This window comes from Cryptomeria japonica, chromosome 9 (genome assembly GCF_030272615.1).
Source record: "Cryptomeria japonica chromosome 9, Sugi_1.0, whole genome shotgun sequence".
NCBI lineage: Eukaryota > Viridiplantae > Streptophyta > Pinopsida > Cupressales > Cupressaceae > Cryptomeria > Cryptomeria japonica.
Genome location: NC_081413.1, coordinates 247,909,510 through 247,981,598, shown reverse-complemented (window position 1 = coordinate 247,981,598; position 72,089 = coordinate 247,909,510). Strand labels below are relative to the sequence as shown.

Here is a 72,089-nt window from a genome sequence, read left to right as displayed (position 1 = left end):
TCCCACTCTGACAACAATGACAAAGGGCAACTCCTTAAGCCAAAAACATATTGAACAAAACTACAAATCCCCCTACAAAAATCTCTTGAATGCAAAAGAAAACGTAAATACTTGTCAAACATTTCCAGGCCAAATATCTTTGAATTATTTCCTCAAACCCATAAGAAGAATTCCATGAACGAATAGTAGCAATCAAAGTTATTCTCTAACACTCATAATCAATGCACAAGTTCACTGCAACATCAAAGATATCAGCATTAACCACACTCTATTCAACTTTTTCAACTTCAACCAATAATTTGAGAAAAGTAGACAATTATTATTCCATAGCATCCTTGAGTCCACAAAACAACTTCACATAATCCTCTCTTTGCTTCTATTGCAATGACAACTAAGAATGGATATCTCAGACCTTAGATCTTGTTGCACTCTTAGCATCCTTGTAGACATTAAAAGATCGGGCTAACTTAGTAATATGAGACTCGATAGAGTCTACCTTGTCTTTAAATTTCTTTGTAGTTACAAACCACTTGAAGCAATGCTTGTACAATCCAGCAGCATTATCCAACATCTTTCTTAAACCAATCAAATCAAGCTTTAGATCCTAATGTGCCCTCAGGCACTTCTCTATCAGGTTTCCTTCTGTACACAGTTCACTAGAATCACTATCATCATTACCAACTGTAGCCATATTCTTAATAGTTCTACTATCACTTTCAAAATAACATCAACAACATCAATAGGAACAAGATTATTTTGAAGCAAATATGTTACACATGCCTATTCAATGGTATCTTGATCATAAGATGGGATAGTAAGGTACAACTCACCAACACTTTTTAGGCCATCTGGTCTCCTAGTCAACTCAAGCACTTTGTCTTCGTCAAAAGAACTTTCCTTTGAAGAAATAGGGGAAGCAATCACCTTCTTTCATGTGAAAACATTTCAAACTTTGTGTAGTGACTTTGCTCATGACCAAAGATTATTGGTTAAATTGTTTACTAGAACATTAAGGGATAAATCTTTGCAATGGCGTTGTTATTTATCTCCTTACTCGGTTACTTTGTTTCAACAATTGGCTAATTCTTTTATTCAACAATTTTACAATAATATTGGTCCTAATATTACTTTAACTGATTTGATGCATTGTAAGCAAGGTGTTAAAGAAAAAGTGACTGATTTTATTGGTAGATATTAGCATTTGTATTCTCAAATTTCTTTTCATGTGCCTAATCAAGATATTCAAAGAATTTTAATTTCTAATTTGCAAAAAGATATTAGGGATAAACTTCTCTTTTCTTAGTCTCCTTCCTTTATGCAGTTGTGCACAGTACTTCACAATTATTAGCTTACCATGAGTCAATTGGAACAATCATCTTCAATGGCTTCACGTGATAAAAGTGAAAGTGCTCAAAAAACTTTTGTGAAAGTTCAAACTGAATAAGGGATTCATCAAATTCAATGACAACAACAATAATCACGTAGTAGCCGCAACAACAGGTGTGCCTCCTTTCTCCAAATACTTTAGAAAATAATTCACTCCTCTTAATGAATCTTTGCATAGTATTATGTCGCAATTGTTATAAAGGAATGTGTTGAAACTTCCCCCTATTAAACCAATTGACACAACTAAGCCTTTTTCAGCTTCCTATGATGCCAAAGCCTTTTGCCAATACCATCGTCAACCCGGACATGACACTGAAAAGTGTTATTCCTTAAGGAGTAAAATTCAAGACTTGATTGATAACAATACCATATCTATGGCCGGTGTGAATGATAAAGGAAAGAAATCAATAGCTCCTCCTAATCAAAACCTTCAAATTTTCACTAATCCTTTACCTTCCCATTCCACTAATGTGATTGAGACTAATCGTCTTGCCTTCTCTCCCAATGATGTTGGCCTTAAGTCTAATAATATGGTGAACCTTGTTGATAAAACTGAAACTCCTAAGGACTTATGCATTACATTTGATCCTAGTGAGACTATTAAAGCACTCGATGGCCCACTTTACATAACTACAAAAATTAAAGGCATACCTTCTCGAGGAGTGCTTATTGATCCAACTTCCATGGTTAATGTGATAGCTAAAGAATTTATTTATACTTTGCAATTACATCGAGTGACATAAGATAAAACTGATGTGATAGTTAGAGTTTTTTATGGCTTCTCTTGTCTTGCTATTGGTTCTATCACACTTCCTATTGATGTTGGCACTAAATGCTTAGATGTTGTCTTTGCTATCATTCCTACATTCAATCAATTTCGTGTGAAGTTGGGACATCCTTAGCTCTCTTCCATGAAAGAAATCGCTTCTATTGTTCATAAGTGTTTTAAATTTCCTCATAATGATAAAATCATAACTATTAATCATAACATATATCAACCTATAATGAGGCATGGAAATGTTTGTCTTGATTATTTTTTGTTCGAACAATTCCAACCTCTACAACCTATAAGTGATGCTCTCTTTAAATTATATCAAAAATTGAAAAATGAGATGATTTTATCCTTGATTAAACGTAGAAAATCCAACACTTTGCCTTCCTCTTGATGATCATATACCTCTTCTTGAGGACAAGATTATTCTTCCTCCTAAGGAAAGAAATAATCTTCTTCCCAAAGAGGAATCTATTTCTTCTCCTAAGAATGAGTCCCTTCTTCCTCCCAAGGACAAAAATTCTCTTCCTCCTAAGTGTCAATTTATTCCTCCTAAGGGTAGACCTATTCCTCCTCCTCATGATGGACCTAGTCTCCTTCCCACACCTCCCACTCCTCCTTTATATGGTGTGGTACCACCTCCTACATCTTACAATGGGAAGCGATCGACCTCTCCTATTGCTTAACCTAAAAGACCTTCTCCTATGCATCCCTACTTCAAAGAAGAAAAGAAGATTATACTTTATGAAACTAAACCTTCATAACCTTAAGCTAAAACCAAAAGAAACCGTTGTGCGATATAACTCCAACGGAGACGTCATGCCAGAGCTTGTGAACTTGCTTCTCAAACCATTTCTTCTCCCAAGACACCCACTCTTGATACGATTCCATTTTCTCAACCTTATCCTAACCAATATGTTCAATCTAATTCTCTAAGACACAAAGTTCTTAAGACAAATGATGCTTCAAGTTCTATTCCTATTAGAGTTCCTATTTTTGTTAATCTTGATGAAGAAATAGGTGAGAATGTTGTTAATGATGAAAATGTTGATCCTAATATTTTTTATGATGAATATGAATATGTTGATGTTGATAATGATTTATCTGAGAAATTTTCAAAAGCGTTAATCCTAGCTCCTACTAAAAAATAAAGTGACCCATCATTAGAGAGCATGGTCCTTGTTTGAACTTGTGATATCTCCATCTACCTTGCTCGATGTCTATCCTCTTGTGTGTTGTCCACCTTCCTGAAATAGTAATGAGAAAGGTCAGGGGGTGGATGACATACTTGATTAGCTTCATTAGCACCATAGATTCTCTCTCTCTCTCTCCTCTCTTGCTTGTTTGTGATATTCTTCTATCTCTCTCTCAATTCTTCTATTTGTTGTCCCTGGTGTTGTCTACTTGAGGACGATGCAAAGTGTAGAGATCTCTTTTGGGTCTCTCCTATGTTGACTCAAAATACACGTGCCCTTCTTCCATGGTGGTTTCCTTCCTTTGGGGGATGAGGATAATTCCATGCATATATACACATGATATACATTGGTTATCATAAAAATCATATTGACTCCAAAGTTAAGTGAAACCACCCCATGCTTTGTGTTTTGTGATCATTATCATTTGATTTGTCTTCTCTTGGGGGATAGATTATTGTGATAAAGTGCTTGTCTTTTTTGAGTGTATCCTACCTTAAAGTAATTTCTCCCGATAAGGCATACACAATCGCTTTAATGTGGGGGCATACGCTTCGCTCAATGATTCTCTCTCTTGCATAACTTGATACTGAAATTTACTTAGCAAATTTTGTCTTTTGCTTTGTAATTTTTTGTATTTTTTCTTTTCATGACTCATAATAAGAGAACCTTACTAGTTTGTAATCACGGTTCTCTCTTTCTCTCTCTCGTGATCTTCCCTTTGACCTTATCATTGAAGTTGTAAGATCCTAGAGTCCACTGGGGGCTTGTTGTATCTCGCCTCCTTGATGACTTGGTGAAAGTTTTTCAATATGAACCCTTTGTACTTTATCAAGAGTATGATTGACTTCATACTCCTGCTAAAGTGGGGGCTAAATGTAGCATCCTAAAATTGCACAACTTTGTAATTTTGACCGCATTTGGGTCTTCGCCTTAGTGTTTGTGCCTCTTGGCCTGGTTGAAGATCTAATTATGCTCATACATATCACAAATGCCATAAAATTCAAAATGCACCACCTATAGCACCTTAAGGCCTACCCAAAATAGGGCCTAATTTGGGGCCCCTCAAAACCCAATGCAGCATTTCAAATTTGAGCTGGATTACCCTCTGCATGTTAGCTCATGTCAAAAAATTAATCAATTTTCCCTATGGGCAAGTATATAAAGAGGATTTCCCCTCTCATTTGAACATCGTAAAGAATCAATAAGTATTGAACACACACATGAGAGCAAGCATTCGATCATTCAAGAGTAATTGAGAATTTTCAATCCTCCTTCAAGCCTCGAAGCAACAATAAAGTCAAGATTCAAGCATTGAAGTGGAGATCTACATCATATTTCATGAAACCCTAATTGCATGTGGAGGCAAGCAAGACTTCACAAGGAGGTATCATCATTCAATTTTTAGTCATGATTCAGATTCTCCCTCGAAAGGAGAACCTTTCATTATAGTCATTTCAATTACATCTATTTCAATTTCGTGGTTAATTTCAAAACCGGGATTTGACTTAAGGCAAGCCCCTATTCCCAACATATTTTCCTTTCTTTCTGTGTGTATGAAACAGGTACAAAGTTGTACTCTTCGGAATAAACTTCATTCACAGAGATGAATCGACCCTTTTTGGCACGTGGAAAGTTTGGAGGACTATTTTTCAGCGTCGTGGTCCTGACTTTTTAGGAGCTTTTTTTAGGGTCATATCCAAGTCAGCTTATACTACTCAGATATAGGTGCATGCGAAAATCTTGAATCTGTAGCTCACTGTTTTCTCACTTTTATCTTCAGTTTTCGGCATTTTACCTTAAATCAACATTTCAACTTAGAAAAAGGGGAAAAACATTCACTAATCAATCCAATCCATTCAGTATTTAGTCCTTATCTAATTTGTGACTGAATCTAGTGGATTCCCTTCTCTCTTTTGCATGTAATGGGTTTTTATACAAAATTGATTTGGTGATTTCTCCTTTCTATGTTGCAAATTGCCAAATCCAATTTTCACCATTACAGGGACCCAGTCCATTATTTCCAAGACCCAATTTTTGCCTAACCTCATCCTCTCTAGGTTCTAGAGGGAAAACAACCTCATGTTTTATATTTATTGTCTCCTGAATCATGACAATTATCTTTTGTTGTGATTTTTTTATCACCATATGTTTTCCTCGAAAGATCCCATGGTTTTGTTCCAAACAAATTCACCAAAGGATACAAGAGGGTCCAACTACTTGAAGAAAGAAGGCCTTAGTAGGAGGTCACCCTGAACTCCTCCAAAAATCAATTAGAGAGATAACATAAAAACATGTACACATCCAAACACCCCACAAAAGGTGCCAAATGTCTTTGAAAAAGGAAAATTGGAAAAATAAGGCGAGGAGAGTATTCATCGCTTGTACCACACAAGACACACTAAGATGGACCCTGAAATCCATGCTTCCTCAAGTTGTCCCAAGTGAGACATCTATTATAGACCGATAACCAAAGGAAAAAGTTTCATTTAGGCCATGCAAATTTATTCCAAACATGCTTCCACCAAGGGAGTTTATCCTCGTCTCCCCCCCCCCCCCCCCACCAAGTTTTTCCAAGACAAAGTTTGGTACCCAAAAGAAACTAAATAAACCCCTCTCAAATCAGGTGTTGAAGCTAGACAGTCATTCCCATCCAATGAGTTGTAAGCCCAATTTAACATGATCCTCCACCAAGAAAGCATGAGGCTATTATGAGGAGCCTCTGTGAGTAGATATCTCCCCCTGCCCCACATGCTAAACAATCTTAAAGTCCACAACATGAGACCACCCAAGAACAAGAAAGCGATGATAGAGAGACTGAAGATGCACATATGAAGACATGATTGGGGGATATCCATTAGAATAATTAAACCAAAAGAGAACCATAGAACCTCCATTACAAATCCAAAATAGGTATTGCTTAATTGAATTAGATCCCTTTTGAAGGCATCCCAGATAATTGATCCCTTACTTGATAAAGTAAATCTTGAAACTTCATCACAATCCACACCACATAAATATTTAGAGGAAATGATTCTAGCCCATGTTTAATCTTGATTTTCGCACTATCTCTAGTAAATTTTACAAGCCAAGGCTTGATTTGTAAGGCTAGCTTTCCTTACCCCAAGACCTCCCCCCCATTTTGGTCTATAAATAGTTTCCAACTTAACTAGGGTCCAATTGGATGAATTTAGATTCCCATCCCAAAGGAATCACCTAGAGAGTGCATCCAATTCCTTGATGAAGCATGAAGGAGCAACTTGCATGAGGCATCTATAAAGAGGAAGGGATTGAATAATTACCTTCAATAAAAAATTTTGACTAGTAAATGAGAGCCATCTTAAAGTCCAATAGTTTACCCTCTACTAGAACTTATCTAACACACTTTTCAAAGTCCCCCTATGTAAGCCTCCTCAAGAAAGAGGAATTCCTAGATATACAATGGGAAGAGTACCAATTTGGAATTTGAGAATTTGCGCAATTATAGACTAAATAAGAGGACGAGTGTTAAAGAAAAAGATGGACGAATTTCCTTCATCCTTTGGCCTAAAGTTGTGAGATAAATATCCAATGTTTGCCTGATATTAGTCACTTCTTTTATTCTTATAGCTCCCATTAGAGTTGTGTCATCCACAAACTACAAATGAGATGAGGGAGGCAATCTATCGTCCTAGCTCCACCCTTTAATATTACTTTATCTTACCTAAGATTTCAAGAATCTTCCTAGATCCTTCGACATAATAATGAATAATTAAGGAGATAAAGGGTCTCCTTTCTAGAGGCCCTATGAAGCACCAAAAAGAGAAGACAATTCACTATTAATTAATAGAGAGAAGGTGATATAAGTGATACAACTCATCACCCATTTAACCCAATCTTCTCCAGATCCAAAAGTAAGAAGCACTTTTTTGAAGAAAGGACCATTTGACCTTATCATAAGATTTGGCCATATCAATTTTAATGAATATATCCTTCTCTTTTGAGCTCTCCATGGAATGGATGGCTTTAGTGGCAACGACCACCCCATCTAGAATTTTCCTACCAATCACAAAATTGCACTATTCCTTTGAAATGACCAAGTTAAGCCATGGTTTAAGTCTGTCTGAAATCACCTTAGATATGATCTTATACACCACATTATAAAGAGCGATGAACCCAAACAAATCCAAAGAGTTAACTCCTTCTCATTTGGGAATAACTACTAAAAAAGTAGTGTAACTTTTAAAATTTGTTTACTTATCTAAGATTCCTACACTACTTTCAATAAGTCCATCTTGAGAATCTCTCAAAAAAATTGGAAGAATTATATAGGAAAACTATTTGGACCAATAGCTTTCCCTTTTCTCATTTAAAAGACAATCTCCTCAACCTCATCAAGAGTAATGGGCCTTATCAACTTCTCATTCATTTCATTAATCCACATACCATGAATGCAGTCTAAGATAGTGTTCTCTTTCTCCAATGCAGGCATAGAGTCCTCTAAGAATTGAATAAAAAAAATATTGAAAAACCTCCCTTGAAATGTCTTTAGAAGAGGTAAGTTGTTCCCCTCAAGAAGACACAGTAGAAAAAATTATATTTTCATGTCTCCTAGCCTTGACAACATTATAAAAGAAAGTTGTGTTTCTATTACCTTCCTGCAACCACATAATTCTAGACTTTTATTTTTAGAAGACATCTTCATGCAATTCAAATTCCATTAGATTTTTCCAAGCTTCTTACTCATCTTTCAAATATTCCTCAAAAATACAAAAATCTTTATTCCTCCATGAGATAGCATCAAACTGATACTAAGCTTTTGACTTAGTAGCAAAAATGTTTCCATAACATTGTCTATTCCATTTCTTGAACAAGAACTTCACAAATTGAAGGCCCTTAACATAACAACACAATCTTACCATATAGGGGTCTATCTTGATTCCATCATTCAACCATAAGATCATGCAATGAAGGTTCACACAACCACATAAGTTGAAACTTAAAGGGAGGGGTCTTGTGCACCCCAATCTCAATAGATGAAATTTTGATAGACAAATGTTTAGAGCCTTTCTACTTGAAAATATTTGAATCTATTGACCATTTATTACCCATCCTGTGGCAAGACACTCAAAATTTGTCCAACGTTTCCAAAATAGACTCTTGCCACATCTTTGGTTGCTCCAAGTAAATAAGACATTGCAAGGCTTTATGTCCACCAAGTTATGAGAATAAATGTTGTCTTGGAATAATGAAGATGAAGGATCCGGTCTATTCACTCTCCCTTCATTTCCTCTAAGCTAATTATGTCATTAAAGTCCCCAACCAAAATCCATGGCAACATAGGCACCACAGGCCTAATTGACCAAATATGAGTCCAAAGCAAAGATTTACTAGGATATTCACTTGAAGCATATGAATTGGTGAACATGATACTTTCTCCCAAACCAAAATTAGAAGCAACCATAAACAAAGAGTGTCTACTAGTTCAACCTACTGAATTGGAGTGATCTTATGTGGGTCCCATAATAAGATACCATACCCAACTCTGGCTTGAGCTCCTATACACTGAAGTTGGTCTCTCCACCATATTTTTGTAGAAATTCTATTCATACCTTCTACACATAATTTTGACTCTTGAATAAACAAAACATTAGGAGAGAGATTTATTGGAATTCCTAACAACCTTTTATCTAGGGGTGTTGTTTAAACCCCTGGCATCCCATGAGAGAATAATGATTTATGAGGGTTGGAGAAATGGGAGACGACGGTCTTGGCAATCCCTAATTCTACTAGAGATTCCCCCATGCTCTTAATTTTGTCTTGCTTTTTTATTTATACCTAGCTTTGTAGGCTTCTCAAAAGGAGCCTTATTGAAGATCTTTTGTTGTGGTCTTAAACGATAAGAAGCTTTTCTCCCCGTGCCTAAAACCAAATTCTCCCTCTCCTACATGAGAGTAAGGGCTTACCTAACTAAAATAGTTATAGTCTCATAAGCCACAATGGGAGGCAATGTATCAAAGTCCATTGGATTAAAATTTATATCAATATGAGCATCAATGGTTGTGCAATGGTCTTATCTTTCCTAGTAGGAAGATTGCAATCCTTCCCAACAAACATTTCTTTCATCCTCAAAGGTTCCTGACTATTAGGCATCTCTACATGGATCTCTTCAAACTGAGCTAAATCTTCTAACACATCAAATCTATTAAATACCTTATTTGTTTGCCTATCCTTTAGAGTTCTCTTTTGTTCTCTTGCCTTATTTAGGGCCTTGACAAGATAAATCCATCCTTGTCTTCCACCATAGGTTCTTTCCCTTTTTCCTATTTAGGTGATGGATGAGGTCACCCATTTATTGAGGTCCCTATAAGATTATATTTAGGACACTTTTGTTATAAATGGTTGTATTTACAACAAATTTGAAAATGAAATAGAATATTTTGATGATCAAATTGTTGGATCCCCCCAAAAAAATTCCATATAATCTAGTAAAGGCTTACTTAAATTAGTTTTAATACAAACATGTGTATAATTGTGACGGGCCTACTAGCTTGCCAAGTAGCAACACAATAATGTGAAAAATATTATCTCCAAAATTCCAACAGGAACCACAAAAGACACACCCAAAATAGAACCCTTGATGGAAGTTCCTCCATAGAGTTAAGCTCAACATGCCACAACTTAATGAAAAGCCCAACTTGATTATAAAAATAAGGCCCCCCTTCAAAATCCTTGTTTCTATCCTATACGCACAAAAAAAACACCAAATTTTTTTGGGGGTAGCTAACATCACCTCCATTTCACCTTCCATATTCCATGTGTGACAAGCCCCATAATTCTAAGAAGGGTAGTGAAACTCAAATCCCCATGAGCTTTAAAATCGAGGCATGATTAGTCAATTATTGACATCCTCCTCCATAAAATCAAGTTGAATCATAAGCACAAGCCTATGTTCACTCTTTGCAAGACATCATTCACCTTCAAAGACCAAAAACCTCCATTTTGTGAAGAACTTATTCTGATTGCAGTATTATTCAATCCAATGGAAGAATTTTCATGCATGATTGGAGAATATATTCCCCATATCACAACATCTTTGAAGGGAGAATTTACTTCAAAGAAGAACCTCTAGGCAACGTCATGCAAAACATTTTGGAGGAAAAAGTAAAACTCAAAAAGCTCCACACACAAACTCTGATCAGAATTCCACCTGCAAAAGTGAGCACATAATTTAATAGGAACCCCCAAACAACAAATAACCCCACAAAATTCCCCCCATAATATTACCAAACCGCCCACCGAGCTCTCCCAAAATGTAGCAAAACTCATAGAAATGTAAACCCTTTAACATTAAAATCATCTTTCATGTAGCTAGAATAGACAAAGGTGCCTCCAAAGAACCCATCCATAGGCAAAAAAACAAGAAGGCAATGATTCTAGGAATATAGAACCCTATATTGCATCCAATCACCTCTTGCATGCAACTGCATCAATTTCATTTCCCTCTAATCCTAGCTTTGAGTAATGTGATAATCTTAGCTTGAAATTTTTTTCGCAAGGCACTTTCAAATAATTCTACAGGTGGAGTGAGTTTTCTTCTTGGAGTCTTGTTTTTCTTAAAGGTGTTGTTTTGTTTGGAAATGGTGATACCTTGTTCATTTACTAATATGTTGGACAAGGTTTGAATAGCTTTAGAGTCCACTCTACAATCATTGACAATATTCTTATTCTTAGCCCAAAGGCTAGGCTTATTATTAGATGTAGAAGGGTTGTCCTTGTTATCTTTGTTAATCTTCACAAGATCTTTAACAATGAGGGCCTCTTTAATGGTAATATCTTTTTATGTGATTACATCAAATACTTCAGCATATTGGATCTTCAAGTGAAAGGACATTTTTAAATTTAAGTTTTAAACAAATATGTTGACAGGTTGTTTCTTAGGAAGTTGATAAGAAAGAAGCAAATGTCTCTCCATTTCTCTATTTTGTATTATATGGATCATTCATGGAAAATCCATATCCAATGTTGTAAGTTGTAGCGTCGTAAATTGTCACTAGTCAAATTTACACCTCATGTTTGTGCTCCCATTTTAGCATGTCCTATCCTCATCCCCTCTCTAGGTCTGGTTTGACCCTATTCTCTAGCTTTGAAGGCCATGAACACCCATTGGTAGGTCCCATGGTGAGGTACCCTTACTCCTTGTGCCTTATCATGGTCCTTTTTGTAAAGCGACTGAGGCATGGAACACCCTGGTCTAGACCATAGCGCCCTAAAATGCCATGGTCCCTCTCAATGAGGCCCTAATTTGAATTGGGGCAGGTGCTATATATTTGTGCCAAAAATTGATCCTTGTGGCTACACATGACCGTTGGAGGTTGGCCTAATCGATAAATTACCTAGGGAACACTATATAAAGACATTTTATCAACCTATTTTCATATAAGGAATCTAAGTCTCCATCCCCATTATTGGTGCATCTGTGAAGCATTCATAATCAAGCATTTTCAGAGATCTTCAAGGTTGCATATTCATCATTCGACCATTGTGGAGAAAAGTTACGTGAATATTGAGCAAGCATGTGTGTGTGATTAGGGTTTTTCACGTTCATGTGTTTGTCATGCCATTACATACAACATTTGTCATTGCATTCAAAGAGCATTGCATCATCATCAACAATTGCAGGTATGAGGTATATCTATTCAACATTTATTTCAATATTTGTATTATTTCATTCAAGGAACTAATTCCTAAATCAGGGTTTGACTTAGGCAAATCCCTATCCCCAACATCTTTCCCTTTCTTTTAGTGTACAAGAAATATGTGTAGAGCTATACTTGGGAGGATCGACAAAGTTCACAAAGACGAACATGTTTTACTTTTGATGATAGAAATTTCAGAGGACCATGGCGAATAGATGCTACTTGATCTCGAAAAATCAGACCAAACTTCTAAGAATAGATTCCAGACATCTTATTCTACCCAGATCTAGGTCGATGGCTCTGTGGGAAATTGTTAGCTTACTTTTTCCATAAGATTGCTTCAATTATCACCTATTTTTCCCTAATTTCAATCAATCCAATTCAATCCTTGGAAAGAGGAGGTCAAACCCTAATCTGGGTGAATCTAATTAGAATTCTCAACCCTTCCTTAGTGAGATTGAGGCTAGATCTATTAGGTTCACCCCTACTTCCCACTATTTTGGTCAATTTGGGATTGTCGGTGGTTTTATCATTGAAACCCTAATTTCCAAATTTGAACCATTACATAAGCAAAGTATGAAATGATTTTTTTTACCAACTCATGAAAGGACTTGACCCCACGAGGTAATTGGTGAAAACCACTCAATAGCTTGTCCACCCAAGGTTTGTAGAAAAATGTTCATTAGATAAGCATCATTATAAGCAACCTCCGTGCAAGCTAGATACAACTCTCTTACATGTTCACAAGGATCACCTTTCCCCTTAATCTACCAAACTTAGGAATGCCAAAATTTTGGGGAATGGGTATCATATGCATAGATCTATCAAAAGGATAAGGACATATGTATAGAAGCGTATAGCTCTTCTTAAAGACCTCCCATTTGCATATTTCTCATGTGTTGCTTCAAGCTCTAAATTTTGAATGCCAACTCACTTAAGGGTATTAATGAAAATGAATCGAGGTTATAAGCGGAAATAGGTAGCTTACTTTGTGGCATGGAAAAGAAAGGTCAACTTTGCAGAATGTAAGTTGAGCCAAGGGGTTGACTAGGCAAGGTGTAGTTTGAATTAGGTTTGTATGCATGAGACTACATTGGCAAGGTTTGTTGATAGGTAGAGGCATGAGAGGTTATTGGTTAAGTTTTTGGGTGGGTGGAAATAACATGGGATGTTGTTGCGGAGTGGATAAGAATTGGAGTAAGGATGCCACATAGCTTACATGAGGACTTGATGGAAGGGACATATTTGGAATACTAGTCCTGGGGATGGAAGGTGCAAAATGAGGAGATGATTTTGGTGTAAATTGGTCATTACATTAAAATTTGGAGGTGCTAAATAGTGGTGTCAACATGTCTACTAGTGGTATGTTTGAAATGGACATACTAACTAAATTTTCTTGGCTAGAGGTAGTAAAATCTATGAGATCTTGTTCCTTATGACTAGGGATAGTAACACGCCGAGGTAACTTGGCACTCTTAGAAAGTAGCAATTGAAGATAGAAATTAAGATTCAAATCAAGGACTATTTCTATGACATGCATCCCTTTAGGAACTTGCTCAAATTCCCTTATGTATTCCAATGTGGGAACTCTATGAAGATATTATATCAACATGTCTGAAGATGATGATTGAGTGTTTTGAGTTTCTTCTTGAGAGGGAACTTGTTGAGGCATTCCATGTTTACATTCACTTCAAATTGTTTCAAAGTTTTTCTTATTTTTTGTTCTTGTGGTTATTATGTACAAATTTAAATTTTGTGTTTTAAAGTTGTTTTTGATTAAGGCAAAAACAGGTTTTGAGGGGACCCAAAACCCTTTACAAAAGAAGATTTTTTTGACTTAACAAGACATTAAGCCCAAACCGATTACAACAATAAAACAACCCCAATGAAGACAAATACAATGTAACATCGATGGGACGGAGACAAAGAGAGCCAGGGAAAGAGATCTAAAAAATAAAACCCCCCTAACTTAGGAGTTCCCTTTAGAACCCATCTTGTGGGATCGAAGGATCATGTCAAAAGAAGGCAAAGACCACTTAGAATGTTTGCCTTTAACCTTAATCCAACCTTCTTCAACTCTAGCAACCTCATCTTGCCACTCCAACAAATATAACGTTGGAAACCTTGAAACCATGGAGTGACCCACATGCAGCACAACTTTAGTAGGACTAGGGGAACAAATAGCAACAGTGCTAGAGGTGTTCCCTAGTGCCATTGAAGGAACAACATGAAGTGCAAAAGGAGGCAAACCAACCTCAATAGCCACACCAACAGGAGACAAATCTTCCTGAGAGGGGGCCACACTCTGAGGCACGATAGTTATAGAAACCCCACCATCAGAAATCAGAGTCGATTGAGAAGAAGTCACAAAGCAAAGAGGGTCTTGCGCAACCACCTAGGAGAAACTCTGAGGGGGGCCAAATTTCTTAGCAACCATGTAGTGATGGGAAGTAGCATCTTTGCACCATGAAGCCGAAGATTTCTTTTTCTGGATTCCACATTGAGCAGCCACATGTCCTATTTTAAAACATCGTCTACATCTGAAGGGAATACCTTCATAATCCAAGCATTGAATCTAAGAGCCTTTGGAGGATTTGATTGAAATCTCTGTAGGAAACCCCTTAGACACCTCCATGTCAACCAAAATGTGGGCATAAGTGGAGTGAAGAATATACGATGATTCATTATCCACCATCAGAAAACCCCCAAGAGCATTACCAACTTCAACAAGAAGAGAGTCAACCCAAAGGTGAAGAGGGAGATAGGGTAACCGAACCCAAATCATAATAGTCTTGAAAGAATCAAAATAAGGGTTGAAATCAGATTGCCATGGCCTAACCATAAGCATAAATCTGTCCTTCCAACTAAAGAAGTGATCACACAAAATTTTGTTTATATCCTCAACATCTTCAAATTTAGCAATGAAAAAACCTTTTGCCATAGGATAAATGTGCACAGTACCTGCCAAAACAGGTTCCCAATGTTGCAGTGATCCAGTTGTGTAGCTCCGGGAGACTGGGCCAGACGCCTTTGAATCGACAAATCAGAGCATGCTTTGAGAAAATAGAGGAGCTATGATCTATCTCCATCTCAATCTCTTCATCCATCGTTATGGAGATGGGATTTAAAACTGGAACAAGACTAAGCTCAGAAGAAGGCATCTTCTTTGCAGCATTAGCGTCCCCTGAAGCATTTGCCAAGATCATATTGGGACGCTTTCCCCCAACCGTCGCACCTGAGGAAGCCCTAACATCCTTATCCCCCTTAGCAGCAGGAGAGGTCCTGGTGCAGGGGCACTTAGCATTTTTTGTTGAGTTTGTTTCCAGGATGATGGAATCATGTTTTTAGTTTTGTAATAAGGCCAAGAGGCCATTGAGTGTGTGCTCAAATGATTGTAAGGGCCCTAAGAGTCTTTGTTTGGCCAATGTTGGCTTGTGAGCTCTTAAGGGTGCCAAGTTGTTTTGGGGTTAATATAGGTTGGTTGATGTTGTTTTGAGTTTTTTAAGGTCATACGAGTCATTTGAAAGTGACCAAGTTTGGGTTTGAGCAAAGTCGCTCACCTGTGCAATAAATTGCAAAAGTTGCTCACAACAACTTTGCAACATTTTCAAACACCAATGGTTAGTTGGTTGACACAATCAGTTATAAGTGTGTGTAACTACTCCAAGGCCAATATAAGGCTTGGAAAGACCAATGATAAATAGTTGTTGAAGGTGGTTGAATATTTGAAGCAGATAAACAATTTTGGTTTCCCATTTGTGTGTGTTCTTCCGAGTTTTTGTTGTTCTTTGCAAGTTGCACAACTTGTATGGATTGAGAATCCCAAAATAGGATCATGGATTATTAGACTAGAGTCTTATCTTCATTTTGTTTGTGATTTTGAGTCTTTAAGTGTTGTAGTTTGTGAATAATCTTCATTTTGTTGCAGGTGGGTTCAAGAGCTTTAAAAACCAGGGTTTTGAGAGCAAAATGGCTCCAACCTAACGTTCCATGGTGGATACCCACTCTGAAACCTTGTGGAATGTTAGGTTTCAATGTATTTTATGTTTTCTTTTGGGTTTTGAGACAAGGGAAGCCAAATCAGAGATTTGCCACCATACCCTAAGCTTGGCACATTAAGTTGGCAAGCATTAGGAATCATGGATAACATGCCCTAATTGGGTGAATCCGGTGGGTGAAGGTGAATTTTGATTGGTTTGGAATTCCATATGAAATTACAGACATCAAACTATCATCAAATTCATGCAAGCAATCAGACCGGTGAAGAAGTTTTGTTCAATCCCTGTTTTTAAGGCCTAGGAAGGGGCAATTAGGCCTAGTTAACTGGTAAGGATTAGATATGTTTTTGAAAAAACCCACCTCTGGTTTTGAGATATTATATGTAAACCCCAAAAGGGTGTCTAGAATGTAAAAGAGTTCATAGGGTTGTTCAGGAAGTTCAACCGATGAATGCAGAATACCTCGTTGACATGGCTACTGGAATTAGGTCTCCTGTTAAGTCTAAAAGTGTATTTTGTTTATTAAATACCAAACCGGTAAATGTCAAAAACTCCTGAGCAAGGAGTAGGGTTGGGAATCCATCCAAAATCATTGATCCTAATGTGTGTAGTGTGGGGAATGAAGATCCTGTAGTAGAGGGGTTGAACTCTCAGGTTGAGTGTGAAAGGGAGTGGAAAAACAAGGTCTCCTAGCCAAGAAAATGGAACTCACAAAACAACAAGAGCTTATCCTAGCCTAAGGACCTTGGGAGGGTCAGAGAGGGTAAGTCTTGCAAACCCTTGGAGGGTGTGAAGTGTATAATCATTGGATGGTTCTTGGGTAGCTTGGAGGAGATACCTAGACAAGGTAACACAAACCAGTGAGAGACAATTCACTCTACATCGGATTGGTATCAAAGCCAATTGATTGAAAAAAGTGGTGTATGTCAAACCCATAGGTAGAATCAGAAGCCAATAGCATTCCACCAAAGGCAATGAGCCAAGAGGCCATTAGGAAGTTGGTCCAAGACATGCTTAGTGAAGCCTAGGAGCAAGAAACCAAGAAAGGCAAGGGCAAAGTCACTAAATGGGGTGATGAAACTGATGACGAAGATGTAGATGTGATAGGATTCATAACAAAAAATAAGGAGTTGGACAAATATCAACAGATCTTCTTGGATGCCCTAAAGTCACTCAATAAAGACAACATATAAGGTTTGCCTATCTACAATGGAAGCCTAAATGGCGAAGAGTTATTGGATTGGATAGAAGCCTTGAACAATCATTTTGAATACAAGGAAGTTGCAGAAGAAAAGAGGGTCAATTTAGCCAAGTCAAGATTGAAGGGATCAACCCTAGTGTGGTGAAACATGATGTAAGAAGAAAGAAAACAAATCAGGAGGAAGAAGATCATCTCTTGGGAGAGAATGAAAATTAGGATTAAAATTCAATTCCTACCTATAGATTATGAGGTGTAGATTAGAAATGGATGTGAGTACTTATACAAAGGAGTTCAACAAACTTACCCTAAGAGCTAGGAAGCAAGAGGAAGAAGTGGAGAAGGTTGCGAGGTACTTAAATAGCCTTAGACAAAATATTCAAGATGAGATCAACATGATAGCACCCGACACAGACCATAAATGCTTTCAATTAGCTCTGAGAGTAGAAGATAAGATCAAAAGGAAAGGTGAACAAAATCAAAGGGGCAGAGGTGGTAGAGGTTTTCGAGGAAGAGGCACCTTTGGAAGGGGCTATAATCCCAACAAGAACGAAGAAGGCAATCAATTAGAGAATGGTGGTGATAATCCTAACAAAGGAGGACAGTTTAGAGGCAACTCTAGAGGAAGAAATAGCTATAGATGCAGATTTGGCAATTTGGGAAGAGGAACCACAATCTTCATTGGCAAATGCTACCATTGTCATCAAGTGGGGCATACCATGAGCCGGTGTCCTGTAAAGACTTCAATATCTCACATGGGAGACAAGAGAACTCAGTTGGTGCAAGAAGAGGATTGCTAAAGTGTTACCTCACCAATCAGCAAAGCAGGACCAATCTTGGAGGGAGAGAACCTGATGCTAAGAAGGACCTTGTTGAAGATAACACAGTCCAAAGAACCTACAGAAAGGAAGACACTTTTCAGAACCACTTGCAGATCTCATGTTAAGATTTGTAAAGTTATAGTATATTTAGGGTCTACTGAGAATATTATAGCAGTTGAGATGGTAGACAAACTAAAATTGAAAAGGTTGCCACATACCACCCCCTATAAGGTATCTTGGTTGAATAAAGGTCAGCATGTGCTTGTAGATGAGCAAGCTTGGGTAGATTTTGAAATAGGAGATCATGAGGATAGTGTGTTGCGTGGCATATTACCCATGGATGCATGTCACTTGTTGTTGGGATGACCTTGGCAGTATGATGTCAAAGCCACACATGATGGGGAGAAGAATTCCTATGTTATCACCAAGGAAGGTAGAAGGTTTCCGTAGCATCCTAAAATTGTGACACTTGCAATTTTGACTGCATTTGGGTCTTCACGATGGCGGCGCAACACGGAACCTGAATGGAGACCCCGAAACCTGTTTATGACACCAAAAACTGCATTTTTCAAGCACCCTGGCCTGATCCTCCTTGCACCCCGCTGTCCCTGGAGGTGGGACCATGGCGCCCAGCGCCCTGGTCCCCCAGGACCATGGCGCTCAGCGCCCTAGTCCCTGGCCCTATTTTGGGCCTGGTCTCCTATGGGGCTTCGGGTCTTTATGTTTGCAATTTGGAAAATAGTACTTCCTGGTCGGCCCAAGGTCGGAAAAATCAGTCTTTTAACCCTAATTGACAAGTATATAAACTACATTTCCTCTCCCATTTTGAGGAGGAAGGACATATGTGTACAAGACGCGGAAACGATATTCAAGCATTCAAGCATTTCCTTCAAGCAATTGATCATTCTAAGTCTCCATTTAAGGCTAAGTGTTGCATTCAAGACAAGGATTCAACCATTGAAGAGGAGATCACATATCACATACAACATACAACATACAACAACATCTACACCTTCGCATGTAAGAATACAAACATTCTTACAACAAGGTACTAGTACTTGTTTTACATTACAATCATTTACATTTACAACAATTTCTCATTTCTTGGTTAATTCCAAAACCGGGGTTTGACCTAAAGGCAAACCCCTCATCCCTAACCCCCCAATCGTCCTCTCTTTTCTGTGTGTAGGTTGCAGGTACGTGGCTGTAATTGAAGATCTGGAATCCTTGTGCAGAGACGAACAGATCCCCCTTCGTTTCGTGGATTTTTCGGAGGACCGTGTGCACGTCGAGCGCCATCGTCCCGTCAACTTTTGCTCAAATTTGCAGAACAACACCGTCTCGACATTTTACTGCTAATTCCAGGTCCGCAGCTTCATCCCATATCCCTATCTCTGTTTATAAGCGAATCTTTCCTACTTTACATGCATTCCTAGTTCAATCTTTCTATCTACATTCTTTACAAAAGAGGGTATCCTTGATGTCTTGACCCTTGAAACTCATATAGAATCCAATCTTGCATTGCGTGGGATTGGATCTTGTGGGTTTCAACCCCTCTTTTGAATGTAAAGTCCCTCCTAAGTGAAAACCATCAACCCTAGTGACTCTCCCTTCTCTCTCCTTGGAGTTGGGGAGGGGAGAACAACTAGGGTTCGATTTTTCCACTTTACAGTTTGAAATAGATCCTTTCATTGATCAGGGTGAAGAAATACATGTTGGATCAAATGTTATGTTTCTCAGTGGGAAAGAGTTATTGAAATTGTTGAAGCATGAAGGGAACCAGGGATGTGCGTTTATAGTGAAACCCAAAGAAGAGACAAAGACTGAAACCAAACCGGTGATACCTCAATAAGTGCAGACCTTGTTAGACTGGTACAAAGACATAGTTGTCAATGAGATTCAAGATGCCTTACCCCATATGAGATATGTTAACTATTAGATAGACCTCATACCCGGTTCAACTTTGCCAAACAAAGCTTCTTACAAAATGATACCTACTCAAAATGAGAAAATAGCAAAGCAAGTGCAGGAATTGCTAGATAAGGGGTTGATAAAGAAGAATTTAAGTCCATGTGCAGTGCCTACTATTTTGGCACCTAAGATAGATGGTAAGTGGAGGATGTGCACTGATTCAAGGGCCATAAACAAAATCACAATTAGATACCGGTTTCCAATGCTGAGGATTGAGGATCTAATGGACTATCTAGGTGGAGCTTGCTACTTTTCTAAAGTGGATTTGAAATCAGGTTATCATCAAATTAGGATCAGACATGGTGGTGAATGTAAGACAACCTTTTAAACAAATGAGGGGATATATGAATGGTTGGTGATGCCCTTCAAGCTCACAAATGCACCTAGCACCTTCATGAGACTCATGAATGAAGTTCTTGTAGAATTCATTGGTAACTTTATCATTGTTCATCTTGATGACATTCTGATTTTTAGCAGGTCAAAGGAGGAGCATATCAAACATCTGAATCAAGTTTCGAGGAAGCTACATCAAGAAAAGTTGATGATCAACTTGGATAAATGTGAGTTTTTCAAAAATGAATTGGTGTATCTTTAAGGCCTAGGAAGGGGCAATTAGGCCTAGTTAACCGGTAAGGGTTAGATATGTTAGTGACAAAACCCACCTTCGGGTTTGAGATATTGTATTTAAACCCCAAAAGGGTGTGTGGAATGTAAAAGAGTTCATAGGGTTGTTCAGGAAGTTCAACTGATGAATGCAGAATACCTTGCTGACAGGGCAACTGGAATTAGGTCTCCGGTTAGGCCTAAAAGTGCATTTTGTTTGTAAAATATCAAGCCGGTAAGTGTCAAAAGCTCCTAAAAAAGGAATAGGGTTGGGAATCCATCCAAAATAATCCATCCTAATGTGTGTAGTGTGGGGAATGAAGATCCTATGGTAGAGGGGTCGAACTCTCAGGTTGAGTGTGAAAGGGAGTGGAAAAACAAGGTCTCCTGGCCGAGAAAATGGAACTCACAAAACAATAAGAGCTTATCCTAGGCTAAGGACCTTGGGAAGGTTAGAGAGGGTAAGTCTTGCAGACCCTTAGAGAGTGTGAGGTGTAGAATCATTGGATGGTTCTTGGGTAGCTTGGAGGAGATACCTAGACAAGGTAACACAAATCGGTGAGAGACAATCCACTCTACATCAGGTTTGAGCATGAGATCCACTAAGCACATTCCCATTGGCCATCGAAGAAGGCGACGAGTGAGCGTCCACAGTCGCAACAACATCGACAGGGATCTTATTCCCTTTGGCTGTCCAAGAAGGCGACGAGCAAGCGTCCACGACTGCAACAACATCGGTAGGGATCTTAATCCCTTTGCCCGTCGAAGAGGGCAATGAACGATTGTCATCCATAGCCACATCAGATTCGACAGGTACAACCGAGGAATTACAAACACACGACATTGTTGCAACACATATATTGTTATGTAGTAGTCAATTCATGTTTTAAAGTTTGTTATATTTTAGTTGGTTGATGTCTTTTGACAAGATATATAAACAACAGGCATGCAAGGACACCAATTGTTTATATATCTTATAAATAGAACTTGGGGATTAAATAGAACTTGGGGATTAAAAGACAACAATTTATTCTAGATCCTAAATCTAAATGTGTAATGTTAATTTTAAGCTCAATTTCAGTGTGTGGAAAACACACCAGGCAAGATGATCTAAAACAAGAAATTATTCTATGATAGATAACGAATGCGATGATCACTTTGAAAATGTAAATGAGAGGGTTGAGAACAAGTGTATCTAGATTAAACACTTTCTAATTATATTTGAAAACCCTTAATCGAATATGATGAGCTCTCGACTAACTTTTATCAACTTCAACTCAAGTGTGTGAAAATAGTCCTAGAATAAATTGTTGTCTTTTAATCCCCAAGGACAACAATATGCTTGCTTTAAATTTTGTAATTTGATTTGATGCAAAAAAACATGAAAGATGAAGACATTTTCCCTATGTATCAATTTGGATTTTCAACCCTTATTAGTTTCAAGTAGGGAAGGCAGTCTAAACATACTAGCACATAAGACATAAATAATCCTAATCAAGTGGAATTATTAGTCCTTGTATGCACAAGAAAAGATGTCCAAAAAGGTTCAATTAGGCTTCACAAGATCAACTAGGGGTATTCTCTATATACCACAAGGGTACATCGAGGCCTAAATCCATAGACGAAAGAGAATAATGCCAAAAAACTGAGAGGAGAGGGTAACCCACTCTCCACCTTCACTTCTTTAAGGTATTTAAAGTTCATGGAGGCTTATCTTAGATCAATAAGATTTCACTTCCAAGAGGTGTGTCTTTTGATTCACCCTCACTCATTATACTCCACTCAAGTACGAGAGTTGAGGTCATCCCCCGGAGTGATCCACTTCCCTAGGTAAGCCCCCTAAAAATTAAAAAAACAAGATGACTTATTTTTTATCATTCAAGTTCACCTCTAAGATGAGAGAAGAAAGCACACATAAATAGAACTTGGGGATTAAAAGACAACAATTTATTCTAGATCCCAAATCTAAATGTGTAATGTTAATTTTAAGCTCAATTTCAGTGTGTGGAAAACACACCAAGCAAGATGATCTAAAACAAGAAATTATTCTATGATAGATAACGAATGCTATGATCACTTTGAAAATGTAAATGAGAGGGTTGAGAACAAGTGTATCTAGATTAAACACTTTCTAAATGTATTTGAAAACCCTTAATCGAATATGATGAGCTCTCGACTAACTTTTATCAACTTCAACTCAAATGTGTGAAAATATACCAAACATGTTAGTTTAAAGAAAATAAATGTATTTCACAAATTGATTCCTTATGACAATAGAAAAAAATAAAGAACTCTTTCAAGGATCATAAAGTAATGTTATGGTGCAATAAAATATACGTAAAGAAAGTATAAGCTCATCACAAGATTATAATTTCAATTTTTTCTTTTGACCTAGTCAAATAAGATCCGATTTTTTTTTATAATATTTTTGACAAAAAAAAAAGCAGAAAATATACACCAATTGAATTTATGAGAGATTTCCAAAAATGTAAATTTTTTAGAGATTTTTCTTAATTTGTGTCCTAGAAAGCAAATTTATGAAAAAAACCCAATTTTCAAATATTTGATGTCAAAATAAAAAATATAGAAACAAACCCCCTTTAGAATTCTAAAACCTTTTGACGACTACAAAAATTTCTAAAAGATTCATTGATTTGCAACTAGAAATTAACATTTATGAAAAACATAAAACCACCATAACTTAGTAAAACATGATTATCTAAACTTGATTTTTGAAATGTGGACTTTTAAGATGATCCTTAACATTTTGTAAAAAATTCACAACCGTTTGAGAGTTATGATAGAATCTTGGAAAACCCTAGGGTTTTGTCTTCAACTTTACTTGCACAAGGTTAATCTTTAATTTTTTGAACAAAACATTGGGATAAGGTTAGCAAAACCTCCAAAAATATAGATCTATTAGGGATGTGGGTCCCATTGGGCATGCCAAAATGTGAATGATGAAAATGCGAATCAAAATAATGGAAACATTGCAATGCAAGATCCAAATTCACATTCACAAAATCACTCAATAAAGCCTTAGTTCTATACATAAATCAAATGATAAAATAATAATACCATAGAAAAGACTTAGATTGATCCATTGTTTCTTAATAAATAATTGATGCTTGATGTATATTTGCTCTCAAATTTTGTAGCATAACTTTGGTATCATCACGACAAAATGAAGGCTTGATGCTTGATAATGGATACTTGATAGATGCTTGCTTAAAATGATAGTAATGCTCTTGATCTCACACATTGCCAGCTCCAGTGAGAAATGAATGAGTGCAGGTCTTATTTATATGCATCACATAACATTTGATTAATAACATTCATATCATTAGTTTAACTTCATTCAACTTAACCCTCAAATCCTTGCTAACAAGACAAGGTAACAATAAAACAAAATAAGAAAGCGAACAACAAGCAAATATAAAAATTCATAAGTAAGTAATCAACAAACTACAAATCAAATAAATTTAACACTCTAAAACAAACAAGATCCACCTCTTCTCTCTCCCACGTTTAGACTCGTATGTCTTGTGGTTAGAGAGGATTGGGTAAATTTCATCTTAAACGAGCTAAGAACAACTCAGTTAAACCTAGAATTAATTGACTAAGATCAAATGTAGGTGCAAGCTCTTATCTTAAAACAAAAATAAGAAAAGAACAATATACAACAAATAGGAGAGTTATCTCTCCTCCAAGTCTCAATTAAAACAAAAAATCATTGGTTAGACACTTTCCTTATCAATACTCAATAGGAGTTCAACATAATTTATGGAAATAATGTATCAAATCATACTAGGGTTACCATAACAACACCTCTTTAGATGTTAGGTAAAGCTCATCCCCACATTGCAACCACCAAACCATGAATCAACATCATCATTCATCATGGATAACTCTTTCCTCATGAAGAAAGCAATCAAGTCAACACAACTCCCCACATATAAAAAATTGTTGCTAGGATACTCCTTCCTCGTGAAGATGGTAGTCCTCTAGATACTTCCTCGTGCCAATTGGTTTTCTCCAATGAACAAGAGTGATTTGTCTACAAGCATGCCACATGTGAGCAACACATGTGTCACACCACTTGTAACTCATACATAGTAGTGGTGAGTGGATTTAGAATATCATAATATTTGTTAGATAGATTTGCATTGATGCATTGGCAATAGTATCATAAGAACTATAGAACATTCCTTTCATTGCCAAGCAATATTAATGGTAATTAGTCCAATTAAAATAAAGGCGATAACAACCCTAACAAAGAAACACATTTCCTTTTTTAATACTACCCATATCTAAATGTAGAGAACTCACATACTCTAATAGTTTTCTTGAAATTAAGTCTATCATTCATAAATTTTTTACACTTCCAATAGCTTAGAATACTTGCTTCATAACAACCATAACAATTACACTAATTCGATACACACCACTTCACATCTCTTTGTGAGTGAGATCATCATTGTTTGAAGAAGATCATAATTGTCATGAAATTTATCGATTGCTTTCAAAAGAGAAGACTATAGATTAGAGAAATCACTAATCAAAAAATTCTTTTGATATCTCTTGACATTTTATACATATTTTTTTTCAAAATATAAATATACTAATACTAATTCAAAATACACTTCACATCTCTCTAAGAATCATGGAAAACACTCACCTACCTTAATCACAAACCTATAGAACATACATAGAGATATTGAAAGGCCCCTCCATAAGTAAAATTAACACAATAGAAGCGAAGTCCGTTCTACCTATTTCATGACATTAATTTCAAAGAAATAGAATTTAAGAATGTCATTATTAATCATTTCTTAAAATAGATGAGCACTGTTGTTTTGAGCATCATTTTTGACAATGTTTAAGATCGTCGATTGTCCCTATAACTCTACTTGAGCTCACTCTCTTTCACACAGGGAACTCCTATCGACACGATAAAAGGTAAAATTCTGAAAGCTTCATGAACTTCGCCTATTTTGTTAATTTCATTTTAAAAAAATCCGTATAAAATTCTCTATCAGTACCGATTCCTTTTGTAAATTCCTAGTTTTTATGGCTAAAAGCAAACGAATTTCGGTTGAAGAGAAACCCTGAACTAAGAAATCGAGAGCCATTCGTCTTCATTTTCTTGTCTCCGTTTCCTTTGCGACTGAGCGTTTGTCTATTTGTTTGGCATTGAACATCGAAATTAGGAGTTTTGTGGGTGAACTGAGAATGAACGATCTAAGCAGAAGCAGAGGCAGAGATAGAGAAAGAGACAAAGGTGGGGATGAGAGACAGCACATGGATCACGATAGGGTGAAGAGGCATTCCCATGACGATGAGGACGACAACAGGCACAGATATTCTTCTTCAAGGGATGACAGACGGCACAGAGATAGGAAGGATCATAAAGAGAGTAGGAAGATCAAGGACAGGGCAGACGATAGCTACGCCCAAGGCAGAAAGATCGAAGACGGTTACAGAGAGGGGGAGAGATCCTCATCTCACCAAGGGAAAGAGAAGGACAGGGATCTTCGATCTCACAGGGACAGTGCAGAAAGGGCCAAACGCTCTTATGAGGGCAGAGACGGCGGAGAAAGAGACCGCGACAGCCGCCCTCACAAGCGGCGAGAAAGAGAAGATGGGGATGACAGGAAAGAGAAGCGCCACAGAGTGGCAGCAGCAGAGGATGATGGTGATGATGCCAAGGCCAGAGATAGAGGGGAGAAGAGGAAATTCCAAGAGAATGATTCCAAAACCAAGGATGATAATGACGAATACCGAAAGGAGAAAAAACATGCGAGTGGGCGAGAAGGAAGAGGAGAAGAACATTATGGCGATTCAAAACAGAACATCGTTGGGCCAGACAATGGCAGTGCTTCCACCTCTTTCAATGTAAGTTTCTTCTATCATATAAGGTCGCCAAATACGTTGCTATGAAGCCTTGATTCTAGGGTTCACTAGCTTTAATGTATTCTTGTTCATCTTCTAAAAGTAAGTGTGAATATCGAAAACTTTATTCTCTAAAATTTTATGGTTTCTATATCCCCACTTAGAATCCAACAATTTTCAAGAAGGTCAGAAGTCTAACCTAAGTCCAATAGGCTTCACTTCAAAAGTACACCACTTTTAGCTTGCTGAATGAAATTTTCTCTGAAATTTAAGTGTATTTTACTACTTTTTTTCATGAGTTTGGTTCAGCTGGATGTAGGTTTGTTATATTACAGTTCTTTTATATCTGGATATGATAGAGTCTTGTTAGACAAACTGCATATGCAATATATTCCTTTGTATCATGAGCTACGTTGGTTCAGCTGGATGTAACTCTTGATGATTTATAGCAGCTCTTGTCTATCTGGTTAACGTTGTATTAGTGTTTCCTTCCTTCCTGTGCAGTCCCATTCGACTCCTATTTATTTTCTTTGTATTTATTCCTGCTTTGATCAACAAAAAAAAATCCTTTTCTCTGAAATGCACTTGTATCTTAAATTCTCCAAAGTTCCCAATTTATGCTTCTCGATGCCTATCTAGTGCTGCAAGGATACTTCATATCATTTTCTTTTCTCTATTGAACATTTCCTATGGCCAAACAAGCACTATAATTATACAATCATCGGCGGACTACATCGAATAGAAGACAACCAAGACTTCTAACAATAATTATAGTCTTGCTTGTACTTTAATTCCATACAAGTTAAGAAACTAGATTTAGCTGATTGAAATCAACATCCGTATACTGATCTATTCCTATAACCTCCAACATTATTAACAGCTTCCTGTTCAATCAATAGGATGATATTCAAAATTTGCTTGTATGGTAAGAAAAAAGCAATAGAGAATTTTTGAGTCCAGTTGGCTGTATAAATAGTCCCATATAGATAATTAAAAGGAGATTATACCACAAATAGTGCTAACATGATTGTCAAATGCAGTGCAAGTTTGTCAACATCAATGTACTATTTCCAGCTCACTGACTAGGGCAATTTTCAAAAGCAACATGTCATTAATGGCTTTGAGTTTAATTACAATTATAAACTTCCTGGATCAATCCAGGTTCACCAAACAAGGCGCTTCAGATATTTAGGCCTTTTGTTTTAAAGGCCATCTCCTATTCAGCTTAAAGACACTCAATGGGTTTCTCTCGTTTGCAGTTTGTGGTTATAATAAGATTGCTGGCGCCCATAAAATGCATAGGGTCTTTTTGAGTAGTGTAGGTGATGATTGTTTTTGAGTCAATGATAAGCTTAGTTTGTTGTACCTGGTTGCATTGATATAACTTCAGATTTGTTTCTTTTTTTATTGAGTTACAATGTACACAAAGAACTGCCCATTTATTTGTTGTTAATTCTCATAGAGAAAACTACAATGCTTCTTATTTTCATTATCACTCGTATGATGGTTGTAATGTTGATGCCCCAGTATATATTTACTAGGCATAGACACAGTTACCTTGAATAGGGTCACACTTATTGATAATTGGCTGAAAGTGAACATGCGAATTTGGAAGAATTGAACTCTGGTAAAACTTGTTTTCTTGATAGGGTGTTCAACAAGGTGTAACTGTTCTGGCATCAAAGGAATCATCAAGGGATTTGCCAAAGCCCATAGCCATTTCGGAATTTTCTACAGACACAAAGGTATCTACAGTTTTTACCACCAATGTAGTTGAAAATAAGGCAGATAATATTGCCAGATCTCATGAGGTTATTGGGAACACCAGCACAGATGGGACTGCAGCAACTAGCAAAGGTGGAAATTTGTCTCTTGATGCTTTAGCCAAGGCAAAGAAGGCACTGCAAATACAGAAGGAGCTTTCAGAAAAGTTGAAGAAATTGCCTCAGGTGAGTTGTTGTTTAAGTATTTATGGCATGCATTAAAATTTCAATTTCTTTGTTAGGTAAAAGTTTAGATCATTGAACTGTAAACTTACCATTGGTAATCTGTTTAATGTAGTTGAATAAGTCTACTGGTACAAGTTCTGTTGCATCGTCATCTGCAGCACTTGCTCTTGCAGGAGAGTCAGCATCTCTGAAGGCACTGGCTCAGGCACCAACATCCAGTTCTGTGCCTTCAGCCATGACAACTTTGGCTACAGTTCAGTCTAAAGTATCTGCATCAGTAGCTAGTATGTCAGCTATTCCAGCATCTGCAGGAAATATTAACTTTGCACCTGGAATGACTGGAGTGGCAGGTCTTATGCCAGGTCATGCAAATATTCCAAATTATGAAGCAGTAAAAAGAGCACAAGAACTTGCAGCAAGAATGGGGTTTCACCAGGATCCGGAATCGATGCCATTTTTGAACATGTTTCCTGGTCAAATGTCTGATGAATTTGGTACTGCTGGCCAGCAAAAACCTGCAAAGGCTCCTGTGCTTCGTCTTGATGCACAGGGTCGTGAAATAGATGAGCATGGCAATGTCATTGACAAACCAAAAATAACAAACTTAAGCACACTAAAGGTTAGAATACAAAATATGTATGCAATAAAAAGACTCAAGCAATTCAACATCTTTTATTTTATGTAGCTTATGTGTGCAATAGAAAGACTCAACCGATTCAACATCTTTTATTTAATGTGGCTACTATGACGTTTGACTGATTCCAAGTCTTGTGTTGTTTCAATAATGTTTCATTCTTTAGGTTAATATTAACAAACAGAAAAAGGAAGCATTTCAAATCCTAAGGCCAGAACTGGATGAAATTCCAGCGACAAATCCACATTTCGACGCAAGAATGGGTATTGATAAAACAAAGCTTGTTAGGCCTAAGAGGATGACATTTCAATTTGTTGAGGAGGGAAAATGGTCTAAACAGGCAGAAATACTGAAATTTAAGGTGATATGCTTTTTGAGATTTTTTCCCACATTTTAATATGAAGATGCACATGATTTTGGAAATTACCATTATTTACTTGTATATTTCCGTTGGATACTGTGTGTAGAGTCAATTTGGAGAAGCTCAAGCTAAGGAGCTGAAGATTAAACAAGCCCAGCTTGCGAAGGCAAAGGCTGAGCTAGATATCAATCCAAATCTGATCGAAGTGTCTGAAAGATTTCCTACAAAGGAAGAAAAACCAAAGGATCCGATACCTGATGTGGAGTGGTGGTGAGTATTTCTTATATCTGCATTCGGTGGACTATATAATTTGTAACAATGTTGAATTTGTCTTTTCTTGTGCATCTAGGGACACAGTTTTGTTACCTTCCAGCAGCTACACTGATGTCACTGAAGGTGAACTCAAAGTGAAGATGGAAAAGCTTACCATATATGTAGAGCATCCTCAGCCAATTGAGCCTCCTGCAGAACCGCCTCCACCACCCCCTCAACCTCTAAAGCTGACAAAGAGGGAGCAGAAGAAATTACGTACACAGCGGCGACTTGCAAAGGAAAAGGATAGGCAGGAGATGATAAGACAGGGTCTGATAGAGCCTCCAAAGCCAAAAGTAAAGATGAGCAATCTTATGAAGGTCCTTGGAGCCGAAGCAACCCAAGATCCGACAAAACTTGAAATGGAAATTCGCAGTGCTGCTGCTGAACGTGAGCAGGCGCATGTGGACAGAAATATTGCTCGCAAGCTCACCCCAGCTGAACGTTGTGAGAAGAAAGAAAGAAAGCTCTTTGATGATCCAAATACCTTGGAAACAATTGTTTCTGTCTACAAGATTACTGACTTGTCGCACCCTCAGACACGCTTCAAAGTGGATGTCAATGCTCAGGAGAATAGATTATCTGGTTGTGCAGTTATCTCAGATAACATGAGTGTTGTAGTTGTTGAAGGGGGTAGCAAGTCCATTAAAAGATATGGGAAACTGATGCTTCACCGCATCAACTGGGCTGCTGCTGTTGTGAAGGAAGAAGATGAAGATGAAGATGATGGTCGTCCTGTCAATAAATGTCAACTAGTTTGGCAGGGTAGTGTGGCCAAACAAAGTTTTAATAGATTTGTGATTCAGCAGTGCAGAACTGAAGCAGCAGCTCGTAAATTTTTTGCTGATTCTGGCGTGGTACACTATTGGGACCTTGCAGTTAATTTTTCTGAAGATCAAATTTCTTAGAGAATAGGACCATATTGAAGACTCAAAGCCACCCTAGAAACTGTACTAGTTGAACATGTTTTCAAGGGATCCTTAGGGAATTTGTCCTACCAACACATTTGTGGCATCATGTTGGTAACTGTTAAGTAATTGGAAAAATAGCTTGTTGCACCTTATCTTCTTTTTAGAATGGGCCTTTACTCCCATATTTCGAACTTTATGCCAAGCTAAAGTATTCATCTGCCCTTGACACCAAATTATTTGATGAACTCAAGATCCATCTAATGCCTTTGGATGGCTAGGGCATTATCAATTGTTATGGCATTTTGTGGGATTCTCAGCAACTTAATAGATTGTAGGCATGCCGATGAGAATTTGCTAAGTGGACTTTTCCTCTCAGAGGATCACTTGAGGAACAACAATTAGTACCTTATTTTTGCTTTTACTATATCCAAAATGAGAAAAAGAAACACCTCTTATTATTTTATTGATGAAGAGCCGATTCATGATCAATTTGACAAGGTCAAGCTTCTCTATACCTTTTTCCCAATGACGTTACATGGGATAGCACTCAAGAAAAAGGTACAATATAATTTGAACTGTAAGCTTGAGCTGGGTAGGCATACTTGAATTTTGTCCAGAATAATATATATATTAGCTACCCGAAATCTGCCAGTCTATATTTTTTTGTGGCATATAGGAATACGATACTATTTCCTCCCAACGAGTTATTTCTGTTCAATCTGATTATGGTATATTCAATTTTTGCAGGCTGTGTTGAACTTGCATTATCGTAAATATCACATCCACGAGTGCAATAAAATGTGTCCTCATTTGGCAAATGGATTCAACTTGTTTAGTTATTGCTTGCATGAAAAGGTGATTTTAAATCATTACTAAATATCGCTAAGCTTGTTCTTATGTCAAAGTCGGTGTTTCCTATTCACAGCAGAAATTGAAAGAGCTAGATACATATTTTTGGTCGTAAGAATCAAAGAACCATTTGCTTTATTTTTATTTGCAATGAAAATATAATATCTTGCCTTTATTTTTTGGTGGTATTTAATACAACCTAAATCTTGAGGTTTTAATATGTCAGTTAGATTGGCTTAAGAGATTCATTGATGGGGTTGCCACTTGTTTTCTGCTAAAACCTAAATGTATTAAGGTATTTCACATCTCAATTACTTCAGGCTGATTGCTTTGAATTTTATGTCAGGGTTATCTTAACTTCTGCTTTCTTCCTCCTCTATATGCAATTATGATGATAGTGAAATTGAGAACCACTGAATTAGTATGACTCAGCCTTTTTCAGTGCAATTTATATTCCAGGGAATGTGTTTAATGTAGGTGAAACTGATCATAACCTGTACAATTTTATTTAGTAGGATTAGAAGCCCTTGTATATCTTAAATGTATGGGTGCAATATTTTACTTGTCGAGCAACTTTCAGGTTTCTGTGCAATTTCTATAGTAAGTCTAAGTGGCAGGCAAGTTTCTTGGAAAAAGTGTTCAGTAAGCTCTCAAATATATTTGATGAAAAATTGACAAGGTTAAAGAACTTTTACTTCCAATTTTAGAAAATGGAATTTATGCATCCGGGATAAAAGTTTTAAGTCTATGTTTTTTATGTCATAGTGTATCAATCTAATGGTTTTAACATTCATTATATAGGAGGTAATAGAAATGAAGGGTTAACAAACTCAAAGAGAGACATAAAAGGAGTGGTTGGTTTTCTCCATAGTAGATGTAAATGAAAGTTCAAAATCAAACACTTTTAAATTCATGAGGTTGTTTCTTATCTTTCTGATTTATTTGGGTGGGAAACAATATCTGAGCTCACTGGACCATTATCACAGCTTTTTTTGTCAAGGGAGCCCCTTCTGAAGATACAGCTGTGGATTATTAAAACAACTGTAGAAAAATGATTTTAGGACTTATTTTTAATCTCCTTTGTCATTTTTTAATCTGAAGGAAAAGAAGCAGCACTAAACTTCATTGTCACCAATTGTCCAGATTTGGCACTTGGCCTAGACTGCAGAAAGAGCTAAGATAATCACTCTAACCCAGATTCCAATAGCTGAGCAATATAGTTGAGACCCAGATTCTACACATAGATTTTAACTTTCTAATGTCATAATTTATGGTTGTTATTGTTAAAAATAACAATATTACTAATCAATTTTCAAGTACTTTATTGTAGAGTCAGTAATTAATTCATGAAATCAATAAAGATTTTGAGATATATAAGACTACTTCCATATAAAACATGTATTTGGTTTAGCTGCTCTTATAACACGATCATTCAGCATACCGACTCATATATAAGTATGTTTGAATTTAATTCTTTTTTGGCTGGATTAAAAAAAAATCATATTAATGTATTAAAGATGATGCAACAGACTGACATGAAGGCTAGAGATGATCCATAAAAAGGATTGTTTATATTGCATGACAACAAGATGCAACTCAAGAAAACACTTTCAGTGAAGGAAGAAGAGATTAAAAACAGAGTCAAATATTTGGATTTTGGAGAAATTTTAGGATGATATGGGGCATCTCAAAGTAGGCTTGGGCAGATGAGAAAACTGAGAAAAAGCTGTGTTTCTTATTTAAGTTTTTGGATGAACCTGTGGGCTTCCAGCAAGGTAGAGTTTCATACAGTGCCAAGTGGCAGTTTTGCATTCACTAGGGTGGTTTTGTCCAAAAAAGATGGTTTTGTAATTGCAACCTGCTGACAACTGGTGGTTTTGCTACACAACAGAAAATGGCATGTTGCATTCCAATTTCCTTAACTGTTCAACTTCCTTTGGATTCTGAGCTTCTGTGCTTGATTGTAAGCACGAAATAAACAATTGTAAATGCAGATTGTATAATAAAAGTGCACGTAATAAGGATTAGAGGTGAATTGAAAGGGTTCATAGTTCCAAAATGAGCTGTGTTTATGCAAGATCATTAAGAGGGTGGATGTTAAAGGAGTTTGGTAGTGATCTTACAGATTGAATTGAGTTAGATTTCAGGCTAGTTGTGTGCTCAAGAGGGATACAATTTGTATTGCATTGGATATAGTGATTAACTGAGTAATTGGCTCACATTTTATTGGAGTCTTCTCTTGAAGTTTGGATTCCCCAGGGTAAATCTCCATTGTCTTCAATTGTGTGGTTGGTTGCTTTAATTTCCTTGCATTTCTGAGCTTACTCTAACTTCCTTGCATTTTTTATATCAATTTATTGCATAGAGGATTCTGGTTTTCATTTCTTTCATTAACTATGTACGTTGGAGACTATTGTATGGTTTAACCATCTTAGTTTATGTATCAAGTTGTATTAGACCAAGTCCTTTTCTTGTGGAAGTTGTTGTGAGTGATTTTGCAGGTTCATGCACACTGTAGAGCAAGTGGGAAGGAGTTGTTGCCTTGAAAAGTTACATTGAGTCCTCTAGTTGTAAAAGAGAACTGAGAAGCATGGAAGACAAAGCAAAGTTACTAAGGCTAGAAGTTGACGTTGCAAATATTATGGAGGCATTGAGAGGGTTCATGTAGTGCTTACATAGAAGATATGCTATTTAGAAGGTGTCAAGAGCAAGGGGAAATCCCATTTCAATGAAGAAGAGAGTTCAATTCAAGGTTGAGGTGAAGATTGAGATTTTGTCATTCAAAGGAGATATAGATGTAGATAAGCTTGACCATTGGCTCGAACTTGGCTTAATTGGAGGTATATTTTATCGTGTATTCTTTTACTTTGGAATAAAATATATTCTTTGCTAAATTGAGATTAGCAAAGCATGTTTTAATTTAGTTTGAGAATCTCTTGTATTCTATGGCCTTAAGATAACAAGCTCCATATAGTTCGTTGGGATCAATTTAGAACTTCGATTATGAAGCAATTTCACCCAATTTGTCATAGAGAGGAAAATGTATGGAGTGGCAATTTTTGAAATAGAAAGATGTACAAAGTGTGCAAGAGTGCACTAGTGAATTTCCTAGGATTGTCCAAATGGGGAAAGATGTGCAAGAAGAGGATTGCTGATAAAATACACTAGAGGCGTTCATAGCCATCTTTAGAGGCCCATATTGCTCTAAAAATTGGTGGACATTTATGAAGCATGTGCATATTCTCAAATGTTGAAGTCGAAAGTCCTGCATCCTCTCAAGAGGGAAAGGGAGCCATGCTACTTGTGACCATTGTGATGGAGGTGGTCATACAAATGAGACTTGTTGGAAGCTACATCTTGAAAAATGCCCATTTTGCCAAGGTAAAAAGCTTTGTTTCTAGTTCTTTGGGTTTGTGAGCTGAATTTGGATCTAGTTTGTACACGATCTGAGAATGCCTCTGATCTATTGTAGGTGCAAACAAGGCATTGTAGAGCTCACTTGGGTTCATTTGAGTATGCTTTGTAGGTTGCTTGGGTAAACCCTCAATGTATTAGGCACTAGGTGATACTTTTTTTTTCTTTTTTCTTTTTACCATTGTTTGACCTTTTGGACCCCTCACCTTAATTGGTCAACATTGAAAAGCAACTTTGAACCTAAACTTTAACCTCAAAGCAACTTGCAACAGAAAAGCAAACACATTTATCTCATTTTGAAAATAAAACACATACAAACTAAATACACTTGTTGAACCTTTTTTTTGGCTTGGTTTTTTCTTCGAATAACTCCCTTTTTTTTGTTTTTCATTCTTCTATGTTAAATAAGTTGGGATATATATTGTTTGTTTTCATTTGTTTGAACTCTGCTGTTTTCCAAACTTGTTGCCATAGGAATTACAAGGGTAGTTGTAGTTTTGTGGGCCAACCTTTCTTCAAAATAAATGGGGGGATATATGTGGGTTTGGAATGGGTGTTTTCAAATTTATAGACTCATATAGTTGGGTGAAAGCCCATTTGTATATGGTATTTTAGGCATGGGCATCATAGCTTGTTTAGGTAAGAAGGATGCACTTGTGCCAATATCTAGAGTGTTGAAATAAATTAGAGAGTAGGAGCAAGTAGTTGTGGCCTTCAGAATATATTATTCTTTAACAAAGAGAGGGTCAAAGAGGTCCTTTAGTTTCTCATCTCATTGTGTTCTCGATTTTGTAGTAGAGAGCCACTCATCTTTGACAATGCATGAAGAGCTAACTACAAATAAGAGAATGAAAGAGCCATTGCAAAAAGCATTTCAAAATGAATTTTGAGAGATTGCCCACCAACACATTGCAAGAAGCAAATGGTTTGGTTTTTAATGTTTTTTAGTCACCATTTGATAAGAAATAGTGAGGAAAATTAATGAGGCTTTAAATGGATACAAGGGCTTGGATTTGGAGGTGCACTAAAGAAGGTGAAACTTGTAGAAGATTCATTAAAATTTATTTAAGGATTCATGAAAATAGACAAGGGTCTCTATTGTTTTTGATGGATAGAAGGATGCCAAAAATTAGCCCTTGGTCATTGTGATTGCAATGTCTCCTAAAGGAGCAATGCTGTTGCAGCCATGGATTGTGAGGGACAAGTGAATGATGCACATTTTATTGTTGACATCCTCATATGGGCCATTGAGGAAGTGGGGCCTAATAACATTCTCCAAGCCATAAAGGACACAAAAAAGTATGGAGCAACCAGTTCGTTTGTTGAGGAGGATTATTGACACATCTTTTGGCCACCTTGTATTGTACACCCACTCACCCAACCTTAAGCTACAAAAGATTGACTACAAAATTGTTTGGATCAAATAGGTGTATGTTGATGCTGAAGAGATCCAAATGTTCATCATGAACCATGACATGCCCTAGACCATATTAAGATCATTCTTGAATTTGGAGCTGCTAAAGGTAAGTGAAATGATACAATTTTATGTTTCACTATCGTAATTTTAATTATTAGTTAAAATTTAAGCTAAGTTACCGGTTCAGGTTCGGATTCGGGTTTGGATTCGTGTACGGATTTGCGGATTCGGCAAAAAAAAAAAATCTTGGGTACGGGTACGGGTTTGTCCGTACATATATATACCCATATATTATATATATGTTCAATATATACAATCCATACAAAAATAAATATACAATGCAACTTTCCATACATAAATGATAAATGATAAATGATAAATCCATAATTATTAATTGCCAATGCCAATAAATATTCATATATCGCAAATGTAATCAGTAAACTAATAACTAAAGTCTAATATCATATTCATAATTTGCAAAAAAGATAATATTCAAGTTTCAAATCTTTTTTAAAAAGTCATAAAGGGGCGAATTAGAGTTTTATTATAAAAAACTATTTTAAAAAGTCTTTTTTTATTGTTTTTTTGACCCGTGGCCCTATTTTTTGGAAACCATGGGCTTGGGTTCATGCGGGTCCTCCTGGGTTCGACCTGGGTTCCACTGGGGTCCTTCCCAGGTGGCCGGGTTCCCTGTGGGTCCTGCGACGCACAGGGAACCCGGCCACCTGGGAAGGACCCGGGAGGAACCCAAGGAGAACCCGAGGAGAACCAGGACCGGGCAAGAATCAGAACTCGAACCTAGGCCAAAAGGGGAAGAACCAATAACTTAGAATTTAAGTATTTTATTTCGTTGCTTTTATTTTTAATTTATTAATTTTCAAGTAAGTTGTTGAGATCTACCTTATCAGCCTCCAACAAACCATCTCTTAAGGACTTCTGGAGGTGTGGTTGATACTTTCTAACATGGTCATTTGCCAACTTTGGTTTGTTTGGAGACAATACAATGTTAAGGGACAACAAATATTTAGTTGACGATCATATGACACTTGGCAGAATCATATGGAATATTTTCGTAGTTTTATTCATTCCATTTTGAGTATGATTTGTTACTCTGTGTAATGCCCCCTCTTGGAATCTCTCTAATTTAGGCCCTCAAATAGCAATTTCGGCTTAAGTCTAAGAAGGTAATTTATTTTTAACTTTATACAAATAATCGAATGTAATACATGGTTCAAAGTAGTCCTAGTTTAAGTCCTACAATAATCATTTAGAAAGTAAGAAGTTACAATAATATTTAAATTTATAAGTATTAATATTAAACCCCAATTTCCATGATTTCATATAACAATGTAATGTCCTCAACAAATGGACACCTATTTTATGCCTTGAATAGAGTGGAATGAGATTTAGAGATACTTGGTATTTTGAATGAAGCCTTGTAGACAAACTAAGAGTTATAAAATTATAAAATACATGATTATAACAGATCCTAAGAACTTATTTAAAGCATTTATTCATTTTAAAAGAACTTAGTCATAGAATAGGAATAGGATTTGATGACCAAGTGTGGTGCCCAAGAAACCCTCTATCCTAGGCTCAAGGGCGGCTTATCCCCCTTGACCTCATGTGGCCTATGCCATCAACGAGGTGGTCTACCTAGTGAGGCATCCTATCACCGTTTTCCTCCACTTGTCATACGTGCCCTATAACCCATGGTTTACATACTCATTCAGCATGATAGAAGGTATGAGGGCTGTTACAGTAAGGTGCCTGAATGCTGAATGTTTGGATGTTGCTGAATGCTGAACGTTTGGATGTTGCTGAAACTTAGATTCTAACTGCTTGCTTGGAAAATAAAAGAGCAAAAGAGATAAGTTTAGGAAGACTACGCTATTCCTAAGAATGCAAGAGACAATGAATAATCTTTGGTGAAACTCAACTAAGCTTCGCTTCGCCATCAAAGAACAACTCTACAAAGCTAGTGCGATCTCCTAAGGTAAGCATATGATGTTCAAATCACCACCATGAACAGACACCATCAAGACGATGCATATTAATGAAGAAGTAGCAATTGAAGTGAAGTTAGCTAAATAGATCCAATTGACTACGCAAGGCAAGTCTACAATCAGCAAACTGCTAGTAGTATGGACATACGAATTTCACCATTGATCATGCACACAGTTCTTTCATTCATCTAATTATCATTATCTAACATGAAGATCCAACAAGAAACCATGCAATTGTAGAAGAAACAACACATTCCACCATAACTTCAATGAAAAGGATGTTTATTTACAAACTTGGCAACAATTTCTGCCTTCTCTTCCTATTCTACTCTAGTTGTTATCTTCTACTAAACTATTCTTGAACTACTAACTATTAATCTGCTATTCGCTATTAACCTTTACAAATGAGAAGATTTGAGCCTTTTATAGATCACTCTTTACAATGAGTGGCTTAGATTGATTTGAGATCAATGGCTGAGATTACAAGATGAAACCCTAATTAGGGGTTGTTGGAACAAACTCTTCTTAGCCAATGAACTAATTACAATATTTGGACACATGTCTTCTCTTGAATATTTGACCAATAGATAGTGGGGGTAGGTACATTGGAGTTTGTGTCCCCATGGATGAGCTTGGTTCATTGGATTTGGACATGCTGATGTAGAACCCTCCGATTGGTGGAATGATGACTAGGACAACACCTCAGTTTGCTTGTAGACTCAAAAGATTATCATGAAGGAATGTTGAGCAATATCTCTTGATACTCAACATCTCAAGCTTGCTTGTATTTGGTAGATCAACACAAAATGTTTGAGCAATATCTCTTGATACTCAACATTATTCACTTGCTCAATGTGGTGATGATTGATCTTCCCTTATTCATAGTCTTAATTTTGTCATTCCTTAGTGTTGTTCTTGACTTCTTGTTGTGGAACCCTTTATTTCTCATAATCTCCTTGTAGTGCGAATCTTGCCTTGATGTTTTCTTGTTGCTGAATCTAGGTTCTACATGCTGATGTTATTCACCTCCATCCTAATTTTTGATGTTGATCTTTGATATTTGATGAACCCTTGAATGTGATGAACTCCTCACAATGCTGTTCTTCCTTGGTGCGATTGATCACAATGCTGTTCTTCCTTGGCGCGATTGAATGATCTTTCCTTTATACTTTGGGATTTTTTACGACTTCATGTTGTGTTAGACCTGCAAGAACAAAGAAAACATTAATCTTGGAAATGACTGAAGTCTGATTTGTGGATTAGACTTGCATCTCTGGTTTTCAAGTTATTTCTGATCTACTGCTGTGTGAATTTTCAGAATCCTCCTTTAAAGTAAAGAAAAATGTCTCCTTTCCAAATTGTCTTCCAAAATCACTTTCCTTGAATGTAATTTTGATCAAATGAAAGGATCAAAATTAAATGCAAAATTGCTACCCTAATGAAATCTGCTGTGTGGATGTGCAGATTGCTTTGCATGGTAAATTATGTTTGAAATGAAATCCGAATCCCTTGTTATATAGGTGTTTTAGAGCTAAGGGTCACCATTTTTCCCTACAACTTCCCTAGACCGACTTGATTGTATAATTGAACATTTTCTTTAATCAAATCCTTGGTGCTAATAATGTTCATTTTATTGCTGTTTGGTGTGGTCATTTGGGCATTGATAGGGAGTTCACTCCTCTCAAGGAGCAAAGGAAGTAAGTCAGCTCCTATGAAGGAGCAATGGAAGTGCAGCCGCTCCTCTTGGAGGGCAAAGGAAATGGCTTTGCTCCTATGAAGGAGCAATGGAAATGATTTCACTCCTATGAAGGAGCAATGCAAGTGACTTCAAATCTCCATCTCCATCAGTTTTTTATCAAGTTCTCCATCTCCATCAGTTTTTTATCAAGTTCTCCATCAATTCGATCCCTTCATGCCATATTAATGAGCAAAGGGGAGGTTGCATTCAAGGTGAAGCATTAAGAAATGCTTAAGATTTGTTCCTCCATTCGCTCAAGTTCCCCAAATCACCTTCAAACGGACTCTTGCATACACATCAAATTTCTATTAGAATGATAAGAAAAATGCCTATTAGGCCAGGTTGCTGGTTGAAAAACCAAATTCGTTGCTTAACAAAGGCTCCATATTACAATTCATGATGATCAAGGGTATCTTGGACCTCCTAGATGTTAAGGGAAGGAAGTTCGCTCCTTCAAGGGAGCAAAGGAAGTCACATCGCTTCATTGAGGGAGCAAAGGAACTATGCCCGCTCCATCAAGGGAGCAAAGGAAGTGAATCATCCCTTGCATTGCTGATTTGGACAGTCAAAAGAACTGCTGTCGGTGCTTGAAATTCCTTAGAAACTTTGATTTGCATCTGTTATTTAATTGGTGGGACCCAAGCAAGGCTATGGTAGTAAAGGGAATCAAAGGAAATGCTCTATGCCTTAAAAAGGAACTTTTTAAATCTCCATTTCAGAGTTTGTGGGGCCCAGCATGTGTGAGAAGAGTGTGAGGGAAGTGGTAAGGAAAGCTGCTACGTGAGGAGAGGGGAGGAATGTAGGGGGGAGGATAAGAGGAGTGGGATGTAGGGAAATGAGGAGGTAAAGTGAGTGCTACGGTAAGGTAGGGTAGATTTGGTGCAGGGCACCTATCACTCCATGAAAATTTTGGTTTGTTCTTAAGTCTTTTATGTTGTCTTTCATGTTGTAATAAGTGGACCAACCATTTGGGACTTGATGGAGTCATGGTTGAGTTGTCCAAGCTTTTGTTGTGTTCAGGATGTTGATATCCTAGAAAGATGTAATGCTGATGTTGTTTATAGGTGCACTACTCTAAAAACAGAGTCATCATGTAATAAGGGTGTAATGCATTGTTTTAGGTCTCCTAGAATGCATAGAGGGCCTTTGGAGCCTTGGAGTACACTTGAGTGCAAGGTTGCATCCTAAGGATCAAAAAGCTATAAAATGCTAAGCAACATTTGCAACATTGCATAAGGTTGCACTTTATGTTGTTGGCGGTGAAGAAGTTGGTTCTTACCAACGGAATCATGATGTTAAAAGCCAAAGGCAACATCATTGTACAGGCTGGAAGAGTTTGGAATGCAGAGCAAGTTTTGTTTGTAAGGAAAACCTTGTTTTTACACCGCTTTCACTGTTTTTCCTTGTTTTTGCTGTGTTGTACGGTTCAGTACGGACTTGTTAGAGGAACCTACTTGCAGGGCATGAAGGACTGGTGAATCTACTTTCCATCAAGTTAGATTTCAAGGTTTGATTGTGTATGTTTGTAGAGATTCAAACCATTCTTTGTGAACTAGGTACAATACCCTTGTAGGCTAGGGTTTAAGCAATAAAGGGCTCTAACCTGAGCACCCACTGATGGCACTGGTTGAAATCCAGTGGAATGCTAGGTTAGGGTTTGTAATTATGTTTAGTGTAGGTTTTTTTGGCTTTGCAGACCTTTTTGGTGGTTTTACAATGATACCCTAGGCTCACAACTAGGAGTTGGTGAGACTAGGACAACAAAAGATGTGCGTTTTTAGAGCACACATGGATTGGTAGAGCAAAAGTTGATACATGTCTGGAGACCCCATTGAATGCCCTTTAAGAATCCCTGATTAGTTTGTGCAGAGGTTTTGACTGGTGAAGCTTTCTAAGGCCAAGTTTGCAAGTCACTCGGGTAGCCCCAAAACCCTTAAAAATAGGTCAGTTCTAGAAACCCCATGTGTACGGAGAACCCAGATGCCTTTCTGCAATATTGTATGTAACTAGGAAAAGGGTACTCATAAATGTAATTTGTTTGGGGCCTTGTGTGGGTAGATGTGAACTTAAGCCTTGAAAACAGTAAAAGGAGGCCTAATTGAATTAGGTCTGTTTGGAGCCCGGTATAGACAAAGTGAGCTTGAGTAGGCTTGGCAATGAGTTCAAAGGTGATCAAACTCTTAGAAGACACCAAAGACACCGTGTCAACTTCATTTACACCCATGGAACAAGTTTGTGATTGAAGATCCTTTGGTAGAGGCTGTTGGAGCGTTGGGAAGGTGTGATAGGGATTGAGGTGGAATCCTCAATAGGAAGCGTTGTTGTAAAACCTTTGTGGCTATACCTTGGAGGCAAGCCAAAGTGGAATTAGGCCTTGGAGGTCTAACTAGTAGAACCCTTACCAAGTACCATTGGATGGGCATGAGGAGTTAGAAGGTTGGAGAGAACAAGAAAGACAACTAGGTGACTGAGAGCAACTCCAAGAATCTCTGCATCATATAAGGGGTAATGAAAGGAGTTAGGATAGAATAGGGGTAGGGGTAGGGGTAGGGTGGAAAGGGAGTGTGGGTAATACAGGAGATGGGCTAGGATAGAAGGTAAGCTTAGGGGAATAAGGGGGTAAAGGGTAAGGTAGGAAGTAGGAGGTGTAAGCTAGGATGGGATGGAAGTTAGTGAAGGGAGGTTATTAGGGATAAAGGTGGGAAATGGGAATAGTTAGGATGGGGTAGGCTAAGGGGTGTAGAGTTAGGAGGATAGAAAGGTAGAGTGTTGGAAGGGATGCTAAGGGAAGTAGAGGGGTAAAGGGGTGTGAGATGGAGGGTAAAGGATGTAGGTGTAGGCAAAGGTAGGTGTAGGTGAAGGTATAGGTAGGTGCAAATGTAGATGAAGGGTAGTGGATGAGTATACTAGGATGGGAAGAAGGTTAGGTAGGTGAAGGTATAGGTGAAGGTAGGGAAGTATAGGAAGTGGAAGGAGATGGAAGTTAAAGGAGGTGGAAGTGGTAGTGGGGGGTAAAGGGTAAGGGTAGGAAAGGGGAATGGGAAGGTAGATGGTGGATAGGGAGGTGGGTGGGTAAAGGATATGGGGTGAAATGGAAAAGGCAATGAGGGGAAGTGGAAACGGTGGGAGGTGGAAGGGAAGAAAAGAAGGAAGGAAGGTAGGTGAAGGGAAGGGTAAGATGAATGGAAAGAGATGAGAGGGAGTGAGGGAAAATGGAAATGAAAGGGGAGGTGGAGGATAGGAAATGGAAGGGTGAAATGGTGAGGGATGGAGATGGGAGAGAACGAGTCTGGGCACTGTTGTGACCATTTCACACATCTCCCCATTTAAATGGGGACCCCCTCTTTTTTGCTCGTTTTTGCTCGCCTTTCGCTTTGCTTTTTAGGGTTTTGGTTTAGTTTGTTAGTTGTCTGGACCAGGGTCAAGCCTTAGGGTTTCCGTTACTGCGTTTTCAAGCCAGAGTCCAGTCAATCTTGAGAGCTTTTTGAGCTTCATCCCGTAGGATGCAATTTTGAATAAAGTGAATTCGCCAGAGGCTAAGTGAATTTGTCTAAGTTCAGTCGGAATTTTGAGTGCAACTCCAAAGCTTGTCTAAGAGTGAATGATGGGATTTTGATATTTTGTCCGATTGAGTAATTTTGACCAAATTTTGAAAATTTTGATAATTGATCCCGGGCATTGGAAATGACTTGTTTTCGCCTTGTGAAGTGATTAAACTCCCAAAATCTTGATATTTTGGCCTGTAGGAGCAAAATCGCTCCTGTCCCTCAGTGAAGGACCGAAGCTTGTTTCTCAAGATTTTACTGTCTCTGCAGGATCAAGACAAATTTTTGACTGGAAATGATAAAGGGAGGCATGATCTTTCTGTTGAATATAATTTGAAGAATTTCACAAGCATGGAAATGTGCCAGGAGCAAAAATCAGTGGAGGACCGGAGCTCAAAATCAAACGTTGCCTTGTCCTTGCAGGATTTGAACAATTTGACGATTTGAGAAGATCAAAGGAAATATGTTTCATCAGTTGAATATAGGTTGGAAGCGCAAACATGAGGAAAACATGACTTTGAAGCTAAATCGCTCCTGTCCCTCAGTCAGGGACCAGGGCGAAATTCAGTGGTAGCTCCTGTCCCTCTCCCAGGGACCAGAGCGAACTTCCTCATAAGGCAAAAGTTGAGCAAAGAGCAAATAAGTTTTAAGTTTGAGGTAAGCAAAGAAGGTGTAATGAACCCGTTGAAGACGAATTGAAGATTACAAGACATCAAAGTGAACCCCATATTGGCCTGGGCGCTCCTGTCCCTCAGCCAGGGACCAGAGCGATTTTTGCCTTAGACCAATTTCTCACCAAGTTAGAACAAACTCCAGGCCAAGGATGAATGAAAGGGGGTACAACGAGTCCATTGAATATAATTTTGGAAGTTGGCAAAGTGTGATTGAGCTTGAAAATGAAAATTCGCTCCTGTCCCTCAGCCAGGGACCAGGGCGAAATATTGGTTATGTTGCCTTCCTCCCAAGTTTAAATCACTCCAAGTCAAAAGTACAAAGTGGCAATGACGTTTGAGGTGTCTCGACAAAGAATGAAGTTGCAAAGATCGCCAAGGATGAAGGATTTGCACTAAATGCCCAGATTCGCTCCTGTCCCTCTCCAAGGGACCAGAGCAAAATATTCAAATATGTCCAAATTCAGGTTGCCGCTCACGTCTCAAGTGTTCGAAAGGGAGTAAAGAACATCATTTTGTGCCTTGGAGACAATTGCAAGTCAATATGATGAAGGATTTACACTATATGCTCAAATTCGCTCCTGTCCCTTAGTCAGGGACCAGAGCGAAATCTCTATAAAGGCTTAAGTTTTGGATGTTGATCACGTTTCAAGTGTTCAAGAAGGACCAAAGGACATCGTTTTATATTGTGAAGGCAATTGCAAGTTGATAAGAACAAGGATGCGCCCAAGACACCAAAGTTCGCTCCTGTCCTTCAGGCAAGGACCAGGGCGATATTCACTATATTGGCCATTTCTTTCGAAACTTACGACAAACCAAGGTCGTACAAGGTTGCAAAGCGTCAAAGTGTTCTTAAGAAGATGATATACGAGGAAGTCAAACATCAAAAAGTGAGCAACTAGAGCATGGAGACAAAATCGCTCCTGTCCTTCAGGCAAGGACCAGGGCGATTTTCACAAAAACACTCATTTTTCTTCGAAGATCATGTCAAAGCAAGATTATATAAGATCGAAAACGTCATTTGGAACGCAACAAGTAAGAAGCTAAGATTAAAAGATGATGAATTTTGGCTAGAGCATAAAATTCGCTCCTGTCCCTCACCAAGGGACCAGGGCGAAAACCATTCAAACATCAAAATGCCTTGTTAAGGACGAATAAAGTAAGCGTGAAACCAAGGGATAACGTCATTGCTTGCCACATGATGAAGATTGGTAATCGAAGAAGTTAGGATCAAGGAGAAAACACAAGGTTCGCTCCTGTCCCTCACCAAGGGACCAGGGCGATAATGGTCACAAAGGGCATTCGTCTACGAAATCAAATCAATCAAGCACAAGGTTCTTGTCAGAAATGCCAGTTTCAACGTAAAGATGAAGATTTTGAACGTAAAAGGTAAAAGAATCAAGGCTAAGATGATAATTCGCTCCTGTCCCTCTCCCAGGGACCAGAGCGATATGGTTTGTATCTTTCCACCTCTCCAAATTTTGGCGCTAAAACATTTTTTTTGAATTTTATTAAATGCTAAAAATCGATAAATACAATTAAAAGTTAGCATTTAAAATTTGCGCGTGAGCATTTAATTAATTATTTCTTGCCTTTAAAAAATCGAAAAATTAATTGCAAAGGCATTAAATGAATTAATTATTATTTTAAATAAAAAATTAAATTGGGGCGCTTGGGTTTCATTTGCTTTATTTTACAAAGTCGGCCCTTGGTTTTTATTTAAAAATTGTTTAAATTACTTTATTTTTTTTACAAAGTCGGCCTATGGGGATTAATGAGGTAAGCCCCTATAAAGGGAAGTGGTTTATTTCATTTTCAAATCATCATTTAAACCTTCATTCACATGCGATTTGGAGAAGACAAAGGGGTGTGCGAATTTAGCAAAGGAAGTGGTGCGAGTTTGAGTTAAGCGAACTTGTCAAAGACTACTTCAAAGACTCCAAAGGTGGCGAAGTGCTAAGTGGACGTTCATTTGAAGAGAGATCACGTGGAAAAGCTTCAAACATTGATTTTTGCCTAGGCGATTCTCTTTATTTTGCATTTTTAGAGTTAGCTCTCAAATAAGGTATGGCGATGTGATTCCTTATTTTGAATTTTGATCGTCATTGCCTTAAATTTTGAATTTTGAAATTTTGAATTTCAGTGGCTCAATCGTTTTTTAGGAAATGATAACTCAAGGACTTATCATGAAGTTTCCTAAAATTAATCTAATCTATGTTATACATTGCAAAATCTAGTTCTTATTATGAAATGTTGTGTAGGTATGGCGACCCCGAAGGCGGGAGCATCCACTAGTCGTCCAGCTCTCATGAAGGAAGATCAAAAGATCGAAGAAGTGGAGACCAAGATCGTGTCTAAGTGGAGCAACATTGGAGATACCAACTTGGGTAACTTCAGTACGAAGAAGTTTCGAGAGGTCCCTTATATTGGCAAGCCATCACCTGTCGCCAGGAGGATAATCGAAAGTGGCATCATTAAGGCGGCCGGCTTCCCTCCAGCAGTGCAGTGCCATGAGTTGATGATCGAGTGTGCTCGTCATTATGATCCTCAATCCAGAACGATCGTGTCCAAGGAAGGAAACACTTTGGCGTATCTTTCAGAGGAAGCTATAAGTGAGGCTTTCCATCTTCCAGAGCACAGGGATATGGTCTACAAGAGCATAGAAGGAGCCAGGTCCATGTACGAAGATGATCCAGATGCTTGCCTAAGCATCATCAACAAGAACTGGTTGCTTAAAAGTCGTCCTCGCCTGAGCAAGATACCGAACACACCACATAGGATTGATTTCCATGAGGAGTACAGAGATTTGATTACAATGCTCAACCGAGTCACAGGAGCCCCTCAAGCCTTCTACTTTGAGAAGTGGATGTTTTACTTCATCCAAGTGATAGTTCAGGGAAAAGGAACAATTCATTGGGCTAGAATGATTAGCCATTGCTTGGACGTACAGTTGAGGAGACTCAAGGCTACCAAGTCCTTCCACATGAGTTCATACGTCATATATGCCTTAATCAGGAGCTTTGAGTACGCAGGACTACCTCACAGAGGAGTGATTGGAAGAGGACCCGGCGAGGTCAGGGTTTGTGATTCCTATGTCCACTTGCATCATCCGCCAGGAAGTAACTACAAGTTAGTTAATGATACCTTCACGATGAACATCACCAGGACGTTGCAAGGTGGGATTCACAATAGGCTATCACAGGATGCACAAGAACTAGTAAAGAGGTACGGTGCTTGGTTTATCCAATTTCCGAAGTTTACTTATATTAGAGTTCATGGATGTCCTTCACCTCCATACATGTTGCCGAGATATCCGACAGACAGAGTAGTGTTACTTGAGGTAACAAGACAATTGGCAGCTTATGCGAAGGCGTTCAGACACAGGCATGGGAATGGAGTTCCGGTACCTATCATATTGGGCAATTCAGTTGAGGTATGTCCTAATGCTTTAGCCATGGATGACGCAGAGAAGGAGTTAGCTTTGTATTCTTTTTCATTCTTTGCCTTGAGAGAAAGCTTTGATCCACATGGATATATAGAGGAGGCAGTCGGTAGGAAGTTTAAGCATGAGTTTCAGATAGAAGATTTTATGATGAATCTCCTAGACGATCTTGAAGTGAAAAGAAAGATGCATTCTAGATTGCCTTTGGATTTCATCAGGAAATGCAAGATTTACAGAGTGGCCGACCAAGCTCAGGACAGTGGCAAACATCTCCAGTCATCCTATGACCGAGAAAGCAAATCAGTAAGGTTAGATTGGAATGAGCCCGAGGTTGTGGATCTAGATGCTTTGATGGCTCCAGTCTTGTCTTGTACTCGCAGATGGGTTGATGTGCAGCATCAGAAGTTGAGAGAGCAAGGCATAGCTATGACTTTCACTTTGGAAGAGAAACCAGTCGAAGGTGGAGCTAGTGTAAGCGAAGGTAATCCTAATCCCAGAAATGCAAGTGAAGGCAACCTTCGAAGTGCAAGTGGAGGCGATCTCCATCCAAGAGGTTCAAAGAGAAAAGAGAGACCTGAGAAGAAAGAATCTTCCAAGAAGAAGCAAGGGGCCAACCGAGATCGCTCATCCGGCACATCTTCTCGACAAGAGAAGAGGACACTTGAAGTAGAAGAGTCTATGGAGTCAATGGTACAGAATGGTAAAGAAGGACAGGCACCTCGAGGGTCACCAAGTGGATCTCTCCAAGATTATGAGTTACATGAAGACAAGAACAATGACGAGGTAACATCTCCTCCTAGAGAAGAAGAAGCATTGCATAAGGAGATACAGGTTAGAGAAACAAGATCTGCCATCCCAGATTGGTTGAAGGAAAGATTAACTAAGGTGATTGTGATCGAGGACGAAGACAATGTGATTGATTTAGAGAGCCTTGTTGGACATTCTCAGGAAGTGACAGAGAAGAGGAAGGCTACCAAGATGTCCAAGATGATTAGGGATGAGACTGGATCCAGAAAGTTACAGATAGCTACACCGGCAATGGACAAGTATGAAGGTGAGATCCTAGCAGAGGAATATGATATAGAGACATTTGAGCTAGGCCCATCCACAGCCGAACAGACGATGGACGATGCCACCGATTCATTTGAGGCCTTGAAAGACAAGCTTAGAGAAGAAATGGAGAAGAATAGAAAGCTTGAGAGAGAGGTCGGTGCATGGAAAGCATATTTCAGTCATCTCAATCAGCCTTTGGGACGTCAGGATCCAGCAAGATCACCCGTGCAGGCACTTCCCCTTCAATCAATTAATGAGGCAGAGAGATTCAGGAGTTTGGTCCAGCATATGAATAAGCACTTGGATGGACAAATCTCATACAGTTGCCGTAGAATTTGCAACAAGGATGATGAAGACTATTCATAGGGCTATCCAGGTTCTTGAGATCATCCACAACTTGATGATAACGGTAGCCGCTTTTGCTCATACCAAAGATGTTATCATTCCTGTCTTGAAAGTAATTAGACAAACATCGAGGAAGGTCTTAGCGCAGGAAAAGATCATGGATGGAGGACCTCATAGGTTACTTCAGTGGTCAACCTTACTCCAGATGAAGAGTGTTCTCTTCGAGGACATCAGTACTAAATGTAGCCATGTTGAGGAGGTGATCAACCCAATCCAGGACAAAGTATTTGAGGTACTGCATACTATTCTTGACAGGAGGATCGAAGTTGAGACAGATGTGGATTTGCATGAATTGGAGGATAGAATCAAGGTCATCTTTTGCAAGGACGCTAATATCACAGATGAGCAACAGGACCAGATGTTTGCTACCATGCTCCTGATTGAAAAGACTAAGGAACTTGAACCTGGATGGGACACTGCTCTTCTCGAGGCATTTGATCAGGTCATCCACTTGGAAGAAAGAATGAAGAATCTTCCCGAGATTCCAATTGCTGAGATCGAAGGAATTGTATCAAGATTCATTGCATATGCTAAAAAGGAGCATTGGAAAGGGAATAAGATTCTAGATGAAAGGTTGTTATAGATGACATGGCACCTTAATTGTCATTGGTTTATGTCTCCTAGATTTTTGTGCCAAATTTAATATTTGGCTGTGCATTTAATATTGTTCAGTAAAAAGGAGGCTATTTGTAACAAACCCTAATTAGGGTTTAGGTGTCATGATCTTGACCGTTGATCTGCTTTTGATCTGGACCGTTCATTGTAATTGAGGATGCTATTTATACCCTTATTTCATTTCATTTTGTCATTAGAAATTAGAACGAGAAAGAGAGAGAGTTAGAAATTATTGATGCATTAGAGATTAGAGTTTAGAAGCAATTTACTTTTGTAGCAAGATTGAGTTTTGAGAAAGGAATTCAAACAATTGTTGTACATGATGGCTTTGAGATCAATAAAATATTGAAGTTATGGTGTTTTGTTGCAATTCTCTTGGTTATCTTCATGGTTGTTCATTTTTCTTGAATCACTCTCAATCAAGGTAGTGTGTTAATTCGAAGGACAAAGTGTTGGACTTGATCTTTGGTAGGATTCGCTTTCCAAACCACTAGCTTCTTGCTGATTGTAGGAACGCCTTGCGTGGTCGACTGGAGATATTGGAATCACTCAAACCTTCAATCATTGTTGTATCTTGGATATGTACCTTCGTGGTAGTGTCTTTGATCTTTGATGTATTGAAAAATCATTTGTTACCTTAGAAGATCGCATCAATTTCAATTGAGTTGTTAATTTATGGCAAAATTGAAGTTGGTAGAATCTCACCAAGTCTTGTCCACATCAAGTCATTCTTAGGGTTAGACTAGATTAGACCTCTTGCCAACCCTATCCTTTTGTTATTTTTCGAAAAAGCTTGTTTAGTTTAGCAAAATCTTCGGCAACGTAAGGCCCCTTGATGACACAACAATCACAACGACCACTGGTGCTTATCCACACGTAGAGACCCTACTAAAAAGAACATTGGAGTCATCCTAACTGATCCTTCTTGCGAAATCTTCAGCAGTTAGCGACTTTATTCAAGAGAGGATAAGATACCTTTGGGTATTTTATTCTGTGTATGATTGTGTACAAAATACACGTCAACAGGCACCCATTGGCAGTGCTGGGAGAAGGAAGGAAGGTAGGTGAAGGGAAGGGTAAGATGAATGGAAAGAAATGGAATGAGATGAGAGGGAGTGAGGGAAAATGGAAATGAAAGGGGAGGTGGAGGATAGGAAATGGAAGGGTGAAATGGTGAGGGATGGAGATGGGAGTGCACAAATTTGGGCACCCACTGGTAGTGCTGGGAGAAGTGGAAGGGATAAAACCTTGGCTGGGCCAAGGAAGTGCTGTCAATGCCTTGGTTGTTGATCCAGGCGATCAAAGGAAATTTTCAGTTCTTAGCCAAAATTAGCATTTCATCCCTAGCCTTGCAAGTAAAAGATGAGTCATTCATTTCCTAAGCCTTGATAACTGACCGACTTCACTTCGTCCTAAAGAGACAAACCTGACTTGATTAACTTTTGACCCATTGGCTTCTTCAACACAAAGGTTAATAGCAAAAGACTCTACCACTATCCTAGAAAGCAAAAAAAAGTGGGGGTCCCCATTTGCAATGGGGCGATGTGTGAAAACGTCACAACAAGCAGCACCTTTGTACCCCCTTGGCCTCATGGGACTCCCCGGTCTTAAACCATAAGGTGGCGTGCCTACAAGATAACCCTAGCACTGTTTTCGTCACTGTGATTCCTCTCCTTCAATCATGCGCAGAAACTTTCTAGAACAGATTTACAGTACTATTCCACATATATGAATAACAAGGATTTTTTAGAATTTGCTAATATTCATCATGTGTAGAAATACTTATGAAAGCAGTGATATATTACATTTGCATAAGTTTATTATAGACATGATTGCAGCATAGGAAATTCGTACCAGGTTTGTGTGACCAGGTTACTGCCTGAAGTCTTTCTTTTTTCTTTCTTTATTCTGTCTGATCTTCTTCTCGGATATTTCTTCCTTTTGAGATCTTTATATCTCCTCTTTGGGAGTTGATGAGTCACACGCTTTCCTTATGGATGTCTTGCGTTGTTAAGGAAGTTTCCTTTGCTGATTGGTGCCTCCTCTTAACTAATTAGTTAATCCTTCCTTTTCACCCTCTCAATCATATTTCATTATTAATGAAACTGCTGTCAATAGACATCGATCATTATGTATAATTACCTCCTTTCCCACCTAAATTGCTACCTGTTTGAAGACGTTATATCTAGGGCTGATATCTGAGGGTAATTGTGAAGCTTTACGTTGTAAGACAATTCCCAAAATGATCAAGGTTGACTGGCATCATGACTGGGACATGACAGTCCCCATGCATACCACAAAGAACAAGGGTGTTACTGCCTGTAACTTAATAACAGTTCTGCTCTGATCTGATCGATGGTGATCCCACTAGATGCTTTTGATTCCTTTCTTTTATATCTCTCAATGTGAGCGAGGGGTCACACCTCTTCGTGATGTATGCCCTTTGGCAAGAGACACACCCTTTCACTATTGGCACCCTTTGAAAGAGTGCAACTCTTCAATATTTCTGCCCTTTGAAAGGTGCACAACCTTTCACAATCAGATCTGTCCTCATTTAAATCAGATCTGCACTTCTGATTCCCAAAATTATCCCCCCCTTCGAATGAGTTCTCTTCTCCCTTTTATGCCCCATATTTGGGGGAGTCATAACTTATCATTTCATGCCTTTTGACTGTTCATTAACTTAATTAAACTTTAATTATATTTAGTTATATTCTTCTATATTTTAATTTTAATTTTTTTTATTCTTTTTTATTTTAATTTTATTATTATTATTTATTATTAAATTCTATTATCAGAGTGGGGACATTACACTTTGACATGGAGAAGCCATTCTTGGGAGAGATAAATATTTTTCAAACAAATGTACACAATTCTTGTTGAGTGGAATAACAAAATGAATGTGTCATTGTGAATACTTTGAATTGGTCCAAAACACTAAAACATCGAGATCCTTTCCTTGTTGGGGAGGGTTGCGTCATACAAAGATGTGGAATTCAACGAGGAGTACAAGCTAGACTCTTCCTTGAGCTTGATTTGTAGGATGTAGTTACAAATGAGTTCATTGATTTTGTACACTCCAATGATAAGCATTTCAGCTCTTTGGGACAGTTATACAAATGGTGCTCACGATTGGTGTTACCTCAATGGTCAAACATTCTAACACCTACAACATCTTGTGATCAAATTTTTATTGCAATTTTTTACTTTTTATCAAAAACTTTCTAAATTTGAATTTCTTTCATTTTTGAAATTAATCATTTTTGTAACTTCAACTTTTTACATTCTTCAATAGGTTGCTAGTTCATCTTCATTTGAGTGGAATTGGAGAACATGTTGCTTCTACTCAGTAGAAGGCAATTGATTGGGATCAAAATGTGTAGAGGAGTTAGTTTATGTGCATTCCAATTTGCACCTTCCTCTACACAAACAAAATGACTACAAAGAGTGGGCACTGAAGTGATGGGATCTAGATCTAGAGCAAGCTGACTTGGATGCTTCATCTGCCCAAAAATCTTCATTGTTTGAGTTAAAGAGCCAGCATACTTGTAGCATGAGTGCCTGTGGCTATTCTTGTGGCTCTTCTAATCTACCTACATCGTCTAATGTTAATGATAATGCTCTTTATGAAGATTCATATGTTGCTGATTGTTGATTTAATTGTTTTAATATTGAACAATGAATATTTATCATGACATTCAAGTTTGAAAAATTGATTTCAATTTACATTTTTTAATTGTTATTGTAATTTATACTATTTTATGATTTTTATTATTATTCTTTTGTGCCGACATACCCAAAATGAATCTAGTCTCCACTTTTGTTGTTGTATTGGCCCTAAATCCAAATCGGTAACTTAGTTAAAAAGGGTAAGAAAATTCCATGCCTATGAAAGAAGTAGAGGGTATAGTAATAAATAAGGGTAAGAAGATTGTAGTTCTGAAGTTGATTCCAAATTCATTCATTACAAAAATATTGATTTTGAGTATTTGGCACAAAAGAAAAGTGAGCAATTAAAAATATTTAGCATTAAGACTTGAGAATTTTAAAGTTCGTGCACTTTTTGATTCTTATTTGTAACCCAGCCTCATATCTTAAGATCCACATGGACTTCCAAAGATGCAACATCCACAACCATATCATCCATAGTCTTCAATCTACATTATGCATGTAATTGGGATTAGAGTTGAATTGATCGTTCCCAAATAAATTGTGTTTATAACTTTAGGCAGAGAACAAGTTATGGGAGGTGATAAGGGAGTTTGTTAGGTGATAGCTATGAGGTATTTTTCAGTGTGTCAAATTATGATCTTTTGTTAAGACTCAACTACATAATATTGAGTCAAACTCATTGACCCATATTTCATGAGCAGTGTTACACGCAAATCCATCTCTCTTGAGAATCAATGGCCCACAACATTCATTGCATCTAGGTGATGCTCATAGGGGTGAAGCATCGAGACTATTTCTGAGTTTACTCATATCCTAGTACTACTACCACTCAAGCTTTCTTTACCATATGGAGTTTCCCCCAAAATCAAGCCAACTTAGCTTTTTACCCCATTTGTGAAGCCTTCAGCATGTTTTTTTACTTGATGAGACAATCATTATAAAGTTGCTTTAGCTCATCCTTTTACAAGGAGGTATTTTTCATTGTGTCAAATTATGATGTTTTATTAGAATTCAACTATGCGGCTTTTGATTCAAATGCTTTGACACATATTTCATGAGTAGAGGTTCACACAAACCCATCTTTCATGAGAGTGAATGTTCCACATAACTTTGATTGTATCTAGGTGGTTAGTGGACAAGTAGTAAGTATTTTTCATAGTGTATTTATGATGCTTTATAAAGATTCAACTATGTAGTTTTTGAGTCAAACTCATTAACCCATATTTCATGAGTAGGGGTTGACATAAACCCATCTCTCATGAAAATAAATTGTCCACATAGCACTTGTTGCTCTTAGGTAATACTCATAGGGGTGAAGCATTGGGAGCTCCCAAGAGGTCACCCGTCCCATTACTTCTCCCACATAAGCATGCTTAATCATTTAGTTTACCCTTAAGATCAAGCCAACGTAGCTTGCTACCTATTTGCAAAACCTTCAACAAGTTTTGTGCTTATGAACCCTTCATTATAGAGCTTCTTTAGCTCATCCATTGACATTTAGGAGGTATTTTTTGTAGTGCTTCAAGTTATGTTGTTTTATCAAGATTTAACTGCGATCTTTGAGTCAAAACCATTGATCCATATTTCATGAATAGTGTTTCACAAAAACGCATCTCTCACAAGAATGAGTGGTCCACATAACTCTCATTGCACCTACATGATGCTCATAAGGGTGACAAATTGGGATTTTTTGGGAGGTCACTCATCCTAGTACTACTACTCAAATGTGCTTAGCCATGGAGTTTCCCTCAAGATCAAGCCAACTTAGCTTGCTTACACATTTGCAAACCTTCAGCAAGTGTTGTGCCTTACGAGTTTGACTCAGAAACTATGCAGTTGAATCTTGATAAAACATCATAATTTGTTAGTTGTTTTCCTAAGAGGCCTAAAGTTGTATTGCTGTCAGAGATAGTGATTGAATGAGTAATTTGGCTCACATTTTACGAATGTTTTTCCCTGGAGTTTGGGTTCTCCATGGTAAATCTTTGTTGTCTTCAATTGTGTGGTTGTTTAATCTCTCTTGTATTTCTGAGCTACAAGCTTCTAAAAACATGAAAAGATCCTATAAAATAGGGGAAGGACACAAAATGGTAGCATAGGCCGTAGCCACCAAAAAACATTTGCAGAGGCAATTAATTATTAACATTGTCTGTATACAACTTTGATTTTCAGACCATGCAAATCATTACCAATGCCATGATGGTCTATCACTTTGTTCTTGATTTTCTTTCTCATGAGTTGCATAACTCTGGAGTAATAGGAGTCTCACAGTCTGCTGTTCTCATTTGCAGTCATTCTAAACCAAAAAAGTGGAAACTTGACATAGGTATATGTAAACTTCTAGAAATACCTTCTAGTGTCAAATCTTTGGAGTATCCACAATTATATTCCTCCTGTAGGAATGATTTGCAAGCTAGCCCTATAGATGCAAACTCCTGAGAATGCATTGCCGAGGATCTTGAGAAGCCTCACTTCTTTAAGTTATTTTGGATTTAGCTATCATCTCTGGCAGTTATCTTTAGAAAGATGTCCTCATCGAATCTCCAGGCTCTTTTTCAAACTGAATTTTCATCATCCATTTTAGCTATCATTCTACTCCACTTCTTTAAGTTGTTTTGGGTTTAGCTATCATCTCTGGCAGTTATCCGTGGAAAGATGTCCTCATCCAATCTCCAGGCCCTTTTTCATACTGGATTTTTGTCATTCATTTTAACTACCAGTATGAGTGCGACTTACTTGATTCAGGTATGTAGTGTTTGGAGGAGGGCTTCTAAGATTCTTATTCATCCTCCCTTTAGCCTATCCTCTATTTCATTCAATTGGATTTTTACTTTTTTGATTCACAAGTCAAGTTGATATCTCTATTTCCTTTCTGTAGTCTTCAACTGTGCTGCCTGTACAAGTTTGAGTGTGGGTCATCCCAAAAAGGATTGTCTCCTTTTCTCTCGGCTTTTCAAAATCTATTTTCTTGATGATTCTTATTGTGGTTTGCAGGTAAAGTGAGGTATCTCGATTGTATCCTCAACCCCTTTCTTTTTGATATAGAGATAGGCATGACCTTGGCAGAAATCTGCAGATTTGTCAAAAAACAGTAAGATCATGCCAAAAAACTGAAGTTAACTTGCAGCAGATAAGAAATTTCCCTGGCCGCCTTCAAGTTCATTCTGAAATCTGTCAATTAAGTTTGCAATGTTATTTATTCCTATGTTGAAGAAAGGGGATCCCTTAATACGTTCTTGGAAGTGACTTCTGGTTAAAGCCTGAGACAAATATTTATCTGAATCCATCTCATGTGATTGATGTTAAGGAAGAAACATACAATTTCTGAGATTCTTTGAACTGTCCTACAGTTCCATTTCCACTTACTGTAGTCTTTAAATGGTTCATTTCTTGCAGCGATGAATACATTGAAAAGATTATACTGTCTATAAATTGTTTATGGGATAAGGAGAAGCTGGCAATGAGAGGGAAACCACCTGCTCTCGCCACTAATTTCATTTTTGCTGATTGATCTTCCCAAGGGTTGCTCTAATAAAATGGAGAGATAGGGAAACAGTATCTCCTGGCCTCAAGCCTGGGGCTGGTAAGAAATTTAGAAACCAGCATATACATTGTTGATCAACAATGAGAGTTTAGGGGTGGAATAGCAACTTTTGACACATCTGCATCAGTCTCTCGAGATTTCATACTTAAGCATAGCCATCTCTCCATAATCCTCCTATTGACCCATGCAGGGCTTGAAGTTTTGTAATAAATAAATAAGACTGGCTTTATTTTGTATATTTGGCATTATGAGTTCAATAAAATATTGGCATTGTTATCAACCAAGATATGTATTGTATGATGTACGGATCTCATTTTTTAATTCTTGTTGGTTGTACATAGCAATTTACAGTTGGATGTTCAGCTGTTGTATTCTGTAATTAAGTTTTAGTCATGGAGAATCTATATTGCACTATTGATTATAAATAAATGCCCCGTGTTAGTCTACCTTGGCTCAACTGTTCTATCCTTGTTCTGTTCTAAATGTCTTGTCAGTTTTATGGTTCATACTAAGGTTTTTTCAGTAGGATTGTTTTGGTTATGTTTTCTATTCTACATTTTCGCATTATAGCTTGATTGATGTTAGGCCAGGCATCTCTTTTCATCTATCATTGACAAAAAAGATGGAGCTGTAGGGGTTGGCTGGAGAGTAATATATGGGTAGACTTATTAGAGAGTCATTATGGAATATAGGTTGGATACTCTAATTACTTTTGTACTATTTCTGTTAGAGATCACATTCACCATTTCGCTCGCAGCACCTTGTTCAGCAGAGTGATGTTTGGTGCAGCTGGCTGTGGAAAAAATATGTTGACTAGTTGATGGCCTTTCTGCTCTGAATCTTGGTTTTCCATTACTTTTGATGCAATATTTGTGTGAAGAAGAAGAACAAAAGGTTGAACAAGTGTATTTGACAAAGATAAACATGACACATTTTGTTGGGCTGATTGGGCTGGCCTGGCACGGTTTACATAGACTGGCAGGATATAGATGAGGGGAAATCTGGGAAAACAAGAAAGCATCGAGGAAAGATATCCGGAGGTATATGATTGAGTTCTTACACAAATATGTCTTATGAAGAGGGAACAAATCTAGTCAGTAGTTGAAATAAGGTGGTCTGAATGATTTGTGTAAAAAAGAACTGGAAAATAGAGGTTGTAGGAGGCAGATTGTAACCATCCCCTTTAAATCCATTTAATTTTGAAGAGTTTGTAATGCTCGTCTCAAACTGTCAGTTGCTTCTGATTAAGGTTCGTATTCATTTAGGAAGCATGTTCAATGACTTTTTTCCAAACAAGGAGAGGCTTATAAAGACAACATTTAAGATTGGAAGAATTTCTAATGAGTGATGAAGATGAACTAGCTTGCACATTGCTAGTGGAGATGGGTTGAGCAAGAAGCATAAGCCGGGGTGACTGACAACACAAAAGTGCAGGATGCAAGGATTCGCTCAGGGCTTTCTAAGAGGAATTTAAGACAGGTCTGGTAATGCTAAGGAGTGGACTCTGATATGAGGGAACTTAACACAGAAATAACAAATAGAATGGCAAGCCAACCTTGTAACAGGTAGAAGCTGCCTAAATTATATGGGGATTGAAAGATTCAGTTCAAGACTATCGCACGTGTGAGATTATCTTGGTATTAAATGGTCAACTAGACAAAGGCTTTGATTGTTCTGGGTGACTGCATATGGGTATCCTTAGATGGGTATGTGGGGTATATGAGAAGCAGTGAAATGGTCACAGAATCTAGAAAATGAGCAGAGGGAAGAGTGAAAGATATTGGGAACAGACTTGGAACAGGTGATTTATTGAAGGACTTCTTCCAATGTCAAGGATTTTGGGATGAAGATATTTAAGCCCATACTAACAATCAATAGGCACATGATTTGACGGCCAACATCGAATCTGAAGACAAGTCCAATTCAATCGCTATTGAGGCATTGCTCAAGGATATGATGGAAATGGGGAAGAGGCTAAGGATGCCAAGGAAGCTTGGTATACCACACATAGGGTGGAAAGTCACACTAATGCCAACTTCCCAAAGAAGGCTTTCAGTGAAATTTGTCAAGTTCTGGGCCATTCAGTGAACGCTTGTGCAACAAAGAACAGAGGTACAGAAGTCCTCTTGATGCGGGACACAAGTGGTGGTTACAAGAACTCCAGGCAAAGCAATATCAATTTTGACATTGAGAACAAGTTCCCAGTAACAACACATTGCAATCCAAATGGAATATTAATTGTTTGTTGTAGAAAACACAATGATAACACTTGAGGGCTGATGTTTTAAGGTATTGACGTTGAAACCATGATGATGATAAATTGTTCTTGATTAACAGAGGAAAATGCCAGTCTTGACATGTGCATGAACATGAAATGCAAAATATCCTATCCCAAATGTTGAAAAGCAAAAGTTAAGCACTGCACTACTTAGTTTGTTGGCCATTCAGAGTTGTTACAACCACCCAAGTTTTCAAAACTTGAATTCATGGTGATTTCCTTGCACAAAACAACCCATGTGGTTCTGAAGAATTGAGACATGAAGCATGTACTGAAACTCAATTAGGTTTGTGATTTGTTACTCAGGTTTTCATGCTCGAATTCATGGATACTTCTTTCTGTAAAATAACCTAATAATGGCTTAGTTGAAGGTTACCGTCGAGAATAGGGACATGAAACATGCGATAGATATAAAGATGCAAGTGTTAAGTTTACTATTGGCATCCTAGGTTTTCATTCTTGTGGTCATCATCATCGTGCAAAACAACCTAAAGATGCCTTGCTTGGTTGGAGATGCCTAAGATCCGCCAAGGCGATCATGAACTTTTTGTTTGTGGAAAATAGAGGTATGAAAGCATATAATAAATGCAAAGACATAAGCCGTTAGTTTGTTGGCTGACACAGCTTTTCCTGCCACCCAGGTTTTCATCTTCAGATCTGTGATTATGTTTCATTCAACAAAACAACCTATGATGACATGCTTTGTGGGAGAGGCAGTTGAGATCTGCCAAGGCTGACAAAATTTGGATGATTTTTTTGTACTAAATATCAAGACAAGTGTTATGTTTGTTGCCTCATCGAGAGTTGTGATTGCCACACATTTTTCTGTCCTCGAATTAGTGCTCATTTCCTTGCACCAAACAAACTTTGAGGTGTAGCTTGGTTGGAGTGGCTGAGATCTGCTATGGTTCACCTTAATTAGATACACTTCCAGGTTATTGAGAGTAGAGACATGAAGAATGTAATGGATTTAAGACAAGTTGTTGCTGAAAGTTGTCGTCGTTAAACTTCTCATGTTTTGACATGGCTTTGATTAAGAACCCATCAGTCAAACAAATGGTTGAATTTGAAGTTGAAGAGTGTGCAGATGAAGCAAAGTCGGTGATTTCTTAAATTGGCAGATAGAAGACATGTTCCTCCTTGCCATTATCTACCTTGATATAGTGGAGGAGACTGGCATAACCATTGGCAATATGGTGATACGTTAAAAAAGGGAACCAATGTGTGACTGCCCTAACATCTTCCCTTGAGATGACAAGGACAAAGGCATAATAAGATAGGGGAGCATCTAATGGTTAAAGGTCCAATTCACTTTCAATTTCTGAATTTCTTGCGAATGGCTAATTGGAAAACCTCTTTAAGATGTCTAGCATAGCTTCATTGAATCGTTGAAAGTTGAAAAATAATGAGTAGACAACTGCTTCATACTTGTTAATGGGCAGGGAGCAAAACTTTCACCTACTCTCTGAACTCATGGAGTCTTTAGCAGTTTATGTTTTAATATCTAGTTATAAAAACTATGATGTCACTTTTTCAGTTGTAGAAGGGTAGTGACCATTCATGTTTAGTTCCTAAAGATTTGTTTAACTTAACTATGTAGTTAGATCTAAATAACTTGGGTAAGGGTGGGATAGGAATGATCAAGTAAAGGAAATGAAGCAGGCCACTCCGGCTAGAAGAATCCTGTTGATGTGTTTTAATGTACTAAGCAACAGAAAATAAAATTCTAAGTATTCTATCCTCTTAAACAAAATCCTCCCAAGTGCTAAACTGTGTGATCAAATGGGATGACTCCAAGGTTCTGAATGGCAGGTCTTGACGTGCTCTTGGATAGACTCAGTGTGTATGATGTGATATTGCTGGAATCACAAAGGGACTTACGTTGATACTTGAATGCTTCAATGTTGCTGGAACGTTGGATCTATTTCAACTAACAAAGAAAGGACAAAAGAAAAGGGTTTAGAGAGGCTAATCTATTCCTAAGAATGTAAGAAAATATGAATGACTTAGTGAAATACTAGACTTTGCTTTGCCATGCAAGGAACAACTCCACAAAGCTAGTCCAATCTTCTAAGGTAATCTTATGATGTTCAATTTGCCACCAACAACATAGACACCATCAATGCAATGCATATCAATGGGGTGAGTAGTAATTGAAGTTAAACTTATAAAGAGTTCAGTTTACCATGCAAAGTATTTGACAATCAACAAAATACAAATATTATGAACATGCAAATTTCACCATTATTCATCCACAATAGCTTTCATAAATCTAATCAACATGAAAATAAATGAAAAGTAGAAATCATACAAATGCTGATTTAACACGTAAATTCACCATATCTTCAATGAAGATGATATGTTTCTTGCAAGAAAGTCTTGACAATAATCTCCTTTTTTCCTACTCTAATCTAGCTATTTGCTAACTAATGTTTGCTGATCAACTATCAACAACTAATTATTCCTCTATTAACCTTTACAAATGAGAAAACCGAGCCTTATATAGATAGCTCTTTACAATGAGTGGTTCGTATTGATTCACAATCATTGGTCGAGATTACAAGATGAAAACCCTAATTAGGGTTTTCTACAAACTCCTTTCTAGCCAATGAGAAAATTACATTTGATTTGACATTGTTTTTGATTAAGAAAGCAACAAGAACAAGGGTGCTGACCCTTAATACAACAACCCGAAGGCAGTAAGAGAAAACAAGACAAGGGTGTTGGCCTTTAATACAACAACCCTTAGGCGATAAAGGAGAAATAATATAGGGTCGAGAGCCTTGAATAAAACAAGGTTGGACAGGCCAAGAGAACCCATGTCAAACCAACAACCACCCAAACCAAAATCAAGGGGAGAAACACCCGAGCCTTGACAAGGAGGACTTTGGGGAGGGGGGAAAACTTTCCCTTCTCCATGTGACAAACCATAGTCCAGGCAATACTATCATTGGGACCAACAAAAGAAGGATCAAGCAGGGAGGACCTCGCATGGTGACCTTCAACAACTTCAGTAGATTGCTGCTGCAGAACAACAACAGGGTGTTGTAGCATAGCAACATTAGGAGCAGAATCAGTAGAGGTAGAACCGAGTTGCAGAGCACGAGCAACAAGAGAGTTGATTTGACATATGTTTCACATTGAATGTGAACCAATAGAAAATGAGGTTAGGTATCTTGAATTTTGTGCCTCCATTGATTGAGTCCGATGGATTGAACTTGGACGTGTTGACGTGGAATCCTTTGATTGGTCAATGATGACAAGGATGCCACCTCAGTTTGCATTGCAGACTTGATACCTCATCACATGCGTATGTAGTCGAGCAATGTCTCTTGATATTTAACATCTCAAGCTTGGCATGGCGTGATGATGATCATATTCCCAAATTGCAACATCCATGGGGATTAATCCTTCTAACATTGATTAACTCCTTTGGAGCTATCTCCTTGATCCTCTTACACAATTTCGCCTCTTAACTTGGGAATTCTCCTTATGATGTGTTACACTCCTCGACCTTGGAATCCTTTATCTTGACTACCTTTGATCTTCTCCTTGCATTGGCGATTGATCTTCCTTTGTTGAGTCTTGAACTTCTAATCATCTTGCCTTCCTTGCAAATGTTAAAGTTATGGAGTCTATCATCTTGCTTGTATAACTCTTGGTGTTGATCTCTTGACACAACACTCCTAGAACCTTGATGCTAGTTGCATTGATATCCCTTGATGAAGTTCATTTGCTCTTGAACTCTGGCCTCACATCCTTATGCTTCCCTTGTATTTACTTGCAATCATACCTGCAAGAGGATTATAATTTGAATTAAAACATCATAAAAATTTATTACATCTTTAAGTATAAATGATCTTTTATGTATTTCATTTAGGTCTAGGCCTAATTGCAACCCCACATGCCTCACTTAGTTCTGGCCTTATGCTTGATCCTGCTTACATTTTCATCAAGGTTTGCACACTTCAACTTGCCTTCACCTCCTTGCTTGGGCAAATTTTCATGCTCCATTTGCACAAGTGGAGAGCACAAGATTGGTGCTCATTTGCACAAAGAGTGTGCACTTTTTATGGTCAATTGCACAAATTGCTAGGACACATTTTCACCATGTAACTGCACTAATGTGAGTGAGGGTGCAAATTGAGAGTTTATTTGCACAACCTCGTTTGGTGGTCTTTGCCAAGACTCATACTTAGTCAATTTTTCATTGCAAACATTAGGCTCACTCCTCTCCATCAACTTTTGCCACCTTGATTGATATGTTGCTAGGTTCTTGTGAAATTTTAGGCGACTTAGAGGCTTTGATACCCCTTCTAGGTTGGGCGCAAATTCTACCTTCATTTGCACAAATTGCCCTTGGTGAGCAAGCTAGTATTAGGTTCATGACTTAAGCAAAGTTTTGACTTAGTCAAAATTTCTCCTTTAAACTTCCACGAGTTCATTGCCCTAGTGACATATTTAGGATTGCTTAGGTATGAAGAAGGGAAGGTAAGTCTAGGTGCACCAACGTTGCCATCCCTTCAAGAATGACCCTCAACACTTAAACAAATTCAACCCTAGCAACCTAGCATCTTTCTGTGCAACTTGACAACTTTCTTGTTGCTTGACAACATTAGCAACTCAAATGTCAACTCATCATATCCTGATAGACTAGGCACTGAACTAACCTCCTCCCACGAAAGACTAAAGGTTAAGAAGCTGATGCCAAGCTAAGATGACTACACTAAACCCTAAGCCAAGAAGCGAAAAAATGGGGGTCCCTATTTGCAATAGGACGATGTGTGATTACGTCACAACAAATCCTATTCTATTAGCATTTCTACCTCCTCCTTAGGCTCCCACGAGTGTGTTGGGAAGATAGCAAGTACCAATGAGAACTTATCATCTAGAGGCCCAATCACAAAATGGGGATGGTCAACGTGGTAGGGAAAAATACAAGAGTGTCTCAGAGTGGTGTTTTACGTTGGTCTCATTTTTTCACGCTATTATCAAATTTGAAATAAATCAGAGTGAAAAAAAGATAGTAAATTTAGAGGATTGGGTCTAAGAAGTTGGGGAGTTGAATATGTAAAGATGCATTTCATTTATGAGTTAAGAAAGAAATTAAAAATGAAAAGAAAAACTCAAATTATTGTTTATAAATTGTCAAAAGCCGTATCCAAATATTTGTACTTTAGATTGAGGAGTCATGGCTAAAATATCTTGTTATCCTCCCTTGTAGTTAAAACGCATTGTCATATGCCACATTTTATAAAGGAATTACTATTACATTTCTAGCTGGATGCATTAAGAAAATATTGGAACATGATTAAGAATAAAGATATAACTTACTATATCAAATGTAATATGTGGAGGAATGAAATTGTGATATAATTGGCACGTCTACTTGTGTTGGACCTTCTCTTTTTCTCAAAATTGACTAATTTGTATACACAATATTTGTATTTTCTAGCTAGTTTTTTTTACACGTAATATAATTATTAGATTTGATTGAATGTTTTAGCATTTTGTTTTGTTGTTTATTTTATAAATTTATATGGAGCAATTATATTTGTCTTTTTTATTTATAGAAACAGTGTGAAAGATATCTTAGGCATTATAAAATAATATATTTTGAGATTGAAAGAATAAAATTATTTAATAGATTTATCAATTGATCTTATTTCTTTTTGAAATCTATGTAAAATAATTATAATAAGATGTAAATAAATCATAAAGATTATTCTAAAAGTTAAAAGATATTTTAAAACTTTTCTATTTAAATAATGCTTAAAGGTCTTAGAAATTATAGAAACCCTTTGAAAGATTATAGAATGATGCTTTCTATGTTTTAAATAGTTATACATCTCATCACGTAAATAACCTTTTAAGAAAATCATTCCAATTATTAGCTTGTAATGAATCTTTTGGATGTTCCATAAAAGGACTTTCAACTACTTAAAATAGGCTTCATCTTTGATTATATAAATTGATAATTAATCAACTTCTTCCTTTCCATTAACTGTAATTATTTTTGATTAAAAAAAGCAGCGTTAAAGAGGGTGTTGACCCTTTACAAAGCCAAAGGCTATCAAAATAAAAAAACCAAGCAAGGGAGCAAATCCCAAAAGAACAAAGTCGGACAGGCCAAACTGACCTGTCAAACCATCAACAACCCAACCCAAATCAAGAGGGGGGAGAAAAACCCGGAACTTGACCAGGGGGGGCTTGGGAAAGGGGGTTAGATTTTCCTTTCCTCCTACGACAAACAACCATCCAAGCAACACTATCATTAGCAAGACCGTGCAGGGTCACTGCCATAGATGCAGAGCGACAACAGGTTGTTGCAGCAGAGCAGCAGTAAGAGAACAAGCGCCAGGAGCAGAGTGAAGGTGAGGAGCAGGAGCAACATGTGCAGGAACCAAGGGGGAAGGATCTGCCACTACAGTAATATCAACCAGGCCTTCATCAGCAGTAAGGGGCACCTCATCATGAGATGAAACCGAAACAGAATTTGAAGCATTAATCGTCAAGTGGTCATCCGTAGCATCTTTCCACCAAGTAGCAACACCTTTGCGATGAGAGAGAGAACAGTCAGAAGCAAGGTGACCCGTTGAGAAGCACCTTCGACAATGAAAAGGGAGGCCCTCATAATCCATCGGTTGGGTCCAAGGTCTATCTCCAACCATAAGAACCACATCCCTAGGGAGGGCCAAAGATAAATCAACATCAATTAAAAGGCGAACAAAGGTAGAATGACCCATGGAGAATGTGGCGTCATCAACCTTCAAGAAGCTGCCAATGGAGTTACCGATGGCCTCAAAACAAGAATGTTCCCAGAAATGGAGGGGGAGATTGGGAAGGCGGGTCCAAACCGGATGAACAAAGAGGGATTTTGTAACGGGGTTGCAGGAAGGAGTCCAGGGCTTGATAGAGAGGGAGTGATCCCCCCAAGTCCAAAGCTTTTCCAAAATCAAATCACGCTCATGACTAGAGGTAAAGGAGGTAATAAAAACCCCCTTAGCACAAGGGAAAAGCTCAATGCCATGAGAAACAAGGGGCTTCCAAGAATCACTCACCCAACAATGAAGGTTCGGGAGAGAGGGCCAAAAACCAGTAAATCTGCAGACCAGAGCGCTGCGTTGATAAAAGTCAACATTCTCCATAACCTCTCAGCCACAGACCACAATAGGAGAGGTCTTGGCACAGGGGAGAGGCCGAACACCCTTAGAAGGTTGGGCAACAGATTTAGTCACACGAGCAAAGCTACGCTTTCCAGCAAAGGGCCTGGGCAGAGCATCTTCATCTCGAGCATCACCCGCAACAACAACAAGGGCCTCCAAATCCAAAACTGGGTTAGCACTAGCCGTGGGGGACCCAGCCAGAAACCCCTGCGCAGAGGGCATGGGTGAAGGCGAAAGGGAGCCATCGTCAGCAACCATCGGAGGAGGGAGACCAACATCCTACAGACCATCAGCGACAGAGACAGAGTGAGAGGCATCCACAACGCCCACTAGGGAGGAGGCAGGGCTGCCAGTAGGGGATGTCGAGAGAGAGTCCAGCGAGGGCCACAAGGATCCGCCACCAGGAATGTCTGCAGCAACAACACTGCCCAACACAGGGTCTAGGTGTTTCAAAATCACCTAGGCGAGAGACGTTGCGGGAGATATGTTGATTCACAGTTTATTGTTGACCTCTTCCCTTCTACGACTAGATCATCTTCCTTCCTTTGGCATTCTCGCTGAGATAAATTCACCACAATTATTTGTTGAATATTTTAGATGCTTTGGACATAAGAACCCACAAATAAATTGCGTATAGAAGAATCTTATATAACTTCTTTACGCATCCATGTGTCTTTATTATTTAACATCCAAATAATTTCATTAGATTTCATCATCATGACATCTAAGCTGATGAGATTTACTTTAGGGGAACCATACATGCACCCATTGATTCATAAGAAAATCTCAGTTTACATTATTAAGATCCTCTAATTTTGCTTTGAACATTGTTTTATTTTGAGATTGGGCTAAGGTTCTTAATGCTAGAATGGGTAGCCCATTTCAGAGGCTTGTTGTCTCATAGGTCATTCTCTTGATCTTAAATGGTTTTAACCATCTTTGATGTGATAGCAGACATCATGGAGATCTTAGTCTCCAACTCAATCCCCATACAATTTTTTTTATTATGTTTCCTTAAGATAATGTTGCTTACTATTTTCATTTTTAATATTCTTTAGACTCTTGGTGTCTGTCATGGACATTATTTACATACCATAATAATGTGAGGTGAATTAATATCAAACAACATAAATGATTGAAAAGACAAAAACAACTTCTTTAGTTTAAAGAAAAAATTATCTAATCGCATATAAGTGACAATGTGATTGTGGAAACCACTATGACCCCACTAAATTTGACAAAAACATAATGATGATACCAACAAAGAATGCAAAATTGGAATTGTAAATATTATATGGCTGTATTCACATGCATGACATTATGTTTGACTGTACCCTCACGATCTTTAAGAATGTATTATGTTTGATTGTGCAAGCTTACAATATTTATGAATAAGTAATTGAATTTAATATATAAGATTATAAATTTAGTTTAGTTAGGTTAATCAATCACAACTTTATAAATCTAAAATTAATATTTAGAATGAAGTTTCAATTTTTTATTTTTTATTTTAATTTATAAATTAAAATTTATTATTATTTTTTTTAATTTTTCAAATTTAGAGTTTTCAATATAAGTTTTAAATTTGATCTTATTAATTCAAATTCAATTTTTATGAGATTCAAAACTTTCATAGACAATCGTAAAAAAAAAACTTAAATATTTTTTTATGTTTGATTTACTAATTAATTTTTTTTCACTAGTTTTTCCTTTATATATGTCCATTATTTTTAATTTAGGTATTTTTTTTGTTACCCAGGGTATCTCCAATCCTTGCGGCCCCTGTCCAACATTTCCACTTAGGGCGAGCCAAGGGAAGAGACTAGTCCCACTTAAGGGCTAGCCAAGGGGCGAGACATAGCCCTCCCAAGTTGAACCTGAGACTGACGCTGACGGGGAGAAAACCCACTGCCCAAGCCAACTCACCTACTCGTTCTAGCTTACATGTCTATTATTTATATAGATTTAATAATTGAAATTCAAATATAAACTTGATTGTATCTTAAATTTGAACTTGAATAAATATTCCTACAATTCAAAGATCGAATTTTCCAATGTTTATTAAATGCCTTTGAATTTGAAAGCTAAAACCCTTACTTTCTCTTATGATCGTAAACTAAAATTCATGAACAATTCTTGTAAATACCAATTGTTTGAAACTTGTATGTGTAATCTCTCTATGATCTTATTCTTGTTAATCCTAAAACTCATCTACTTGTTTGTTTTTTTACAAAATTGTAAACAAAAAAACTAATTTCTAATTGAATTATAGTCATGTTGAAAGTAAATTCAACAAAAATCCTATGTTAGGGAGAAAAAAAAAGTACTATTTTGAAGAATTCAATCTCACATGTGATCATAATAAAAAGGACATATATAGTAGCCAATATTCCATCGAAAGCCAATATTCTTATTTGCTCAATTAAGTACCAACTCTTATCAACTCCGATGTGAAATGAGCAGATGGTAAAGACATAAAGAAACATGAAAAGAAAGTGTTATTTTTTGCAACACTGGACAGTGGAATCAGAAAAACACTTCATTATAGAGTGTGATGCCTTCAAAGACATCAGGGACGAGCATGCCAATATAATGACAGCTGTTTTTTGACACAGTTTATTACACTAAGATTATTGAAAAGACAAAGATGCTCATCATCTCTTTAAAGAGAAAAAGACTAAATAAAGAAAACCAAAATAACAAAATTGACTATGCCATAAATTATTTATAATCTTATACACATTAAGCACCTATCTATCTAATATAACTATTTACTTGAAATTAATCTTTAGATTTACACTTTCATACATTTCTGTTTTCATTTCCAATCCACTTTTGGCCTACCATTGATAGTAGAACACAGGGATTCCTCCATTCTCCTCCAAATCTCTATTCACTGTTCGCCATTATTGTGGATTCTATTTGAATGAGCAAAAGCCAAAGAAATAGTGTAAGACTCACTCTGTTGTCGTCAAAGTGGACCGCTTGTAAAACACTCAGCGTGCTAGTATGCATACGTGTGCATGCTTTAATTTGTCTCTACAGCTTATTCTGCTTTGTCCAAATATTTGTGTCACCTTCAAGACATGCGCAAATTTATATATGTATAAGATGAATAGATTGAAACAAACAAAATGATACACAGAATTTTTTTTGCAATTATTGTTGCAAAAATGAGTCATGAAGCACATGAATGCATAACTCACACCATGGATAAGATTGAGGTCTACATAAAATAGAAGGGAGCAAACAAGAAGAAAGTCTCAAAATCAGTCTTGATTCAGTTTCTAATTGAATATGTGTTTTACACATTAGATGTTGTCATTGTTGTCTACATAATTTCAACTTGATATGATGCTTGGGTCCTACATATAGGTGTTAGATGATGGACAGGTTATAATCAAAGGAAAATGTGATAATAAAGTTGTCTTGATTGGGTCTATAGAGGGAAAATTGTTGAAACTCAAAGAAAAGCTTTCAACTTTAAGAATTTTTTCTCATCTCATCAAAAAAGATTCGGGCATGCTAACTATGACAACATTTGCATAATACAAAAAGAATGGTGTTGTAGGTTTTTCAACTTTGCTAAAAAAGATAGAAAACTGTGAAACATCTATCTTGGATAAATGAGAAAGGGAGCCATTTCAAAAGTCAAATTGGAGAGTTGAAAGGAAACTGTAGCTTATCCACAATAATTTGTGTAGTCCTCTCTCATGTTGTTCATGGATGACTACAATAGAATGGCTTCGATCTATTTTTTGAAATAAGAAAAAAAGGGCTTTTGAAACATTTTAGAAGTTTCACACTATTGTTGAAAATGATGCACAATCCCATATTGGCACATTGAGGATTGATAACAATGGTGAATTCAAATCAAAGGTGTTTGAAGACTATCTCAAGACGCATGGAATCAAGCATCATCACATGTAGTTTCTCACACTAAAGAAAAAATGTAGTAGAAATGATGATTTTTTTATTTTATTTTGAATATGATTGAGACAAGATTATATTTTAAAGGAGTGAACCCACAATTTAGAGAAGATGCAACTCAAACACTAATTTATCTCTGCACTAGGTCACCTTCAAAAATTATTTAAAGAAAGACTTCATGTGAAATTTGGTGTGGTAATCTTGTATTAGTACATCTTCATATTTTTGGATCTACCTACTATGCATTAATTCCCAAGGAGAAGGAACTAGTTGGACCATATGAGTCACAAATGTATCCTTTCGCGATATTCAAAATCCTCAAAGGGCTATAGAATATTTGATTAGGAAAACAAGAAATTTATCATTGCAAGAAATGTTTTCTATGAAACTACAAAATACACAACTAATATTGATCAACAATTGTATCAACTTGAGAGATTTAGAAAATTTGGTGTTTTTAAATAGAGTGATATTGAGATTCCAAATATTTGGGATGAGGGAGGGACATATTGTTTAGAATCATCTGAATCCATAAATTAAGGGCGGGCGGGGGGGGGGGGGGGGGGGGGTATATAATTTGGAATTTATTGAATCTATTTTGTCTCTAGTAAATAAATAAGAAACCTCCCAAGGAAGAAATTGGAACTTCATCAGAATAAGAAAACTTGTTTGTAGAGCAATAAATAATAGATGAAGGATCTTCATATAAAGGAAATAAAGCATTGATTGCTACATGTAACATAGAAAAAATGTCAAAACGGTTAACAAAAACACTAAAAAAAGTTAGATTTGATGAAGTTTGAAAAATATGCACTTATTATACACACAAACCAATACAAAAAGAATAAAATTTCCTGTAGAAGAATAAAATAAGCTAGCAAAGAGCTTACCTTGGAAGGACAATCACATGAAGAAATCAATATTGCTTTTGATTTGGAACCAAATTCCTTTAAACAAGAAAAAATATTCATGTATGGAGAGAAATGATGCCTTGATGAAAAATGATACTTAGGAGTTGGTTGATCCTCCACCAATTCTAAACTCACTAGTTACAAGTGGGTGTTTTGAAGCAAATACAATGTAGACGATTCACTTGATAGAATTAAAACAAGGCTCGTTACAAAGGATATACTCAAAAGGAAGGGGCAGACTGTGAGGAGATATGCATGTTCAATGAAATTGATGATCATTCAAATTTTGTTGGCTTTGGTAGACAAAAAATGGATGAAAATTTCATTAGTTTGATGTGAAAAATACTTTTTTAAATATTGATCTCAAAGAAATAGTTTGCATGAGTTAGCAAGGAGGTTTTGTTGGTGAATTTCAAGAACATAAAGTGTATAAGTTAGTAAAACTATTATATATGTTTTAAAGCAAGCCCATAATATTGGTATGAAAATCTCACCAAGCACCTCTTGAATTTGAACTTCAAACATTTTGAATGTTAATCTATGCAACTCTTTTTTATTAATATTGTTGATAAAATAATTGTATACTTAAATTGTATATGTGGACAATTTGTTCATACTAAGAAATAATGAAAAATACATTGCAAAAGTCAGAAAAAATAATGAAAGGTTTTAAAATGTTGGATTCAAGTCATCTTCACTACTATTTTGGTATTGAAGTGATTCAAAAATTTAAGTACATTTTCACCACAGAACA

The 72,089-nt window shown here is 37.5% G+C and overlaps 1 protein-coding gene across 4 annotated transcripts; it reads left to right on the top strand.

Moving 5' to 3' along the window:
• Positions 1-25,441: 25,441 nt before the first annotated feature.
• Positions 25,442-57,334, top strand: LOC131049999 (protein RDM16). 4 transcript variants are annotated; one of them, XR_009106829.2, is made up of 8 exons: positions 25,615-26,515; positions 28,162-28,461; positions 28,574-29,080; positions 29,262-29,456; positions 29,563-29,726; positions 29,806-31,237; positions 31,427-31,534; positions 56,501-57,334. XR_009106829.2 is itself a non-coding variant. In XM_057984123.2 (7 exons), exons 2-7 carry the CDS (start codon positions 25,853-25,855, stop codon positions 30,674-30,676), a joined length of 2,700 nt encoding a protein of 899 aa, XP_057840106.2. In that variant the 5' UTR covers positions 25,442-25,579; positions 25,831-25,852; the 3' UTR covers positions 30,677-31,421. The 4 variants fall into 4 exon arrangements, 1 of the variants encoding a protein (XP_057840106.2); XR_009106830.2 differs by lacking the exon at positions 56,501-57,334 and adding an exon at positions 31,755-31,842; XM_057984123.2 differs by lacking the exons at positions 31,427-31,534; positions 56,501-57,334 and adding an exon at positions 25,442-25,579 and having other exon boundaries at positions 25,831-26,515; positions 29,806-31,421.
• Positions 57,335-72,089: the final 14,755 nt, after the last annotated feature.

Excerpts from the sequence above, each read along its gene's own strand:
- LOC131049999 (XM_057984123.2), top strand. The coding sequence starts at position 25,853 with ATGAACGATCTAAGCAGAAGCAGAGGCAGAGATAGAGAAAGAGACAAA. Across the intron at positions 26,516-28,161 it reads GTGCTTCCACCTCTTTCAAT|GGTGTTCAACAAGGTGTAAC; the intron begins GTAAGTTTCTTC and ends TTTTCTTGATAG. Across the intron at positions 29,727-29,805 it reads ATACCTGATGTGGAGTGGTG|GGACACAGTTTTGTTACCTT; the intron begins GTGAGTATTTCT and ends TTGTGCATCTAG.